Consider the following 60,948-nt stretch of genomic DNA (forward strand, 5'->3'; position numbering starts at 1 on the left):
TATAAACAAGAATTATCAAAGAGTGTTATTGTAGCGGTTCTTTGGGTAAATGATGATTGAACGACAGAAATTAAATGTATCCAAGCAGTGTTAGGAGTTACGATTCAGGAGAGCACCTTATATACAAATATGTTCCACAATGTCGGTTAGATCGGTTCACTTCCCCTGCTGGCATACCCGGCGCTGTCCAACGCCCCCTGCTCCAGGCGTTCTCACGCCCAGCACAGGGCAAGTGTAAGTTATCCCTAAAACACCGAGCTGAAAGATTAAGTAGGGGTAATTTCTTGTGTCCTCTGTATAGTTCGGAGAGAGAGGGGGGAGAGAGAGAGAGAGACAGACAGACAGACAGACAGAGAGACAGACAGGCAGAGAGATACATAGGTATATTAACTGCTTTGATTGGCAATACGTTTGTATTATTTTTACTAACGTTATATTTCAGTATGATAGCTTGACACATTTTAGTTGGTAATACAACAAATTTATTTGTTTTACATCACAATCAGTAAGGAAATCGATTTCGAAGATTTGCATGACATAGGATTATAAACCAGAGAAAAAGTTCCTTGGATCTATTACCATCACGTACACTGTTTCCATCTGAAAATATTTTTACACATCACAGAATGTATGATAATGCCTCTCGTGTATTTAATCATTGGCCAGGGACCACCAGCAACCAGGTACACCGGACCAAGGCGTGCGTATGATGAAAACAAGTATCTCTATGTGGACGCTAGTGCAAATAAAAGGAAAATGTGTCGCTTTGAACTGATACAACAATTTGACGGTAAGTATATTGGCACTGATTCACATGTGTGGTCAGGTGACCTAGTGGTATCGTTTTCGTCTTTCATCAGAGTAACTAGGTTTTATTCCCAGTCGAAAGCTACCACGTGGGTTTCCCTTGGCACTCACGTTCTATCTGCTGTAGGACCCTAAATCATAGTCTCGAAAAGATTATTGGAATAAGTTGATATAGATTGGTGTACATTGTAAGTGTCGCAAAATACCAAGTGTATGTTTTTCCTTCCGAAAAATTACCTTTCGCATCTTTTCAATGATTGCCTGGTTGCTTAAATCTTTTTTGAGAGCTTGCATCTTTTTTCATTTCGCATTGAATTTCTTTATCATGGAAAGTATCATGTAAACACTTCTTATAATTCTAAGAATGCATATCTTACGAAAAGCAAAACAAATGTGATTATTAAAAAATATGGTCTAGACCAACCAAATTTATCGGTATTAACTTTAGACGGTCTTTCATTGATTAATGCGTTTTTTTACGGTAATTTAATGTAATTTTCGATGGATTTTATTTTCGCGAGGATGGAACAAAATCACAAAAATGAAACATCGAAATTAAAAAAGGAATTATCATGGTAAATCAAAGAATCATATATTTTCAAGGGGTTCAAATTTTGTAGTATCCAATACAAAATTCATTTCGCTTACCTTTGATTTCGTGGATCAAAGGTAAGTGTAAAACCAACCAGTGCTAAGAAAGCATGTAACTGTTTATCGTATCATGGTTATATAATTTACAGACGAACAGTAACTCTGAAATCAACAAAAAATTAAATACTCACGAATATTAATCATTTTACAGCACTAGTTATTCCATAGTTTTCAAAGTACCAATATATCCTTAATAGAAGACACCCCACTTAAACAATGACACTCTTGTTTTAGATCGTGACCGATGTATTGTCCTATTCTATTCTATGAGCGGAGCTCATGTTGGTACTCTCCGTGTCAACATGGAAGTAAATGACAACACTACCAACTTATGGTCTAAGTCAGGTAACCAGGGAAACAAGTGGAGGCACGCATTGATCGACGTCAGCACCAGTTCTTCTGCATACACAGCCGTAAGTTAGTGCATTACCTACCGGAATCAGGATGACCATATATTTAGAAATAAAAACCAAATCTTCGTCTGTTAATTGTGATTTTATCACACTCCCGGGCTTAAGGGGCCCCTTAGCACCACTGACAAGTCCTATTAGGAAGTATCATACAATATAGTTCATTATCGATCTCTACTGTATTCAGATCAACACCTTATTAAATACCTGCGTGTCTTTTGTACTGTCTTGGATGGCTATACAAAGTATCTTTAAGTACATAGTTGTAAATGATTTCCTAGAAGTAGTATCAAATTACATAATGTATCTCATCAAAAGGCTTTTATGGTATCATAACTATATTTAAGATATAAGTACTATTTCAGTGACTTTTATCAACATCATTTCTGTCTCAAATACTAGTGATTGAAATGACTTTATAGTATAACCTGTCAAACACATGAGGTCAAAATCTGATAGATAGGATAAACTATTCAGATGATATTAAGGTTATGCAGTCGATTTTCTATAACATGGTCCTGGTACTAGTAATCGGTTTTTCTTGAAGCTTTTTCCAAACGGTTTTGAAATTACATATGTATTATTCTATCTAATTAGATACAAATAGAAGCAAAAACAAATTCGTTTCCACTCGGAGATATTGCCATAGACAACATTCAGATGAAGCCATATCCTTGTTGTAAGTATAGACTGTTTCCTAAATTAAGATGAAATAGTCACTTATATTATGGTTTAGCATGATGCCAGATGAAACAAACACAGAAAAATGTTTACACACATAATAAAACACTGCCATATGTGTAGTTGTATTCTTTTGAATATAAATGATGACAGATATTTGATTTCCTCAGCACTTGTTTTATCCGTGCTAATCCAGCAATAGCTACGTAAAGAGGAGTCACATCACCTCTAGCTACCCTGTTTTTTGTTATTCAACTAATCCCGCAGCTCTAGCAATTTACCGTGGTTCTCTCTATTCATTGCAAACTTAACCGTAACACAGCTTGATATGAACGCTTCCGATGTTTTAAGTACTCGTAAGAAAACAAAGCAAAAATTGACGTTCTTTTTTCCTCTCCAACAACTGATGAACCTTACATTAATTTGCAGCTAAAATCAAATTATGTCCATTTGAAAATGGTCTACCCAACTCACCGTCCAATTTATCCTCTTGTGTGAAGTTAAACCCTGAGGTTGATTTTTACGCTAACTGGCGTGTAAGAGAGGTAGGTACTTTAGATACATATGGGTGTCAAAAAGGTAATACATATTGTGTCGCATGCGACATTCAATATAACTCCAAATAGCGATTGATTGTTACAAATAGTTATATACCAGTTAGCAAATACATTAATTGATATACGATAAATGACTCAAAACAGTCATTATAATCATTTATAAAATACATTTAAGTGTTAGTGTTGTAATTTTAATTCTGACAGGAGTGAAGTTCTTACAGCCAATGTCTAGTTATAAATGATAACAATAAAAACCATATATTGTCGTGGGGGCCAACATTTCTGTTTTTCTTTTTGTGTTGTTTTTTTTTATAACAAAAATACATTTTTTTAGATTTTTGCCAGAGAAACATAGAGAAATATCTCATTGTGATATCTCTTGAAATATATATCACTACCGAAAAATAAGACTTCTGCAGATTTACACCAACGAAAAGAGAAAACACAAATTATATTATCAAATTGCCAAATAATAAAGCCCTGTCCAAAAAAATTAATCACTGCGCACTCCTGAAATATACATTTTTACACGAAATCAAATGAAGCACGAAAATTGAGCCCTCCGAAAATATATAATTTTACAGTAACTCAAAGACGTGAAGGTAGATTTAGCGAACAAGAATTTTTACACTGTTTGCATATGATGCTAGGTGCTCAATGCTGTTTCCAAGGTATAAAATATCAAACTATCTTAATTGTTTGCAGTAAGAATTGTTTAAGTGCAGTAAATTGTTTAGTGCTTGCAGAAAACGTTCAAGTTATGAATGTTTTGTTTTAAGTTTATGAAATATTTCTACTGTATCGATTATCAATGAATGAATCTGGTTCTGGAGTGTATTTTCTTTCATTCGGCACAGGGACAATCCCAATCTAACTTAACTTCAAATGTAGCTTGGACAACAGGACCTAAAATGGCTAGAAGTGGATATCGGTATGCCTTCATCGATTCATCATATAATGTCAGTGCTGCTATGGAGGTACTTCATAATTTCGAAGGTAATTTCATATCAATCTACTATACTTTGATTACACATTACCAGCGAAATGCATTTTGCTTCCGAATGCCAGTTGTAAATATCTTATTTCCTATTTCCTTAAAATATGTACTTTCCAACGAAGAAATAAGGCATGCAGCAATATCCATTTTGAGTGAAAACTTCCGACATTTTCCCAATCTATGAAAGCACAAGACGACCATGAAATGTACAACTGAGTTATTGAATTTGAATCGATGAAAGGATTAGTAAGAAGTTCTGTTCTCTGGGACAGAATCACGGGCGTATATTTATTCCCCATTAAACATAGTAAAGTTTTATGGTCACAATCAAGACTTTGTGCTATATATGCTATGTGTTGGATGTTTTTGATTGGCCTAGATTTGTATTCCCTGTAACCTTAATGTAGTTGAAGCACAAGACGCTTAACCTTCTGAAGCACATAGTGGCCTTGAGTTTGACTGAAGATTTTGGGATCATGCTGACATTTCGACATGCCGCTAGAGTTTTAAAAAAAACTACCTACTTATTACTAGTCTTGGTTTCGCATCAGCACCATCATTATCCGCCCTAGTCCGCGTTAGTCCACTCTAGCGAACTAGTACAAATCACTCATTTTTAGTTGTAAGTGTCGTATGTATATGAGTTGGAGGATAAAAAGAAAAACATATTGTAATACATGTATCAAAAACAGATAACAGAAACATTTGTACAGTGCATAATCAAGCTTGTGTTATTTTTTTTATACAGGACCAGCATGTTTCTCTATTGGTTATTACATGTTTGGTAACAACGTAGGAACCCTCTATGTGAAGCTGGTTGATGAGAATGGAACCAATGAGGAGGTTGTCTGGAGTAAGACTGGTCAACATGGAAAGATATGGCTTTACGAAGAATTTGATATTCCGTTTCTCACAAATAAAAGGGTATTCTGTTTATGATTTCGTTTTCGTAACGACAAAATTTTAATTTAAGGAAAGTCCGATATATTGAAAAATGTATTTCGTGTTAAAATATCATTTTGTTTGAGAGGAGCATCAACGAACATCCGCCTTTTTGTAATTCTCAAAAAAGGAATAAATACGATAACTGCATGGTTGAAACAATATTGGTTCATCACGTTTGATTGACTTTAAATGGCCTAATTCTCTATACAGTGTGTAAGACATTGTCATGACTATGAATAACGTGTGTTGTCATTTCTTATCGTGCTTTCCATAAGATAACTTAATTTTATTAATTCTACTTTTTCTGAATTAAAGAACGAAAAATTTACACAATTTCTTGAAAATTCCAAATCGCATTCCAATGAAACCTATTTTTCATCGGTAATTCCTGCTCTCCTCCACACCAAAACCTGACACAATGACCCTGGTTGTTAACAGGACGTAAAACAACAAATATTCCAAACACTGTAGGACATGTCAGTGAAGCTTGGAACCTGACGTTTACAAACCTAAAAGGCGAATAAGAATGTCCAATACGTTAGAAATATATGTAGTAGATAGGAAGATTTACCAAAAATAAAACACATGGTTAAATCGTTGTCATAAACACAAGAAATATATAGTCAACGTTATTTTGACCCGCTTTTCGATACAGATACCTACGTTGAGTATTCAAATTCAATGTTAGTATCATTTATCATGTTTCAGCTAATCATTACTGCCGACAAAGGTCAAAACACACCTGACGATGAGGGAGATATCGCCATTGACGACATCATGGTTGTCAATCTACCTTGTGGTATGTACTATAAATAAGGATTTTTTTAGGGATTCAATTCAAGGATGGGTTAAGACCATAAAAATGACATATTGAACATGAAATTAATCAAAAAAGAAATAGCCCATTTCAGGACATGCAACACTTTTGGCTTTTAGGGAAACTTAAAAAACTGGAACTATCGCAAAAGCAGCATTTACTGTATATAGAATGAGTGATGCAGATGAAGTATGCGCTGATGAGTACTGATTCTTGTGAGATTATCTAGCTGATGTATGAACCGTGAAATGAGCCCTCATGCATGAACCGTGTAATGCGCCCCCATGTAGGGACCGTGTAATGAGCCCTCATGTATGGACTGTGTAAAGAGCCCTCATGTATGAACTGTGTAAAGAGCCCTCATGTATGGATCGTGTAATGAGTCCTGATGTATGGACCGTTTTACTGAGTCCTGATGTATGGACCGTTTGAATGAGTCCTGATGTATGGACCGTTTAAATGAGTCCTGATATATGGACCGTTTTACTGAGTGCTGATGTATGGACCGTTTAAATGAACCCTGATGTATGGACCGTTTAAATGAACCCTGATGTATGGACCGTTTAAATGAACCCTGATGTATGGGCCGTTTAAATGAGTCCTGATGTATGGACCGTTTGAATGAGTCCTGATGTATGGACCGTTTAAATGAACCCTGATGTATGGACCGTTTTACTGAGTGCTGATGTATGAACCGTTTTAATGAGTCCTGATGTATGGACCGTTTAAATGAGTCCTGATGTATGGACCGTTTAAATGAGTCCTGATGTATGGACCGTTTAAATGAGTCCTGATGTATGGACCGTTTAAATGAGTCCTGATGTATGGACCGTTTTACTGAGTGCTGATGTATGGACCGTTTGAATGAACCCTGATGTATGGGCTGAGTTCAAGAAATAAATTTCAAAGGGAGGGAAGATGTAGATGTTCACTTTTTATAGAACATTGTGTCTGAAATAACATAAACTTTCAGTTCCATTGATTTTTAAGAAATATAGATTATAAGTAGAACCCCGGTAAGTTTGTGGAATACATCATTTACATTTTATCCCATTAAACTTTGATATACATGTATAAGTAATACATCGTGTGAAATTGTGAATTTTAATGTGAAACTTCATACGGTCTTTATCAACAGTTAAAAATCATGTAGCATATACATTGTATAGTATATACCTACATTGTTGTTAATCATATACAGAATATCTTTAATGTTTCAAATTAATGTATGGTATTTTTGTTTTTCAGGATTATGAATATTGCACAAAGGCAAAGAATAGACAAGGTCACGTGGAATTTTGCTGGTGACAACAATCTTTTTGGTGAATCTAATGAAACATATCCGGCAGATTTATGGAATTGTTAATAGGATAGAACTTTAAACTGAAACAACGGTATCTATTTCCTTTGATAGATTTTCTGTTCATCTTGCCATGTTTCGGTTAATCATTAACTTATAGTTATGTTAGTTAGTTTTCCTGTTGATTCCGTTGTTGTATCTATTGTTTTTTTATTTGAGAACGTGACATTACATACTTGGATTGAGCAAGAAGCAGAAGAGTCTAACTACTACGGAACACCTGGTCTTATTTATCATATAGTATAGAGACTATTATGTGTCAATTTCATGACAGATTTACGAAGAGAATAAAGGATTTTGTTTGTATTACGGAGAACTTTTTTGTATGAAATAGAATCCAATTGAGCATACGATCGATCAGTAAACAAAGTTTATCATTGATGTGAATGAAAATGTGTTCCTGATTCTTCCTAGAAAGCGATACATTCCGGATATATTGTTACTGAGTGATTCAAACATTGTTATAAGTTATTTTATTTCGAGTCTCTATATTATAGTGTTGTTACGAAAATCTGGACATATATTTCATTTCACGAGAACAAAACTGAAATACAGTGACGAGTGGAGATCATTACAAAAAGGACCGTTTCTTAAGAAACTGTGTGTTCTGGGAGAAGAAAACATCGCACCAGTAACCATAAAATGTCGAAATGATCTCAGTTTGAATACAATCATTAAAAAGTTGAAGATGCGGGAAAATTTATATTTGCAAAATTGTTACTGAAAAGGTATCCGGGAAAAGCGTTCAAAAAAAGGTGTCATGTTAGTCTATTTTTAATTCAAGTTGTACAAACATGGACATTGCAGTCCACTAATTAACAGGTATATCAAAAGCATTACGGCACTACAAAGTTCACGGCGTGAAAGGAAACAGAATATTTCCAACCTAGTCCTACTTATAATCACACTTGTTGGCCTGATTGGAATCAACCCCCAGGACGCCCAGGTGTTACCAATGTGGCACCCCACCACCCAATCAACCAGCAAGCAAAATCATGTGAAGGGGCGTAGCTAGCCCAGCAAATGTGTAAGCCCAGGAGAGGGGTCTGAATTTCATGATTTCAAAGATGTTTTGAATCGTTTTCTGAGACAGTTATTTAACAACAAACTTCAACCCCTGATATTTACTTTCAACCTTAGTTTTGTAATTTTATCCGACATACTCTATGCACGGATTTTTTTATGTGCAAGCCCGGGCTTTTTCTTTCTATGGAAGCTACGCCCCTAATGTGTAGCTAGTTTGCCCGTCAGCACTCGCCATCTACCAACGGAAATAAGAATGCTTGGAACAACACCCGCGACGTGTAAAAGACACAAGTTGATAAAGCAGGCGGATCACAATCAGTAAAAGGCAAGTTCACTGATTAAAAAAAACGGAATCATTTTAACATAGCTTAGTAGTAGGTTTAGGTCTCGGTAGCGAAACCAAACAGAAGGTTGTACATATTAGGACTGAAACAAGGAAATCAGGCTAAAGGGATAAAACAAAATAACTGGACAAAGGGATTGCCATGAACCCCCTAGATTGATAAATTGTCTTGCACGCTTAATCTACCTAGATTACAGATCACCAACGCAACACCTGTAATCGTGTGGCCGTTTCGTTACACTACTTTCCACCTTAGTGTATATATAGAGAATAAATGGTTAGTGTCTTAGAATATAAACTGTATTTTGGCGAGGGTGAAGAAAGACAAAAAATGGTGAGCTTCTGACGACCCGATGTTGTGTTTCAGTCCCGAAAGACGATATCATAACGCGAATTTCCCATTTCTTGACAGTAGCATTCCTGTTTTTCAAGCTCATAACGTTTTCACAGCAAATGATTCGATATCATTGGATCACGATTTCAATTAAGATTGTTAACGCCAAAAAAACTTGTGGTAAATTTTCCAAAACAGGGTTTTGAATTTTGATGCGAGTTAATGAAGATTGTAAGGAAGTCTTTAATATGATGGTCAGTTTAACCTCTTTGGGACCTGGTCATACCCTTCTCTCTGTATTTTTCACCATAGAGGTCTGTTACGACATGCCAGTACTTTTGGATATTGTTTTCCTTCTCATTATCAAAATATCGAACTCAGTTAGGATTTTCTCTTTGGTTTAGATAGAGTGCCATGGAAAGGCACAAGCAGAGGTCCTACTATAAATACAAGAAATTCAAAAAGGAATTTGGCACCTATCCAGTAAGGAACAGGTAGCCACAGATCCCTGCAGTACTTCCAGAAATAGCGCCAGCAAACAAAATGTGGGACTCTAAAAATATAAGATGGTGGCCTGCAAGCCCATTTTATATTGTTTGCATCAGACAGCCCTTGAAAAATCATATCGCTGAAAAATTATGGATTGTTCTTGAATTTCGTATGTAGATTAGCATTGGTACCTATTTCTGCCTTGTTCATTTTAGAATTAAATGAAAAACAAGATGGCTAACTGGACAAATACTGAATTGATTTTCCCCCAAATTTCATATGTTAAAGTTCCCTTTCGTCCCTAGATATTCCCTTTTGATTTCAGGAATGGTCAGGAAAAAAAATCAAAATATGACAAACGAACTTTGTTATTGTGATTATCTAAAATTTGTTTGTTGCTTATGGCCCTTGTGATCTTTTGATTTTGAGAATGATCAGAAAAACAACAACGCCAAAAGATGAGCATCTTAGAGATGACAGGAATTATTATTTCTATTTCTGGTTTCATATGAATAAGAGAAAAAAACAAAATAAGAAGGAAGAGAAAATCAGCAATGGTGGGTGCCAAGATCTCTCTGATGTCTACCTTTTTTCTTTAAGTCAGTCCAAAAATGACAGTACGCTACCAGGTATTACAAGAACCTATGTAAGATTGAATTTTAAGAATTATTTATCTAGTACTTCTCGAGATAGTGATAACATACAATAACCGTTAAAATCAACCACTCAGCTGACCAGTTCCACAGACTGAGGGAAAACCAACATATAAAAATTGAGTATAATCCCTTTGGTACTCCTCAAGAAATGGTGACAACAAATTGTAACCATCAAAATCAAAATGGCCCCAAATCAGCAAATTTGTTACTAGATCAGTTCCAAAGAGTAAGCCACATCTTCAGGTCCCAATGGGTAGCTGCATATGGAATCGTAAAATGATCCATCCAGTTCTTCTTCAGACTTAAGTATAACAAAACTATCCATGTCAAAATCAGCGATGGCTGTCTGTTGCTTATTTGATATTTCCGATCAATACTTGAGGACCAATTGTAACCTACATATGAAATTTGAGAAAGATCCATCCAGTACTTCTAAAGGAATAGCAAATTATAATAAGTGTCCAAACCAAAGCTGACCATCTGTTGTCTGTTTTTCTAATCAGTTCCAAAAGGACCATACACATTTGAGGACCAAGGGGATCCTATGTATGAAATATTTGAGAAATATGGCATTTCATAAAATAGTGACTACAAACTGTCAAAATTCAAGATGGCTGCCTAAATGCCATTTTATTTTTCCCAGTCAGTTCCAAACGGACAGTGCAAAGTTAAGGATCATGATGTACATGTATCTGGATTTATAGAATGAACCGCCCAGTTCTCCAGATGTAGGCAGACACAACAAACTATTACAGTCCATATCGATAATGGCCACCTGTCAGCCATTTGTTTTTCTAATCAATCCCAATTCTTGCACAACTAGGGACTTAAAGGATCCGACATAAAACAGTTAAGAATGATCCTACCATACTTTTCAAGAAATTGTGATAACAAGAATCATTTGAGGACAGACTGGTGGTGGATGAAGAGCCGTCTGAGCAGTCTATTATTTGAAGACGGTGTGCTAAATAAATTCATTAAATGAAACACATGTTCCGTTTCTTCTTTTATTTTTCTTTGAACACAGTTATATATCAATATCATTTAACAAATATAATGTAATTGATTTGTATTAAAAAAGAATAAATGATTTATTTTGAACTTACTGTTGACAATTCAAAATGTTTTAAGTACAGTATTCCTGGCATTGTGACTTCTAATATGTACATCTAAGTTACATGGGCCACAACTACAAGTCACTATGCAATTACATGTACAACCATTTGGCAATGTTTAGTAGTAATACAGTCAATTTTCAAAAACAATTTCAAGGCCATTTATTTTTTTTTCTGAAAAACAGCAAGACACAAACTTAACCATAAAGGTTGTTACTTTTTAAGGTATTTTTTTCACCCGTTTTTCAAAAATGAAATAAAACTGTGAAAAACAGACTCCTTGAAAACATTAGTAAAAATGGAATGATTGTACATTTCATGACTGTCACAAAAAATATATACTTTTTGCGGGAAGCTTTTGGTAAAACTGAAAATCTAACACACCTGAAATTACAACCATAACTATATCTCAGTGTGATCATTGCTGATGCTGCCATTGGTTGTATCCAATGTAAAGTACAGAGAATGTTTAACACTTTAATGTGTGGTTACTACATCATTCGGTTGTACTCACTCACTCACAAACACACACCATCATTTCAAAATAATTCAAGATTACATAAACATAGATAAATAACTCACTTATGCTAGGAAAATTTTTAACTGAAAGAAAATTTATCATCTTCTTGACTTTCAATTGGACAATTAAAAAACATTCAACAAAAATAAATATCATATTTTATTAATTAAATAAAACAATTTCTAAATATCATGTACTTGTATTAGATACTTGGCAAAAATAAGTTGACATCAACCGATATAACTATGATTCATTCTTCATTATTCGTACCAAAACATTTGAAAATTCACTCAGATCTTCAGATGAAAGTGCTAATTGAAATTCCAATCTGTTTTTAAAGTAAAAATTATTGTGAACGTGCTTATTAATCCTTGTGAATATCTGCCTGAAAGTGATAATACACTAAAATTTGATTCCGCCAAATTAATTACACTTACATTATTACAAGAATCACAAAATCTCCGAGGTTCCACCTGAAGTCTGTCTAACAGTAGACACTTCATACAACCATAATGATTTTAAATGTTTGACTCTTCATACAGCCATAATGATTTTAGCTGTTTCAGATTTCATACAACCAAATTGATTTCACCTGTTTAATTCTTCATACAACCACAATGATTAACACATGATTGACACTTCATACAACCAAAATTATTTTAGCTGTTTGACCCAAACGGAATGCAATATGTGTTACATAAAGATGCTGGCCTCATAAATATTGATAATAATGGAATTTAAATGATAAACAAGAGATCTTACCGAAATCTTGATGCCCAACATTTTTTCACCTTTATTTGTTCTTTAGCCATTTTTTTCTCTTCTTTCCTGTGTTTTTGTTCTGAATTATGTAAGAGTTGAAAATTCCTATTAGAAATAGCAATAACAATCTTGCACTGTCAAATCCAAGATACAGTCTATCGACCATTTAGTTTTTCTTCTGAATTGCACAACTAAGGAGTAAGTGTAATCCACACAGGAAATTTGAGGAACATTCCTCCTGTATTTCTCACATATGGATAACAAACTTTCATTATGAAAATCCATGATGACCATCAGGAAGCCATATTGTTTTTCCGACAAGTCCCAAAATCAAACTATATTAGAAAAATGAAACAACGGATACAAGACAATTTGAACAACCCACCATCTGATTGTGGTGGATTAAAAAATGTAAAATCTGATTAATAGATAATAAATGACTTTTGTGATAATTCAATATCACATTTGTAGAGGAATGCTGTTTTGTTTTAATTATGCCTTTAACCAATTGCATAGAAAGCTGATGCATACATGAATAACATCAGTAATGTTTTTTTTTGTATTTATACAACAATAAACCAAACACACAATACTGTTTCTGTTTGGCAAATAGTAGAAGTGTGAGCTTCTTCAGAATCACTGGGTAGCATCAATATCTAGACTGTGAGCTCCTATTACAGGGTAGCATCAATATCTAGACTGTGAGCTCCTATTACAGGGTACCATAAGTTTCTAGACTGTGAGCTCCTATTACAGGGTACCATAAGTTTCTAGGCTGTGAGCTCCTATTACAGGGTAGCATCAATATCTAGACTGTGAGCTCCTATTACAGGGTAGCATCAATATCTAGACTGTGAGATCCTATTACAGGGTAGCATAAGTTTCTAGGCTGTAAGCTCCTATTACAGGGTACCGCCAATTTCTTGTCTTTGAGCTCCTGCAGAATAAGATGGTACCACCAATTTTTAGATTTTGAACTCCTGTTGTTAACTCTTTTTGATGCACGAGGTACCCACAAAATTTGTTTCCGTCAAGCTCTGTCTTGAACTATAGCCATTTCCTCAACATACATGCAACACATTACCATGTGGGTTAACAATTACCTATAGATCTGTTGGCACAGATTTTCTATGTGTGTTCTCAAGTCTCTTTTTTCAATTTCCACATCTCCTTTTATTCTACTTTCTCTTGCATATATCTTAAACACATCCTCTGCTTCAGATCTCTTCTGCAGGTGTTTTAAAACATCCTCTTTTTCACATTTTTTCTGTCATAAGACACCCTCTGCTTCACCTCATTTCCTTTGGCGTTTAAACATCCTACAATTCACATCTTTTCCTTAGGAGTTTAAAACATCCTCTGCTTCACATTTTTTCCTATGGCGTTTAAACATCCTTTGCCTCACATCTTTTCTTTAGCAGTTTAAAACATCCTCTGCTTCACATCTTTTCCTTAGGAGTTTAAAACATCCTTTGCTTCACATCTTTTCCTTAGGAGTTTAAAACATCCGCTGCTTCACATCTTTTCCAATGGTGTTTAAACATCATTTGCCTCACATCTTTTCCTTAGGAGTTTAAAACATCCTTTGCTTCACATCTTTTCCAATGATGTTTAAACATCCTTTGCCTCACATCTTTTCCTTTTTTGTTTGGTATAGTTTGGGACATCTTACTGTCACTGTTAAAAAGAACACATTCTTATTCATTGTAATTTACAGGACAGCCCCACACTAGAACTCTCTGAAGTAACTAATGGTCAGCATGCTGCCGGAGTGGAAAACTTAACTTGATAAACACATGTCTCCTGTTCCAGGATTGACACGACTCGATCATTTATGCCACAAAGGAAGGATATCTGAAATAAAAAGGAAACAGAATGAAAAATCCTAAAGAATGTCATTTCTATCAATAAATAAGAACATTTCAAGTAAAGCATCTGTCCTACCTCAGGCCTTCTGGTTTTGTTTACGGCTATTAATTAAATCATCTGTCCTACCTCAGGACTTCTGGTTTTGTTTACGGCTATTAATTAAATCATATGTCCTACCTCAGGACTTCTGGTTTTGTTTACGGCTATTAATTAAAACATCTGTCCTACCTCAGGACTTCTGGTTTTGTTTACGGCTATTAATTAAAACATCTGTCCTACCTCAGGACTTCTGGTTTTGTTTACGGCTATTAATTAAAACATCTGTCCTACCTCATACTACTGACATATTAGCAGAATCATGAGTATCATTTCTCAGGCCTAAGATAAATACGAACATATAAATATCTCCTTTCCACAGTCACAAATTAAAACTCACCACCGATTTACGGGGCAATTCTCCGGGACAGAGATGTGTTGCACCATTCAACATGTTGAGGATATATAATCCCTCGGACATGTATTCCCATACTGCTGTCTCTCCAAGTAACTTTGATGCCCGAGGAAACTGCTGCTGTTTGACACTTTTAAAAGGACAAACTGTATATTCATACCCTGAGGATTTAAAAGGGAAGCAATTCCGGCTCAACTTGAAAAAAACACCATCAGGTCCAAATTTCTGAAAGTGAAAAAAGATTTGCAATATAAATTAAAATATGGTAGACTTTAAGAAAATTTAGATTAATAGAATGAGAAAATCAGTTTTTAAAAAAAAATATTCAAATTTTCATATAATATGATAAGCATTCATCATAAGGTTCTCGTTGTGAAACATTCTCTTTTCTTGTGCCATATCAAGTTGGACATGTTTGATGCTCATTAGTATGCCTGAGGGTTCTGATGTTGTTTAACATGTTCTCATTTAGGAACGTGACATTACACACATGTACTTGGATTGACTAAGCTTTACAAGGTGGGTGCATTCTCAATGAAGTAGGTAAACGCTTACCCTTCAACAACATCTGATCTTGTTCTTTTTCAGAAGTTTCTGTGTAAATCTGTCTTATGCTCATAAGTTTCATAAATTTTAGTATGAACTTTCTTTCACATATTATTCTTGATAAAGGATAAGCGAGAATTTCTAAATCTAAAAATAAACATGAAATTTTGGTAGTTTCATGTTTAAAAGAATGTAGACCAAGAATCATTGAGATGAAAAGTTTGATCTTTTTCCTTCCTTCCTCTGTTTTGCTCTAAACTATTTGAAGCGAGAAAAATCCCTTTGAAGAAAAAGTAATCATAATAAATTTCATATATCCAAGATAATTGCTTGTTGCCCATCAGCTTTGTTTTATTGATACCAAAAGCCAATGTGGATGGCTAGGATGTAAGGGGGGACCGACACATTATATTTGAGAAGGGTCCATCCTGTTCTTTTCAAGAAATGCCAATTATGAACTTTCATTGTTAATATCTTATATGACCATTTGTAAACCATTTTATTTTCTTATCTGCTCTACAATTGATACAGCAGAACAAGTCACCAAAACAACCTACCCAAGAAATTTGAGAAAGCTCTATCCCACAGTTTTCAAGAAATAATGATAATATGAACTGCTTAAGGCCTGATGATGGACAGGGAAATTTGAACAGTCTGATAATGATGGGCTAAAATCTAGATATTGATATTCATGCTACATGTATTACAGGTATTGTTCTATTACAAATCTACAGTGTGATCAAACATGTCAGAGAATTCTCATACTCATAACATGCTTGTTTCCTACCAATAACTTTACATTGAGTAAACAAAACCAACTAATCCTTTCACACCTACCTCCTTTTCTTCCCCGAGAAGGTGTGCAGCGGCCTTGATGTACTCCAGTCTATGACGTTTCCCAATCTCTCGAATTTTTGCATCTTCCTCTTTTCTCTGTATAACCTTGTTACACAAGTTCTGACAAGGTGCTGTCAGTACAGTAGCAGTTTTTCCAGCTGAAGTCAATAAATAGTACAAAATTAAAGATTCCTATGCTGAAAATAAATTTTAATTTTTCATCCAAAATAATCCATTTTAATGTAGGGTTTTCTTCAGGTTAGAATTATGACTTGATATGTAGTTTATAGTTAAGGAATGATAGTACCTGAATCTTTTAACATGGTCTCATCACTACCTGCGGCTTAAACAATTCAGGTGTGATCATGCAAGATCTTGGCATATACATGTGTCAAATGATTGCTGTAAAGTTTGATCATGACAGTACCAGTACAGTAAACCATTAATCACATGAGTGCCTGCACAATGAGCAGTTATCATACATGTGATCATGTCAGTTTCTGCACATTGAACAGTTAACATGTGGTATGTCAATATCTTGCACAATGAAGTATCTGCACATTGAACAGTTAGCATGTGATATGTCAATATCTGCACAATGAAGTATCTGCACATTGAACAGTTAGCATGTGACCATGTCAATATCTGCACAATGAAGTATCTGCACATTGAACAGTTAGCATGTGACCATGTCAGCATTAGGACAACGTACAGTTAATATTTGATCATACCAGTACCATTAACTTTTGATCATCAAGTACCTGCACATAGAACAGTTAACATTTTATCATGCCCATACCTGCACGTTGAACACCCAGAGGTGGTGGTATCTCCTTCCACTCATCACTGCCGTCACAACAGTCACAGAGGCCATCATTAACACGACTGCTGGCAATACTCTGTGGTCGTTCATCTGGGATCTGGTGAGTGCAGAAAAATCTGTAATAAAACCAACTATCATGTGATTATTCATCCTCAAAACTCAGTCCTGCATATAAAGTGTATAGATTTATGTTAGAAAACACTTCCAAGCAAAAATATTATTACAGGGATGGTGAACATCCTTAGGAGAGGACAGCACCAATAGCCCTTACAGCCATCTGAAAGAAGTGAAAACATGTTTCTCTAGATGAAAGTTGTGGTGGCTACATACATATTGCATGGTGGTTGTACAAATTTCCTTTAGGATATGCCTCAATGTCTTACAGGTTGATACTTTAACCACTATTGCAGGCCCTAACAGAAGGAACAGCATTAAAAGAAAACAAGAGGCCTGATGGGCCTTCATCATTCACCTGGTATTCAATGTTCATCTAAAATAAAATACTAACCAATATCCTTATCAAACAAGTTCTAATACTCAACTCTATACCATGACATTTGGTTTGTTGGTTCATGAGAAGAAGATGTTTAAGTGAAAAAGTTGACACCAGATAGACGGATGATGGACACTGCACCATGGTATAAGCTCACTTGGCCCTTCAGGTCAAGTGAGCTTAAATAGATAAATAAAATGACATAACAGTTACTTTGGACTCCAATCTACAGTTTAGTGTTTACTATATTTACCTTCCATCCAAACATGCTGACGTGCCAGGCTCATCTGATCCGTCATCACAGTCACAGAAATCATCATTGACTTGAGTAAACGGAATGTTTTTCTGTAAGAAACATCGAGACAATGTGATAACATAAATTAGGTTATTGTCTCAGGTTAAACCAGACAGGTCAATAATACCCATAACTATTAATCTTCTTTTAAGGAAATTCACATTAAAGTAACTAGCCATTATCATATAACTATTCTTATCTTACTCATTTCTGATAATAGGTTCAATCTATTTCATTATTTTTCAATAAAACTATGAACTGATGTCACTGTTCTGTAAGAAGTGCATGTCAGGAATTGAAATAGGAAATGTAATGTAATGGCCCCCAGCTATCAATATGAGCTAGATGTGTAAATGATGGCACATTATGTACATCAAAACATCTCGGAATTTTTTTCAGCCAATTTAAATAAAATAACACATAGAATTCCCTGATAATGTATTATTGTCCAGATTATCAAATTACAAATTAATATATTCTGTCTGGGATTCCACAGTTTGTTATTTCTGCCCTGACTTACTTTTTTATCACGACAAAGGAACATATTGCCTTCAATCTTTTTATAGAACTTGGCATCTGTCCGATGTACACCTGTTGGCAAATTAGAAACATCTATCGCCAAATTCTCTCCTCTTTCACCGCCCCCTTGTGGCTGATGATTGATATCCACAGGTTTAAATTTTAGATCATGATTTTCAAAGTTTCCTTCCCTGACAGATTTCCCTTGATCAACGTCTATTTCTACATGCATATCAAATTCCTCTATTGCCTGATTTCGGCGATGTCGGTTTCCTCGAACAAGGTTGATGCCAACTTCCCCATCCTCTTCCATAGCCCTGAGAGCAGACAATCTACTACTAATGTTCAGAGCAGACAAAGAAAAAATCTGAAAGGTGAGGAATATGAAGCCAGCAGATAGAATGAGTAGAAGAATATGTTTCTTCCTCTTTGTCAGTACATTCCTCGGCATATTGTGCAAACTTCGAATATGTCATTTCTTGGTGTATTACGATTTCGTCACTCTGAAATAATGAGATATAGTGGTCTTACTTTTAAATAACTACTTACTTATTTGTCAATAAATCTATTACATGTTTATTGCTGGATGAATAAAGCTAGTCATATCATTTAACATTACGCATTGGTGAAAAACAGGCCCATTCCATGCCAAATACTTGAATATTCATTTGGTATAGGGTAGCACTAAAATAGCACACTGATATTCTAATATTTGTATTCACAATTGTTAGATATCAACATTTGGAAGATCACTAAATTTTCTTTATGTTTGCAGTCCATGAATTATTCAATCTATTTGGAATGGCATTTTGTCAGCTAAAAGATCAAGGTATTATTAGTGTTCAAAGCTGTACACCTGTACAATTCATCCTAATGCTAATTAGCCTACCAACTGAGGGCCTGAAGTCAGGCCTATCTAGGTAAGTTTTCCACATCGTGTGCATGAAACGACAAACATCTAAGCCGTACCTATAAAACTGCTGTATTGTCAGTCACTTTAATTAGCATTTAATTACATTATTTCTGTTGGACATTTGTGGACAGTAATAATTAAATACAAGTGATCTAAACATCCGATGTTATCTTCCTGCAGACATTTTAATTGCTCTGTTGACAATGAGAACTTATTGTATAGTGGTAAACTTGTTGACCTGGTACAAGTGAATTTTTTTGTCACTTTCTTTGAAAAGAAGTGTTGTATAAGAATCTTTTCAATATCAGTTTTCATTCATGAGCAGTTTTAATTCACATTGTTCTGGGCCTAGTACATTTAGCACAGGCCATCATTGTAAACAATGTGGATTTAGAACTAAATTCATGCTACAAAGTACTATCAGGATTATACATTTATACATTTAATAGCATTTTTTTTTTTTTTTTTAGTTTTGAAATAGATATATATAAATATATACTCTACGATATATATAAAGAAACATAAAGATGCTATAATAAGCAGAGATGGTGTAGCAACCCCCAGGCAGCAATGGGATAGAGTTGGCAGGATGGAATGAATAAAACTGAGAACATGACCATTCCACTTAGTCTACTAATATTGAATGTCTCTCCTAATGGCATGAGATCAAGACCAGTAAGCCAGTTTTGGAAATTTGATAACAAACAAATGTACAAATGAAGTGAGAATAGCAAGCTCCCTGAAATAAGATCAGTTTGGCCAGATGGATGGAGTTATATATTTTGATAATCGACAGACATGGCCAGTACCTGCGACAAATAAATTGATAATCTCAATTTTCCGAGAGAGTTCTCAGCATGTATTAATACCTGGTACACGTATGGTCACCAACCAGGTGTTACTGTGGTAGAGATTAATATACTTAGTAGTTAAGGTAGCAGTACACAGTTTCTTGGTGTGGCAACGGGTGGTATTTTGGTTCAATAGATTACCCCATCATACAGGTTATAATTAAAATTTTAAATATAAATCCTTGCTAAAATTGGTCATGTCAAGTTGAAGTGGACAATGTGGGGTTTCATATTTTTTAGAAGAATATTTTGCATTGCGTTACAGAATACTATATGGGCAGTCTTAAATCTGTGTCTACACATCAAAAACTAGCTTTACAAGAAATGAAATTTTCATAGTTTATGCATGGTCATGTGAAGACATTCCGATTTGAAATTTGCTAAAAATGTAAGTAGTTTGTTACCATGACAGCGTTGCTGATTTTAAGACTGGTGTTCAGAAATAAATTTCTTCTATAAAGTTGAAATGTTAGGTTGGAGTTAGCAGTAGTTTTGCATTTTTAGCTGTTTTTGGGTTGGTAGCCATGGCAATCACATGTCAGAAATCAGAGCATTTTTTTTTTATTAATACAATTTCTGTTTCTCTGCTATAATAAATGTAATTATTATGCAGTTTATAAATATATATGCATGTAAGGATGTATTGTTCATAACCAAACTGCTATACCTGTCAAACATGACCAACAATTTCCGGAAAATTGCAAATTAACTGTTTCTTGCTACCTTAGTATTTATGATGAGAGTGCTATTTAGGTGACTGCATATGGTTTCGGAACATCTATGATACAGGTGGTTGAAATTTTCAATTTAGTGTCTGAAATTTGGAGGCAGAGGAAGTCGGGTATTAACATCCTCTGATAATTATGACTTGCAATTGGTACCCCAGCAACGAAGCGATACCGCAACTAGTTACAGTGTGAACTAATATCCAATTTAACAACATACTTTTATTAAGATAAGATGCAAGCAGTACCAGTATCACTTACCTAATTTTACCTTAAATATGGCGACAAGAGCATAATTTATGAAGGTTAAATGCACTTTTGTCTTCGTCCTAATATAGGCCTGTGAAACACGTCACCTTAGCTGGAAGCCACCATTTTGTTAGTCACGTGACAACTTTATTCAATAAAACAACAAACTGACTATTCGCGCCACTGTAGAAATTTTCTAGCCACGCGAAGAGTATTTTCTATTCTCTCTTTGATATTATGTCCATAGATTTTAGGAGAAACGGTCACATATCAATTTCGTATCGTGTTACTTCATATTCGAATTCCGACTTGCACCATTACGTCACTTCCGCCTGGGTGGTGTCCATCTTGGAAATGAGATCAAAACATCCTGATAGATGGAGACAAAAGATTTCAGGGTATGATTAGAACGATGAGGACAGAAAATCCGTCAAATCAGGCAAGGGAAAGGATTTCGCTGAAGCTGTTTTAATGTAAGAAGCGTTTAGTCGATTTACATACGGGAGCTGATATATGTCTGTGTTGTCCGTGTTGAGTGAGTATGGTTACACTGATTGTGAAATATGACAGATCGCGGGTGTTTGGATCCTCTTCTTCTATTGATTTTGTCTGCGTCGTCGTGCAAACAAAACCCTAGTATACATTATCAAAATATCTGGCATCGTTTTGGCAACACTTCTGAAAATGGTCGTGGTTATTATAATTGCTGTCGCAGATGTATGAGTGTCGTTATATATATATAAAAAAGAGATGCATTCTTGCAATTGCAAATGCTTATTGAGTATAAAATCGCTATAAGAAAATATGCCTAATTGAATTATTTTATTTTCCCGGAGTATGTTAGAAAAATATTTTCTCCTATTGTATACAAATTAAAAAGTGACAATGATCAATTGTTGTAATTATCGTCATAAATAGATCAACATTTCTAATGCTGATATAATTCATACATCATAAATGATATGAAAAATCATAAACTTAATTGATATGAAAAAGCATAGCATTTGCTAACATTTTGCATACATGTATAACTTAATGAAACCAGCAGAAAGAATTCATAAAGTAAATGAAAAGTATGTCATGTAAATTTATCAAAAGTTGTATAGTGTTCATAATTTATTGGACAGAAACTGGGGTTCATTGTCTTGTAGTTTGTATCATTCCTCTTTTCCATGCTAATCTTTGAATTATCCATTTGTGCATATGCCATCTGTTTACAAGCATGCATTTATTTGATCATCAGACACAGTGTTCCCCCTTGCCTTTTGAAGCTAGGGGTTCAGTGTAACCAAGTTTAAAATTATTTGACGTTCTATCAACTTTTTGATATTTGTCTGGAGTCCATGCAGCTCAGAACTTCAGCCATATTAAAAGTTAGGGAAATAAGTGAGTCCTGTCTGGGTCATCATTCAAACAATAATTGTGGAAAGAAATCATCACTTTCAAATGCATATTGGATGTGGTTCAATGCCTGTTCTTTATATACAATATTTTCAAACAGGAACTGTGTCATATGAGTACACTTGCTAAACATACCATTTCCCAACTGTGCTCTGTTTCATTTTACTAATGTATTATAATTACTCCTTACATCACATACCAATATTCTTGCCATTTTGCACTTGGGCAATCGTTCAAACAATAACATAAACAAAATTGTTTAGATCTCCATCTTCCTTTTCACTGTGATGCCATTTCAGCTAGCATTCCCATTTATATACTGCTTTTTTTAAGCAGAGAAGTTGAGAAAAATAATAGATTGGGGTGCATTACTTTGAATGTGGTTGAATTGGCCTCAGATTCATCAACTTGCCCACAGAAAACTCGCCCCTAAAACTAGATTTTCTGCTCCTGGGCTAGAATTTATAATTTTCACTATTTTTTTTTATATTCAATATTTCATATGTCAGTATTTTTAATCAACAAGTCCTTATATGGAGTGGGACAGGACAAAGATGTACCAGTAAACTCCTGTCCTTGGAGTATGACATTTTTTTTCTTTGTGACGACATATACACTCAATGGCTACCATGCAAAACATTTCCAGATTTATATAGAACATTTTTCACATTTTAATCACCATCTTTCATACAACAGCATAAGATTGTTTTCAGCCCCGTATAAAGGCATTCTGCATCCATCGGCCAAATGGATTATCAAGACACCTAAATTTACATTACTATTTTCAATTTATTAGTTTGTTTTTGTTTTATGTTCTCTTTATGTGATGTAGTTTATGTAGTATTTGTGTTTTGATAAAGGGTCAGATTTCCTCAAAAAAACTGTCAATTCGCTTATTGTTATTGTCGTTATTACTTCATACAACCCAATAAATGGAGATAACGCTGCTTCTTTCATATTGATTCTGGATGTTCTTGTTACTCCTTGCTCTAATACCTACATGTTATATGGGACAATTGGAAAATAGGAACACGCTAAGTAGGGTTACAATCACAACAAACATGAAATAAGTAAATGTTGATTTATTATGTATCATCAACCAATTTTCGTCCAGAAATATAGGCTTCATCAGGAAACTCAAGTAAGAAAATTTTCTCCTAAAGTACTCAAAATGAGGACAAACGTATATTGTTACGTTAATAAAGGGGGTCATGTGTGTAGCCTTCTATGACCTTCTACAGACTCTATAAGGGTTAGCAACTAAACCTTGCAGGTTAACTTCTTTAATGGCAAAATTACTGAGTAAATTGAATGTCTGTCCAGATGAATAAAAGTTAAAGAAATAAAATGATGAAATTAATAAGTTTAACAAAGTAGTGTTTAATCAGTTCATAGGATCAGTTCATCTTCAAACATATTTGAGGTAGATTCTGACTTTTTTGTTGATTTGTATTCCGGATTAACATCTTCTACATCTGTTTTAGTAGTGGTCTCTTGAAAGGTAACCTTATGTCCCATAATTGCAGTAGTTAGATTCTGAAGGATTAGGTGAGGAAGAGGTAGACACCTCTTCCTAAAGTACTGAAGGATTAGGTAAGGAAGAGGTGTCCTTGGTCTGAAAGGGTTAGATCTTCCTTCACCCATTCTATCGCATTATCCAAAATCATACCTGCCAACCTTCCTGATTCAGTCGGGAATTTTCACTCCCCATCCCTGCCTCCCGATAGTATGGGTTAAAATTGGGGTAATCTCCCTTTTTCAGAGATCCTGCAAGTCAGAAGTAACCTTGCTATGTTTGTCAATTGGTAAGGCTGACCACCTGGTCACATAATCAAGGCCTAGCTAGGTGAGTTTACCGCCCAATTATGTAATTAGTGTCACCAACTCCAGTTAATATTTAATTGACCGTGACGCTTGAGAGCACACTTGTACATGACCAATTGTTCCCTACCTAATTAATGGTGACAATTGGTCAGGACTCAGTGGTGGGCCCTGGTAAATGCTTGGTGAAGATGAGGCCATTTTACAGATAATTAAGTAGTTACTACCATGTTTATAATACCTATTAAGTCAAATAACAAATTGGACAAGAAAGTGGTTTTAAAAATGAGCTTTATGATGTAACAGTGTGCAAGCATTCCTCAATCAATACAAATAATTTAAACACATCAGTCCTTAAAAAACAGACTAAGTTGGCATCATGAATAAAAAACAGATCAAAGAAATATTTCACTCATTGAAGAGTTGACTAAAATTTCAAGCATGTTTGGTTCTCCACAAAAACATCATATTGGTTATGTAGGAATTAGTTACACTTATGCAAATTAGGAACTGATTCGAACCAAATTTCTGGATGTGTATCTGTCTACAGTTATTTTCTACATATATGTTTCACAGTAAATACAAAAGTTCAAATATCATGGACCAGATCTAGATGAAAAAATTCATTTCATTTATCTGTTTTTTTGCCTTTTTTCTGTAACATTTTAATAAAATACCAGCTTAAAAGTTCATGAGAGGATTAATATTATTGTTTCCTTATTTCAATTAAAACAAATTTTCCCAGGAGCATCATATTTGGAAATACATATCCTTACTAACAACCAAACAGATAATCTCCAGTCATAGTATTCATTTTATAGTTCTGTTAATACTGAGAATTTATAAATTAATAAATTCCAACTTGAACATTACTTGCGAAAAAAATGCATCTATTTTTATAGTATAGTAAAGCATGCATTTTATCAATTTTATCTAGATATATTGATTAGATATACATTGATTAATTTTTCATTTGTGACAAATGTTGCAACACGCAAGGTATAGTGGTGAGTCAGAAGTATTGCTCACACACTTTTTTCCCCCATGAGAATTTTTGAAAAGTTGGTAGGTGTGCAAAACATGTTGATATTGCTTGTGTTGTGAGTCGACCGTGCTGTGACTAAATTTTGTCTTTGATAATTAATCTTCTATCCATTCCAGTAATACACATCCAATGAACATTTGTTTGTTAGGATCCAGTACTAATATTGTGCCATATCTGTGTTTATTGTCCTGATTTGCAGCTGGAAAAAAAGGCTGTTTCCCCTAGCCAAAATGTAAGTTAATTTCCCAAAATGAAGCAAAATCCAAGAATATTTTTTCAATTTTTCATAAAACACTTCTATATTTTCCTATTTATTAAGGTACAGGCTGCTGTTAAATCAAGGTAGAAAAAATATAGAATTCACTAAGTAATATTGATGGCAAATATGATATATGCCATCAACAATATTTACTAGATTCTATGTATATATGTCTATCCTGCAATTGACGCTACCATCGTCTGAAAACACAAGTCACATATATATTGTTGCTGTATTTGGCAGTGACAGGAAACCGCTGTATTTTAGCATGTGCATTAATTTGACAGCATTACTTTCTGAATATACCGAAATATTTTGTTTAATACAGATTTAACAAAAAAACTGCTTAAGTTTCATTAGTCTGACAGGGTTTTCCATAAGAGTCGGTCGCCGGCCAATTTGACCTGCTACTTTGATCATTTGGCCGCCTACACCAATCCAGTTCCATAATAATGTTCTGTACATGACTACACGTACACGGCAGACCAGCCTCCTACTTTCACTACACAGCCTACTACTAACAAAATTATGGAAAACCCTGTCTGATTTTCAAGCACTCTGTTGCAGGATAAATAGAATACAGGGTCAGTGTCTTAAAATATCAGCTGTATTTTTGCTCAGAACAGAAAGTGGCGAGCCTCTGGTAAGCTACTTTTGTCATTCTTTACCCCCGACAAAAAGTACAGCTTATTTTTTAAGACTTTTACCATGTATTCTCTATAAATACATTTAGGCAAAAACGAGTGATGTTGAAAACTGGGAGGCTTTATAAGTTTATCAATAGTGCATGCCAATTAATTGTTTCAGGTGCAATTTGAATGAGATGGGCCTATTTAAAGATCTCACATTTGCCAACAGAATTTTCTGTTCATCCATGACTATTTTTGGATCTGTTCAATTTCATAGTGACATTAAACCTTAACTGATCATTATGACATTTCAGTGTTTCAGCATCGGAAATGGTGGCTGTTCAAAACCATTGCATGTTTTAATATACAGAACATTGAGGGTTTAAATATACTGAACATTGAGGGTTTAAATATACTAAACATTGAGTGTTTATATATACTGAACATTGAGGATTTGAATATACTGAACATTGTGTGTTTAAATATACAGAACATTGAGGGTTTAAATATACTAAACATTGAGTGTTTATATAAACTGAACATTGAGTGTTTAAATATACAGAACATTGTGGGTTTAAATATACTGAACATTGTGGGTTTAAATATACTGAACATTGTGGGTTTAAATATACTGAACATTGTGGGTTTATATATATACATTGTGGGTTTAAATATAACATTGTGTGTTTAATATATACTGAACATTGTGTGTTTAAATATACTGAACATTGAGTGTTTAAATATACTGAACATTGATTGAACATTGTGTTTAAATATACTGAACATTGTTTAAATATACTGAACATTGTGGGTTTAATATATGAACATTGTGGGTTTAAATATATGAACATTGTGGGTTTAAATATACTGAACATTGAGTGTTTATATATACAGAACATTGTGGGTTTAAATATACAGAACATTGCATGTTTAAATATACTGAACATTGTGGGTTTAAATATACTGAACATTGTGGGTTTAAATATACTGAACATTGTGGGTTTATATATACTGAACATTGTGGGTTTAAATATACTGAACATTGTGGGTTTATATATACTGAACATTGTGGGTTTAAATATACTGAACATTGATTGTTTATATATTCTGACAATTGAGTGATTATATATACTTAACATTGAGTGTTTAAATATACTGAACATTTAGTGTTTAAATATACTGAACATTGAGTGTTTAAATATACTGAACATTGAGAACATTGTTTAAATATACTGAACATTGAGTGTTTTATATGAACATTGAGTGTTTAAATATACTGAACATTGTGGGTTTATATATACTGAACATTGTGGGTTTAAATATACTGAACATTGTGGGTTTATATATACTGAACATTGTGTGTTTAAATATACAGAACATTGTGGGTTTAAATATACTGAACATTGAGTGTTTATATAAACTGAACATTGTGGGTTTATATATACTGAACATTGTGTGTTTAAATTTACTGAACATTGAGTGTTTAAATATACTGAACATTGTGGGTTTAAATATACTGAACATTGTGGGTTTAAATATACTGAACATTGTGGGTTTAAATATACTGAACATTGTGGGTTTAAATATACTGAACATTGAGTGTTTAAATATACTGAACATTGTGGGTTTATATATACTGAACATTGAGTGTTTAAATATACTGAACATTGTGGGTTTTATATACTGAACATTGAGGGTTTAAATATACTAAACATTGAGTGTTTATATATACTGAACATTGTGTGTTTAAATATACAGAACATTGTGGGTTTAAATATACGAAACATTGAGTGTTTATATATACAGAACATTGTGGGTTTAAATATACAGAACATTGTGGGTTTAAATATACTGAACATTGTGGGTTTATATATACAGAACATTGAGTATTTAAATATACTGAACATTGAGTGTTTAAATATACTAAACATTGTGGGTTTAAATATACTAAACATTGTGGGTTTAAATATACTGAACATTGTGGGTTTAAATATACTGAACATTGTGGGTTTATATATACTGAACATTGAGTGTTTAAATATACTAAACATTGAGGATTTAAATATACTGAACATTGAGTGTTTAAATATACTGAACATTGAGTGTTTAAATATACTGAACATTGAGTGTTTATATATACTGAACATTGTGGGTTTAAATATACTGAACATTGAGTGTTTATATATACTGAACATTGAGTGTTTATATATACTGAACATTGAGTGTTTATATATACTGAACATTGAGTGTTTAAATTTACTGAACATTGAGTATTTATATATACTGAACATTGAGTGTTTATATATACTGAACATTGAGTGTTTAAATTTACTGAACATTGAGTATTTATATATACTGAACATTGAGTGTTTAAATATACTGAACATTGATTGATCCCTGGTAAATTATGAAAGACAAACAGTCAATACTACCTCAGTGTTTTAACAATTAAAATTAATGTAGAAATAAAGACTTCTCAACATCCAAGAACGGTAATTGTCCTCTGTACTGTGGTCTGCGTATTGTCAACATGTTTTTAATGGTTGGAAGCTAACATCACTTTTACAACTTTCATATGCTCTTGAGTACAATTTGGTGGTTACAGTTGTTAGGTAAAGGTGGTGATGTTATGGATCTTAGACAACTGTGATATTGGCCATGTTATACTATAATCAGTGGCAGAGTAATTTTGTTAACCAATTAGTATGTATATCCATTCACATGTCGATAAAAGATAGTTAATTTTATCAAACGTAGATGTTAGGGACTTTGTCTTTTAACAATTTAGCTATTCTAATGGAAATTTACTGTAAACCTACTGATCTAGTGACCTTAATAAATAGGGTATACTTTGTACGTAACAGTAACCATGGATACAAAATCTTCCATAAGTGTTCATTGTCAACTCGTTGATCTATTCAAGTGATAAGTTTAGTTTAGATACACAATGAAGGTTTATAACAATCAAAATTTTAACAAGTGAAAGTTCCCACACTAATGATTCATAGAAATTTGTTTACAATGATATACACATAGTTGGGGATGCTGACGCATACACCAGCAACATTGTAAGAATGACTAAAAATAACTTTAATTCGTGACACCACGGTGGTATGCTTTATTTTAGTCAAGATACTGCAGGATGGTCTTACAAGCTAATACACACTGGGAATGTTGTCGCCTCAGTTAACAGCTGTTATCTTAAGTGGCATACAGAGTTGATTTTTTGTAATTTGAAAGTCCAGTTGGTATTCCATAGGGTTTTTTGATTATTTACTTTTATTTCCTTTAAAAAGATGTTTTTCTATCAGATTTTTTTTCTGTCTGATACTGGTTTGGTGTTCTGTGGATAGGAATTAATTACCTAACACCCTGTCTGGTATTTCAGGTAAGTCCTGGCTTGTATGTCTATAAATGCACTGTTGAGTCTGTGGTAGATATGTATATCACTGCTCAGACTAATCACAATAATTTCACAGTTTGAAATTCACATATTGTCATATATTGACAATGTTATTCATATGATATACATTAAAACTTAAAATGTGGTGCTTTGCAAAATAAGTGTGATTTTTTTTTAATAGATTTTTGTGATGAGTTTTAAACAGTTGAAGATACCTTTATGAAAGTTGATGTATGACTTTGTCCAGATCATCCACTGTGAAAGTGCAGTGCTTTTTCATTTAGTCATTGCAACCTTGACTTCAAGCTCAAAGGTTAAAAAAAAGTGAGAGATTTTTTTTTTTGATAATTTATTGTTTGAGTGTTCATTTTAAAATCATTAAAGATATGAACATTACTATATACCTCCTGACTAAGTGTAGTGTCTTCCCATTGGATCATTGTAACTGTGACTTTTAGGTCAAAGGTCAGTGCCAGTTTTTCCAATAGTTTCTTGTTCAGGCTATTGTATGTAAACTGTTAGAGATCTCATTGAGAGTTGTTTGGTAGGCAAGCAGAAGACTTTGATGTTGCTGTAAACAATGTTGATTAGTTTTTGTAGCTATGGTATAGACAATTACACACATACTAGATAGCAACTATTTTAATATGAAATTACTGTGTATGAACAAGGCACTGCACTTTGTCAGTGGGTGATATCAAAGGTATACAACCTACCACAAAAACAACAAATATTTATACACTTTGGAACACCGAGAGACATGCTTTTGTTCACTAAAACAAATACAGCTTTACCAGGAAATTATCCAAACAAATTAGTCTTCCAAATAATTCAAATACATCCACCATTAGTGTGTCATTACTTGTGCCTTTAATAATGTGACCATTGTGTACAGCGTTGTGTACTCTAAAGTAGGTTGACAAGGAAGCATTATAATTATTTGAAATAACATATTTATGTCCAGGAACGTAGGAGAATGATACATGATTGGGACAGTCAGATATATGTTGTGTTTCTTGATATGATTTCAGTAATCAACAAATGTTATCTTTAGGTTAGGTCACATTCATATTTATCCATATTATCTACCTCTATGTACTGATATATAGTTAGACATGAATCATCAGTCACTTAAATCCTTTACAACTATGGACCTACAAGTTTTCTTGTGTGTTTCAGAGACATATCTGTGTTTTAAAGAGACCGACCATTCCATCATGAAGAAGAGGGACTCAGAAGTGGTGTCCGTTTCTTCAGCAAACTCCAAGGGATCTGAGCGTCGAAGGAATGGAACAAGATTTTCCTTGCGGAGAATTTTTTACCCAACAGGAAGCAGACGTTCCAGGTCCAGAGTGAGTCTTGATTCCGATTCTGGTCGTTCAGAGATGAGTCTGAGTGTACCATCAGACAGGGACAGTATCACTCAACATTCCATCACATCTGGTGCACAGACTCAGGCAGTTAGTTGTAAGGCTACTACAGGTAATGGAGGATCAGCACGAGAATGTCCACTCTGTCTCACAGAACGACAAGCAGAAGATTTTCCAGAAATAATGACTTGTCACCACAGGTATTATTGGAGGATATTGAACTTAATTTTGTAATTTTTCATTGAAAGACTTTTTGTTGGTGAATAGAAATATAAAAATATTTTTAGAAAATGAAGAGGGCAGTGAATATGTACCAACTAGCAACCCTCTCTGTGAAATGAGGAAGTCAAATTTCTCTACTTCATGTCTAGACATTGAGAATGAAGATGTTTTGTAATTTTGACCATAATGATAGTGAGAGGTTTGTTAATGAAATTTTAGTCAAAAGTTGAGATGCATCGAAAGTCATGTTATGTACAGACCCAATTTCTTTTGGAAAATGTGCTAATGCATTAACGTTTAGTCACCATATATTCAGGACAAATTTGTATTGGGCCATTGTGTTGAAACCTTTGACCTTTATTCTTTCAGATCCTGCATCACTTGTCTACAGACATACCTTAAGATTGAGATCACAGAGAGCCGAATCAACATATCCTGCCCCGAATGTATAGAAAAATTTCATCCCAATGACATTCGACTGATCCTGCAGAATGATTCACTCATGGGAAAATATGAGGACTTTATGGTTCGTCGAGTGCTGGTATCAGACCCAGATGCCCGGTGGTGTCCTGCCCCTGACTGCGGGTGAATTTTAACTTTACTCTTAACTTTCTTCATCTGTAAATATCGGCATCTGTTGATTTGTCCAGCAGGTTACCATGGTAACATGTGATACTGAAAGAGATATTAGGAGAGACAAAAAACTTTTTGTCTGTGTTGTCCACATTTTGTAAAAGTGAGTTAAAAGGTGGGGCTTAGTGTACTGATGTCCATTTTGAAAATAAAAGATATATTTTATGACTAATGTGTACTATAGCCCATTTTTAAATTCAAGGAAAACTCAATGAGTTGGTATTATGTTGCAGATATGCTGTGATAGCTACTGGATGTGCAGGGTGCCCAAAACTGAGGTGTGAACGTCCAGGATGTGACACTCATTTCTGCTACCACTGTAAACAACACTGGCATCCTAATAAAACATGTGATGCTGCACGTGCTGAACGCTCCCCAAACATGAGATCAGCTTCACTCAGCTACAGTCACGATAATGATTCTCAAAGTAAGAAAACAATTATACTTGTATTCACAAACATTTCTTAACTAGTCAGATACAGAACTGAAGTCTAAACCCTATGTGTCTAGCCCCCATGTACAAAGATACTAGACTAAAGAAAGCCTGGTTAATTTGACAGCTTTGATTTTTATTTTGGTGAAGATCTTCAAGGTTTCAACAGGTCTTTGAGGTTAGTCAGATGATGTGTGTGCCTTGATAGCATCACTTTGGCATAAACTGTAGTACTAGTACATTCTATGAGGAAGATTTATCTATGCAATAAGGTGCCATGGAAAATGCACATTTTTGTAAAACTACAAGATTTGAGCCCCACGAAAACATATATATTCATATTAATTGAACTTTTGATTCCATTGTTCAGGTATTCCACTCCTAATAGTCGGTCAGATATTTAAGTTACATGTTTTGATATATACAATGATATATATTTAATCAGCCAGCGGAAATATCTTAATGAAAGTGTATATACAAACCTGGTGCTGTGACCCAGTAGTATGACATACATGTTACCCTAGAAATGTCACTGCTAATCAAACATTTAAATTATAAAGACTTTCTGTTTTATATTGTACTTTGCAACTTGGTGGATAGATTTTTACTGACGCTCAGTTTTGAAGACTTCCTAATCTGGAGTTCATGGTAGTGATGGTTATTAGGTCACCAGGAGACAAAGTCTCCTGGTGACCTATTTTAATACCCTACAATGGGCGTTGTGCATTGTGCATCTGTAAACAATTTAACATTTTTTACCTATTCACAAAAACTCCTGATCCAATTTCAATGGAATTTTACAGGATCTTTCTCCAGCTTAAGATGAACCAAAATTGTGAATTATACAGTTCCCACCCCCAGAGGCCTAAGAGGTCGGGTGAAAATTTGTGAATTGTGAATTTCGTGGCCCCAAGGTCTCACATTTCCCCTTGCAGAGGGGGTAAAATTTACTATAGTTTATATAGGAAAACTAGATTTTTGAGCATAATTTCCATTGGAAATATTTTAAATTTGGTTAGAATTATGAGTGAATGATGACGGTTGGATGGTATGCCCATATTGATCTCAGCTGACCTCCAGGGACTGATTGGCGGGGCCAAAAGGGGTCATATTAACTTAAATTTCAAAAATGTTCTTTTCAAGACCCAGACATGGTAGAATCAAATGCTCTTCGTGAATGGAAGCATCTTAAGGTGCTTTAATTGCCAAAATTAGTCGCACATTTCTTCCTGGGGAGGAAAATATTTTTTCATAAATAATTTGTAATTTTAGCATAACATTGGTTGTTTCCCACTAGAAGGAATTAAGAATTATCAGTATAGGTATCCTTTCACATTTTTATTCAATATTGCTTATCTCAGGTGACCGTCAAGGCCGCTAGGCCTCTTGTTTGTTTGCTGTACTCTTGACATATTGTTTTGTTTTTGTTTGCAGAAGATGATATCAAACCATGTCCTAGATGTGGTGCCTTTATTATGAAGATGAACGATGGATCGTGTAACCACATGGCCTGTCCTGTATGCGGTGCCGAGTTCTGTTGGTTGTGTATGAAAGAAATCTCAGATCTACATTATCTAAGGTTAGTATAGTATACTGTTCCGTAAAACAACATACACTATAGCTTATATGATGGCTTTTTGCCTCATTGTAACATTTCTGAAACTTTTCTGTTCAGAGACCTCTACATCCAATTATCAAAAAATATAACTAGGGCAGTAAGGCTCTCTATAACTGTAGGGACATGATCCAAATGAAAATAATTCTGAAACTGAAGGTCTTTCGTTTAAATGCTAAATTGTTTTTGTGAAACTGACTTTATAATATTTTCATTTGTTTTATCTAGTCCGTCAGGCTGTACATTCTGGGGTAAGAAGCCTTGGAGCCGCAAGAAGAAGATTCTGTGGCAGTTGGGTACACTAGTTGGGGCTCCAGTGGGAATAACGTTGATTGCTGGGATAGCAGTCCCTGCCATGGTCATTGGTCTGCCTGTCTGGGTTGGCAGAAAGGTGAGAGAATACTGTAAAAAAAACACCACTATCCATAAATGATATCTGAGAAAAAAGCTTTACAAAATAGGAACAAAAACCTTTTATAGCAAAACTTGGTGTATTATTTCAGATCACATTTCTAGAGCACGTTACCAAAATAACCAGTAAATAATTTAATGTAACTTCCATGAATATCAGTAGTGATTAACAGATGTCTTTAAAAGATGATCTTTGATAGTATCATTCTCTAAACACTCTGTCAGCAGGAGCTGTGGTTAGAGCTTACATAGCCTCAGATAAAGATCTGAGGTGTGTTTGACGCTCCCTACACATGGCAGTTTATGTTTCTCAGGGTGCTGAGGAACAGACTGGTCTGTGCTGACGTGGTGGGCAAGACACTTTACTGTCATTACTGTGAACTGCTTGTTACATGCCTCCTGTATGTTGTTCAGTGAGTTAGCCACCAGCTACTGAAGGGAGACTCACTTGAAAATGATCCTGACTGTTCATTGGGTGATTAAGTTAACAAACAAACAAGACTGGTTTACAAGGTTGTATTCAGATTAAATCATTTTATGGTTTTTGTGTGGTTACAGCTCCATTCCAAATACGAGCACAGCTCCCGTCACAAGCGGAATCTGGCGATAACAGGTGGCGTTACAACCTCCATACTCGTGTCTCCTGTCATAGCAGGATTGGCTGTCGGTAGGTTGCATCTTCAAATGGATAGAAAGCATACAAGGTTGTATCAGATTAGTGCCAGGATAAGGATCATTGTAATTTTTTCACATTTAAGTCATTGAATCATGATTCATATTCATATGTAAATACAAGTGCCCTAAAACAGTGACTGCTCTGTCTCCTATCAGTCTATTTGTATAGGATAATTTATGGTTGAAAAGAATTGTACAATTCATAAATTGTGTTTCTGAAGCTAAATTATTGTCCATGATGACCAGAGAAAGTGACATGTAACTTTGTTTTTACCTCCAGGTATTGGTGTGCCAATACTTCTGGCCTATGTATATGGTGTTGTACCTATCTCACTGTGTCGCAGTGGAGGTTGTGGAGTCACCACCACAAACAAAGGAGGTGTTCGATTCGAATTTGATGAAAATGAAACTGCAGGACAACCGAGTGTTTACACAGGTATGGTTACAAAGAAATCTAGTGTTAGATAATGATTTGTGATGTTGGCAGATGGTAATGAAATTATGTCACACATTCCTGGAAAACAATATAACTTTGACATTAGATATATAACTAAGACAGCATAAGGAATGACATGTTTTCTGGAATAACTACAGACATAATATGATGGAAAGGATCTTGATTAACTTTATATTTCACTTGGGGAGATGATTAGTTGTAGGGTCATTTCAAACTTGTATAAATTCCAGTATAGACTATCTGACATTGCATGGTGAAAAAATTTCTAATAAAGGATAAAGAGAGATTTAGAATCCTGATTGTAGCCTGATTTCTGATATGATGTTGTGACTATTTAATTCTATATAATTTTCTCCATCAATCCTCATGTTTGATGGAGAGGGAAGGCATGTCTTTCTTGACTTATGCAACTTGTCTGTTTCATTCTTAGGTGATAATCAGAGTGTGGGCACTGGACACAACGTAGCCAACCCCAGTATAGCTCCTAGTATCGGAGAGGCATCTGTCGGGATGACAGGAAGTCTCAGTGCCAGCGGCAGTCACATGGAGCGCGTAGGTGTGATAAGAGATGAGAGTGACAGAGACTCAGCCAGTAACCGTGCCTTGGCAGGGTCCAGTCTCAATGGTAGTCTTTGTGGTGGATCGTACGTTGTAGGATGTTTTCAGAATAAGTAAGTTAATATATATATATTTAGATAACATTCTTTTAATGTTGGAATACTGATTTAAAATTTCAACCCTGGTAAAGATAATATTGCAGAGTTTACCCTTTTTTACTCACACATGATCATTTTTCTTAGAAGTATTGATTTATTAGACCAGAAGTCAAAGTGATGTTTGGGTTAAGAGTATGTCAAGTGTTTTAAGTGTTGCAAGCTTTGCTTATCTTCTGAAGTCATAATGTATGCATGATGTGCACTTGGTATTTGGTTCATTGTCAGTAAGTTTTTGTTGGGGGTTTATTAGGGCCCAGCATCGCGATGCGGGTGCCCTATAGTAATCACCTTGTCCGTCTGTCCGTCTGTCCGTCTGTCTGTCCAGGCGTCTGTCTGTCCGTCTGTCTGTCCGTTTTGCTTTCCGCACGATATCTTGAGAAGGAATGATGAGATTTCGATGAAACTTGCTTATGATACTTGGTACATAAGTCCCTCGCTCAAGTTCGATGTTCGCCAAATTCCGCGCATATTTAATGAGGCTGCTGCAATCTGATTGGCTGAATGTTTTACATGTCTGTCGGTTTCGCTTTCCAAGCGATATCTTGAGAAGGAATGATGGGATTTCGATGAAACTTGCTTATGATACTTGGTACATAAGTCCCTCGCTCAAGTTCGATGTTTGCCAAATTCCGCGCATATTTAATGAGGCTGCTGCAATCTGATTGGCTGAATGTTTTACAGAGAATATCTTCTGAAGGAATGATTTGGGATTTCTTTAAAACTTGCTTCGTGATACTTGGTACATAAGCCCCTCATTCGAGTTCAATGTTCACCCTGTCCGTCTGTCTGTCCGTCCGTTTCCCTGTCCGTCGATCCATATATCTGTCCATCTGTCCATTTTCATTGGATTTTGATGAAAGTTGCTTTCAATACTTGACACCTGTCCATATATTTCTTAATATTAAGAAACTCAATCATAAGGGGTAGGTATTATGCGGGGCCCTTCCTCGACAATGGTCTAGTTTTCTTTGAATGATAAACAGATATAAATTGACATGGATCATATTACTAGTCTGTTTTATGAGCAAGATTTGTGTTCAAAGTAAGGTGCCATTAAAGATACACATTTTTGTAAAGCCAAAAAATCCAGCCTTGCAAAATATGTGATATTACAGTAGTTAAACTTAACTGAAAATTATAGTTGTTGATGTAGTTTAAAGAAACTTCTGGACAATCAAGGACTTTTAGGAAACTAATGGACAATCAAGAACTGCAATATTGTTTTAAACTGAAAATGGTATGAAACATACCATACCATATGTATTGTGCATGGCCTGCTGACCACCAGTAATATTTTGTACCTCTGCTGAAGCAGCAGTATGTGTTGTATATAATCACGTGACTTTTTCTCACAGACTAGAAGTATATAATCATGTGACTTTCTCTCACAGACTAGAAGTATATAATCATGTGACTTTCTCTCACAGACTAGAAGTATATAATCACGTGACTTTCTCTCACAGACTAGAAGTATATAATCATGTGACTTTCTCTCACAGAGAAGAAGTATATAATCATGTGACTTTCTCTCACAGACTAGAAGTATATAATCATGTGACTTTCTCTCACAGACTAGAAGTATATAATCATGTGACTTTCTCTCACAGACTAGAAGTATATAATCATGTGACTTTCTCTCACAGACTAGAAGTTCAGGCTGATATGGTATCCATGAACAACACCACTCTAACAAAAAGGAACAGTTTCAGCAGTGAGTCTGCTAACCTTAGTATTGGGGAAAAGTCCACTACAATTTCTTTTGGTGATGATGCAAGCACTAAAGCTCTAGCAGGATCTATAGCTGGGTACAGGTGAGAAATATTTAGCCAATATCTATATGTTAACTTATATGGGTACTATGAAATGATATAAAAACTATCAAGAGAGGTTATGCTTGTCAAATCCAATACCATTATGCTTGTCAAATCCAATACCATTTGAGTGGCTGTTCCTTCACAAAAATCATGGATAGATGCATTATACAGCTTGAATTGTGTATCTCTGAAATACAAAATCACTCACTGGATGGAGTCGATTTGTCACGACGAATTAGTGATCTGTAACTAATGTCTGTCATTTTTATGCCTCTTATCATTGTGGCTTTGTTTAATCCCTGCATCAGAGATGTAAATTAAACTATATCACAAAATTGTGTAGAAATGTATTAAATGTTCTGAATTACTGTGTATGTACATGTGTCAATCTTTTTTTATTGATTCATGATTGAACTAATTAGTGAAAATTAATAATGCCCTGTGATATTTTTGTACTATATAAAATTAATTTGCAGTAATTCATCATTGACCAGGAAAAAAAGTAATTGGATTAAAATTTACTTTTTAAAAAGATCAGGACTAAACAAGGACTTCTTTTGATATAATACACATCATTGATTGCTATTCTTTGTATGGTCTAGTTTTATTGACCTCCATTTAGTATTATATATCTTCCTTCACTTCAGGGACAAAGACAGTGCCTCTATAACCACAACATCACCATATGAGGTGCAGGTTGATGTGGTGTCACAGTCGTCCCGGGGACGCAACAACAGTGGAGGGAGTGGCAGTCTTAGTGCTATTTCTTCAGAAAACAGGAACAGAAACACTTCTGGTCAGAGCTCCCCTACCTCAGGATGTAGTACTAACATGTGTGCAATAGGAGGCGAGGAAACCAAAAACAATTCCTTCAAATGTCGGAAATGTAAACGATTTAATGGTAACTATTGTGACAAATCCACAGATCAGTGTGGCGTACATTTCGCTGAGAAAGTTAGTCTTCAAAATTTCCAGACTGACGACATTGTATCGCCAACACTGAGCGAAGAATTTGTCAAGTATTGTAGTAAGGATAACACAAGAGACTTTGTGCGAACGAAATTATCGGATCCTTTCATGGAAAACTCTGCTCCATTAGCAGATACAGCAAGCGAAGATACCCTTCCGGAGGTGGAAAGTGATCGACCATCATCAGCCAAAAAGTTGGCCTCGGCTCCAAATAGAAAGTCGATGTCCACATCAGCTCTTATGAGTGAATGCATGAGTGCCAGTGATGGGAGTCTTTGTAAAAGCCAGAGTCAGGAGGATTATATGTTCAGCAAAATGCCGTGTATGGATGGAGCTCGTCTCAGACGACTTAGTTGTGAATTAGCACGTGAAAATGGACGAATTTCACCAACATCAGATCTTAAGGATTGCAATTCTGAATCGGTTCCTTTGAAATAAGTCACAAATTGTAGGTGTTGGTTTGATGTTGAACATACTTCTTTTCGAGACAAAATATTTTATCATGAATTTGTCAAAACCGTAATTAAATTATGACTTTGACAAAAAGAAATAAAAAGAAGACTTTATAATTAGACTGCGAAGCTAAAGTAGTGAAAGTTGCTGCTTCAGCTTATTCGACCAATCATGGTTCATTGACGACAACTTTCAAAGTTTAATACCATTGCGATCTATGTGGTGTTAATTCTGTTGTAAAATTCCATCCAGTCTTTTTTTAAGAACCAATTGCAATGAGAATAACAAGTAAGATTGAGTTGAGATGAAGAATGATGGTAACAGATCTGTCAGGAATACATCTAGAGGAAACAAGATTTGATTTCAATTTTCTTTCCTCAGTGAACTTTTTGTTTTCATAATTAAATAGTATTGCCAATGAAAATTATTATCAGCAGTGTATAGCATTTCTGTTTTACGTATTTTCGTTAAATTTTTGCTTCATAAAATGAAGCCCAAACAATATTTATTATACTTCCTGTCTTGTTAAATGTTGTATAAATGAAAGTGTGTGTTGTAAGCTAAAAATGTTCTTGTCAGATTACAATACTTCTATCCCTTTTTAAGTTCAAATCATGTTTCAACTTAAAATACAAATTTATTTCCATCATATCTTTGATGCCTTAATCTGTCTCAGTGTATTTGATATATTACCCTCACTCTATTGAGGATGTACAAAACTAAACTGATGGAGGACTTAAAAGAGCCAATGGTTGTCAAGCTTGTATGTTAAACCATTCATCTTTAACAGATATTTGTTTTTCCAGTTTTATGGTTTGAATTTTTTATTTGTGTATATCTTTATTTATCGCAAAAAGAAACCGCTAAAAATTCAATGCATTAAAAAATATTATGATAGTATATATTCATCATACAGTCAAGTTAAGCACAAGTATATATCAAATTTTTAATATACCATCATGTTTCATTAAACAAATCTGTGAGAGTATCAGGTTTTTGTTACTTTTACTTGTTAAACCAGTCGTGAAACACATTTTTTTTGCCATTTAGCACAGAATTGTACTAGTATTTACCATCACGTCAAATAGAATAATAAGTGACCTAAAACTTTATATCTACTTATACATGTATCAGCACATAATAGTAACACGTTTGTATTAAACGGTTAACACACCAATGGGACATTTTGTATAGGAATTTACCATTGGGCATTTTACTTGATCTAATGTAACCACAGGAAATGGTTATGAAGTATGATATCACAGACTTCACCAAAACATTATTTACCATTTAGAGACCATAGATATTGAACAAAGGTGGTAGAACTTTTAACCAAAATATTTGCCTTTCAAGTTTAATGTAGCCAGAGCTAGAATTTCTGACAAACCCTATAATTTGGTCAGTTAAATTAGACTTTGAAACGGAAGTTATAAACTTATTCAAAATTTTTTACTCTTTTAAATTGATTCAGATACGCAATATGCAAATCATTATAATATGCATTGTTGTCATGATGAACTGGTTGTCCTGGCCATTAGAGAGTACTGTATGTTTCTGTGAGAGTTTCTACTCTTGCTTTTGGTGTAAAACTTTCTAAAAGCTGATGTATATATGAAATACTGGTATTCTTAAGCTTGCTCTTGGGCAATTGAATTTCCGTAGTGCTATTCATTATATATCAGTCTACTAGAGAATATATACATCATTTATTATGTTATAGTGTCTGTCTCGCTGGCTGCCACGCTGGTCAGCTGACATTCCTTTGTTTCAATAATGAAACAATGTACTATATGTTTTCCACATCAACACATCCCAATATATTTCAACATTTTTCAGATTTTTTTTTTTTGTTTGAAATTATAATAATTATGATGTAGAAAGGTTCTTATTGGTTCTCCTTGTGTTACCATGGGTCACTGGATGCTATATCTTGCTATATCTTGCTACGTGGTATTAAATGGGTGTAGGTAGCATTGCCCTCTCCCGATCCCTCGGTATGGACTAACACCAGCTATGACATTGTACATACTTCAATGCAGTGTCAACAGATATTTGGATTTTAACATAATTGTTACATTTGTCCTGTGTTTTGATTGGTTGCTATTTTGTACATCTGTTGTGTGATTGAATACAGCATGGTGCTTAGGGTTAGATCGATCGTTGACTGTTTACTATAGTCTGTTTCAGATTTAATGCAAATGAACCTGTCGATAAACACAAACAAATCACTACTGTGCTTCTAAATAACAACACATGCACAGATGGTGTCTTGATGCTCCTATCTGACCAAATTTAAATAATAGAGAAGGTGCAGTTGGCTTGATACACAGCTCATAGTTCCTGCTTCCTATACACACGTGCATTATAATCTACTAAACTGAATTACATCTCACTGTTTTATGACTACGGTAACTACGGTAACTGTAGTTTGTGATCGAACTTACCTATGATTATGTTGTCTGATTGGTTGCTGCAATATGCATATTTGTTGTTTGATTGGCAAAACCATGTGCAATTTTATTTGGATGTTGTATAATATTGATTACATATTGTCCAGATGACCAGGGTAAAAGTCTATTTTGTTCTCCCCTATGTACTCTTCAGGGCTTGTTATCAAGTCATTGTGCTATATTTGTTAATACGTCTGAACAAAATGTACTTTTAATTTGATAGAAGTTGCTTTAATATTTTTGGATTGTGCATACATGTATGATAGTGACACATCTGGTGAAGTCACCATAGTAGATATATCCTGTTATCCATCCAATGTATGAGGGAAAATATACTTTACTTTATTTCTTTTTTGGTCCGTTTTTAGGTATTGTCGGAAAGACATACTGTAGATAAATTTTATTTCAGAAGGAAGATTTTTCAGAATATTTTAACTATTTGAATTCAGCCAAAAATAATTCAGTACATACTTTGTAAATGTCGGATTGATGACATTGGTGACCGGTTACTAAATCATGTATTTGATAAGTAAAAGTTTATGACATGAAATTGAATAAGTAACTACTCAGTGAAGATAGCATAACATTAGTATTATGGGAAAGGTTTATGATACATTTACGATGTAGACGACAAATTTTTTAGGTGAACTAAGTATGACAATACAAGCTTAGACTGCCTGTATTGCAAAAATGTGATGGTAGTCTTAGGAACCTAGTTGATGTAGATTGGCCTTGTGTGAAATATGAGGTTGTGGTGGCTGAGTGGTTAAGGCGTCAAGCCGTCTTTATCACTAGTCATGCAGTCACCAGGTACTGGGCACAGATCGATGGTATTTGTCCAGTAACTCCGCCACCCATATCTGGTATGTCCCAAAATGACCCTGGCTGTTAATAGGACATAAAGCAACAATAAAGTAAACAAAACCATTATATGAAATACAGTTGACTTACAGTATAAAAAACAGCATTTGTGATCTTCCTTACCCATGATGCTTTTTGACATTGAAGTTACTTTATTTACGAAGAGGTTGCTTCATTCTTATAAGGGCTGTTCCAGTAAAATAGACATCCTTTCCCAAGACTCCAAGTTTTAGGGGTACTTTTTTTTTTTTGTTTTTTTTTCCCCTGCATAGAATTTAGTTGATAATTTGAATTAATGAAATAGAAGGGAAACACAGTCATAATTAGTTATTTTGGAGTCCTGTGATTGGATGGACATTTTACTGGAATATTGAATATTACTCTTAATGCTATTGATGTGAGAATTAAGTTCTATGTCTGTGATATTGAAAACATTGTCAAGATTTATACATAAAATATTGTTAGCTTTATCTATATATAAAATTGAGTCTTGTTGTTTTTTCGTATGTTTATTACCATATCTTCATTAACTGCAATAGTTAGAATTATAACGTGGAACATAGTTTCAGAAAAGCACATCTGACTAACAATTGGATGGTCCTTTGGTACATTGTTAACTCTCTGACCTTTCACCCAGACAACAGTAACCTAGTCTATCACATATGTTTTCTCCAGGTATTCCGGTCTCTTCCGATAGTAAGACCCATAGTGCACTTCCATTCAAGCCGACAAGAGTGATTAATACAATTCACAATTATTGTAGAATAAAGTTTACATTATATTCAAGTATTTCCTGTAAGGGTTTAAGTGGACTGTATATCTCCTGTACTTTAAATGTTATAATTAACAGTTACGTGCCTATATTGAAATCTATAACTGCCACACTGGCTTCTAGAAAGCTGCACTTTTGACACCTTATTCACCTTCATAAAAAAGACTTGAAAGAGACCGCGTCTAAAATAATGACCCTAGATGTTGATAGGTTGATAAACCCAGCAAACATCAGAGTAGTAAAACTTTGTTAAATTGTAGCACAAGAAGAAGGAAGTTGTGTTCATGTAGTGTTTTGTGTACTGCAAATTGTCAAGTCCCTTACCTTACCCCATTTCTTTCAAATGTTTTAAGTTTAAAGCCACTTGCATTCAGTGTATAGAAAAACATCAGATCATCAGTTTGAAATTCAACCCAAGTGCTTATGAGCATTTAGCTAATGAATGTGGAGAGATCGTTTGGAAAGGAGATAATTCATAATTATTGCTTGATTGATGTTAAGCAAGGGTCTTGGCCAAAGACACTCGGAAAACATTCTGGTGAGATATGCCCCACGAGAACAAGCTATGCCTGAGGCTGGTCTCAGATGATAGACTTACAACAATAAATACAATTTATTTGAAGAAGTTATTTCCATCCAAATGGCAGATATAGGCCTTGCCTTTGTTCTGTCTATGATTACATTGGTATTATTGTGGTGGTTAGGATCTTCATGTCCTCCAAGGAATGGTCTAAAAGTTGTATGATATCGGCCCTTAGTTGTTTAAAGACTTGTTAGAGATTGATTTTTTGGGACAAGTCAGATTGATATATTTTGAGTGTTGATTTTGCCTTAAGCATTCTAAGTTTTTTTGGTGGCAACAGTTTGAATTTTTCTTCAGCCACTGATTAACTTTAATGTTTGAGCAACGGGAGCCTGGATTAAAAATGCATTGTGTCTCCATCTACCTAATCAACAATTATTTGATTTGTGATCAGATGACAGTTGATTATTTTGACAAGATGGATGAGGGTTGTTTGTTTATGAAATATGGATGGACCTGAACTGGTATTATTTTGGTTGATTACAGGCATTGACAAAACCTTTTGAGGACTATATTGATATTTTCATGTTTGTCCTAATTTAGGCAGGTGAGTGATATATACCCTACGAGGCTCTTGTTTTCAGGTCATCTGACCTGAATGATCAGGATGACCTGTTGCCATCGTATGTCATCAACATGTATTAATCTTTTCGTTGTTTGCTTAAAACCAACAGGCTAATTTCAAACATATTTCACCAAAAGTATTCTCAGGGCAAGGAAATTCAATTTTATTTAAATTTGAAGGCCTAGCCTTTCAAACGCACCCTAAAAGGGGTCAAGGGAGGGTCTTTAAAAGTGGAAATGTAGCCAAAATATCTTGTTGTAAAACCCTGAAGGAGATTGAACAAAATTGCGAATTCAAGGGTAGTCCATCCCCTAGTACTCCATTGAGATGGTAAAGTTTCATAATTGGAAATGCATATCTTTTGCATATGTTTAAACTCAACAATAGCTCAATTTCTACAACAAATTTAGCTCCAAGGATCCTTTGGACAGGATGATTCAAATAAAGATTTTTTTAGGGTGGGGATTGGGGGGGGGGGGGGTTACAGGGAGTATTCCCCCACCCTCTAGCCCCCAGTTGACAGGGCTGGAGAAGTAAAGATGAGTAAATTAAATTTTCTGTAGTTTTTATAGGAATGTCAATACTGAACTTCTTTCATTGCTATAAATTTAGTACTTATGGGATCAAAATCAAAATTTTGAATTCAGGTTTAATGGCTGATGATGAGCACCGAATCGATTTGCAAGATTTTTAATTCCGATTTTTAAGTGTACAAAATCCGGAAATATATTACCGCTTTGCGGATGAAGTATTAGTTTGAATCAAGATGGCGGCGCACATATGGTCTCGATATCCCTAACGACTTTATGCAGTAATTTGTCCTTTTATCTCTCAAATAAGCTTGCCACTGAATATAAGAGTACTAACAACAATCAGTAAGTTATTTTTTAAACTTTCCATTGTGAATGACTGCTGAATAATGGCGAGACAACCAAATATTTTGGAAAACCTATTTACATGTCGGTGTACTGTGCCTCGTGATTGCGTTGGTCCGAACAGTCGAAGAGTTCTGACTGTCTATCGCGATTGTATTCTAGCCTAGATTTCGACCAAGACAAAAACTTAACTGCAATTAGATGGTCAGAGTCTTGAAAATTGTTCACTTAAAAGAGGAACATATTGGTGTATAAGGAAATCATAAGGTGCTTTTTAACCGGAAAGTGACATTTTTTCATTCACAGAATGAGAAAGTTATATAAGCTATATCTGCAAACAATTTTTCGAAAATGTCTTCTATTTTATAGAAATCGGTTAACCATACCACTTTCAAATGTTGATATACTCAAATGGGTACATTTTTTAAAATAGACTTGCTTACCTGTGCCCAGTGTGACTTATCCATTGGATTACACTGTGCTGTGTATAGTTGATTGCAAACAAATTAAAAAGCATATTGAATTTTTTTTACAAATGTAGTTTATAACATACATGTCTTGGTATGTTGTTATTTCAATATTTTTACAAATTATCTCTAAACCAATGTGTCTGAACTCTGAGGAAAAAAATCCTTTATAATGAGAAGATGCATTCATGATAGCTCAAAGATGTGTTGGAGCTCCAGTGTCTGCTCACAAATCCAAGGATGTTTCCAACTTGTCCAGTCTGTCTACCATGTAGCTATAAAGACCTATAATAGCTAAAATAGCTATATTTAGATATATTTTCAAATATTTTAAGATTTAATAAAATTGAAACAAAATTTAATCAGTTCCTCTATAATTTTGATCACGAAAGCATAATTACTTATAGTTAATGTTTGGTTTTAGTATTGATTTTGGTTGTTTTTAATCATTAGATATCAGCATTTAAAAGATATGTTTATTTTATGTCTAAAGAGATAAATGTTTAAAACAGCCTTCCAATGCTACTTTGTTCAGTTTTCATTAAATTAGATTTTTTTCTAAAATTTTGCTAAATATAGGTTGGGTTCCATTCCTGTTTTAATGTGAGAGAATTGGAAAAACTGATTAAAAAGAAAACACTTCAACAGTAATTAAACCAAGGTACTCAGTAGTATAATGAACAGCTCTACCAACTGAGCCCAAGAGGCTAATATATATGCCCATCAACAAAGTAACCAAAATGCATTCATAATTTAACACACAGCACCTGTTCCTAGAACATTTTTTAACATAATGTAAATGAGCATGTATTTGCCTTATTTCAGGTTCAGTAATGTTGTGTCGAAGATGTACACTCCTAACCTCGTTGCAGTTGGAAAATCTGCTACGTATGCAAAAGCGCTCTGTTAATAAATTAAAGAAAAAAATTAGAGTTGATGAAGAAAGGAAAAACCATGTGTTTCAATATGTTAGAGACAATACAAAGCCAACAGAGAGAGTGTATGTGTGGGGATGTGCAACAACAGGATCACTTGGTAAGTTATTGTGAAAAGGAAGTGAAGTATCATGTACTAACCATGAACATTTAGGATTGTACATGAATTCTATTTTACAAGAGATTTATCAGTTTTTCTAAAACAAAACACTAGAAGGATCTGATGTAGTTTCACTTCTCTCTTATTATCAGGTTAGTATTATGAATTGTCTAAAGAATGAAATAACAGCCATTTATCATCATAGATATTTACAGTAGAAGTTTACATTTCGATTTAATATTTCTTATTTAAGGAACACTTGAATTTTAAACGTCAAAATTCAATTTTTATATTTCAGGGATATCTTCCTACCTTAAACCTGATAAAACACAGAATTTCCTTCACTGTATGAGAAGACCAGCAAGATTGAAATTCTTTGATGATCATAACATCAAGGTAGACAAAGAAAGAATGCTTTTTTGTAACTACTGGTTATTTGTATGTACCGTAATTATCCTAATAAACGCCCAGGGGCTTAACATTTTTCGGTATGTAAATGTTAGAAATTATCATAAAATTTAAGGGTTTTTAAATGATATGTAGGATTTCATGTAAAAATGGTCTATATAGTACCTTATTCAGTGTGAGAAAGTGTTGGGGGGGGGGCTTTTATTAGAGAGGGGGCTATTATTAGAATAAATACGGTATGTGACAATAGAGTGTTATCCATTTCCGTCCCATCTTGTCTCATTCTGAATCGACGCCTTTAGAACCTCTTAACCATCCCATGTAGAGATTTAGTTCACTCCCATAGTAACATAACATTGAATTCTACACCCAATCATGTGTTGTTAGATGTGACCTTGTCTCTTTACAAATGGACCACAATATCTAAGAGGAGACATTTAAGGACATTGAGTCTGCATTCAAAATCTGGTGAAGCTCCTTACAGTCTAATGTCTTGTTTATCTCGTTGGATTTTCAAATAAAAATTTCAATAACGGAAATTAATATCCTTTTTTGTAAAATATGTAAGGACATGTTTCTCATACTTAAAAGTTATGATATGAAAATGTTATTTGTCTTATTTTCATCCTTGATTTAAGGATAATATTATACTATAACACAGACAACCTTAACTGCATTACGTAAGAATTATTGAAATACTAAATAGTGAAAAGATTTATTCCACTATAACTAGGTGGTGGAAAAGTCTTGATTACCGTGGTAGAACAAAATAGCTGAGGGAGTTATTTCCCTTTGTCAGATATGAACAAATTCTGCAGTCACTGAAGAACAGAAAATGAATTTTAACAACTCTCTTGTAGTAAATCTGTGAAGGACACATAAAACTTTGAACCATGCACAGCCATATTGGTGAGAACACTGATATTTCTGTGAAACCTTGAAATTAAGATCACAGAAAGGAGAAAGAGATCCCCAATCTCTGTGGTTGGTTTATTATCAATATTATGATACATGTATAAGTCAGGATAGGGTTGAAATTGATGGCAAGTTCCTTTTATATGCACCTATTTTTTGGGTGGACCTTGTTTGCCTTGACACTCTATTTAATATACCTTGTGTACAATGACATATTTGCATCTTTTACAAATGATTGATAGGTTTCTGGTGCAGCATGTGGATACGGATTTACAATATTCTTAACAAAAAAAGGAAGTGAACATTGCATATTTGGAACTGGAATCAACACAAACTCCCAAATAGGATTCCACCGAGTACCTCATGAAAAAGGTATAACACATTTGTAATGTATATATATCTCAATCTTACGTAAACTTGATTCCCAAATCACATGTTATTTTATATTCACATATTGATGTGCCTTACAGATTGATAAATTTTACTGGTATCTGATGCTGTATGTAAAAGTAGATTACTGTGTTAGTATTTTGGACTATTTCCTGGGAAAATTGCTAAAACATTGAAATAAGATTGTCTCAAGTCCCAGCTGTTTAACTGCTGAGAATGTATCCAAGCACTCAAGTGACTTTGATGAAGCATTTCTCTGCTTGTGATTATCGATGTCAGCAGATGACTTCTATCTTTATTACTGACATGTCTTCTATACATCTTAACAGACAGTTGTACAGTATTAGTTTCTCTGTATTTATATAAGTCCTAATTATTCTGATGTTCTGTCGACTTTCTTTTATTAATGACTGTGGTAACAATATAGTCTCAGGGAAATAGTTAATGGTTTTGGTCCCAACACCTCAGGGAAAAAGTTAATGGTGTTTGTCCCAACACCTCAGGGAAATAGTTAATGGTGTAGGTCCAAACACCTCAGGGAAATAGTTAATGGTGTAGATCCCAACACCTCAGGGAAATAGTTAATGGTGTAGGTCTCAACACCTCAGGGAAATAGTTAATGGTGTAGGTCCCAACACCTCAGGGAAAAAGTTAATGGTGTTTGTCCCAACACCTCAGGGAAATAGTTAATGGTGTAGGTCCAAACACCTCAGGGAAATAGTTAATGGTGTAGATCCCAACACCTCAGGGAAATAGTTAATGGTGTAGGTCTCAACACCTCAGGGAAATAGTTAATGGTGTAGGTCCCAACACCTCAGGGAAAAAGTTAATGGTGTAGGTCCCAACATCTCAGGGAAATAGTTAATGGTGTAGGTCCAAACACCTCAGGGAAAAAGTTAATGGTGTAGGTCCCAACACCTCAGGGAAATAGTTAATGGTGTTGGTCTCAACACCTCAGGGAAATAGTTAATGGTGTAGGTCCAAACATCTCTGGGAAATAGTTAATGGTGTTGGTCCCAACACCTCAGGGAAATAGTTAATGGTCTTGATCCAAACGCCTCAGGGAAATAGTTAATGGTCTTGATCCAAACACCTCAGGGAAATACTTAATGGTCTTGATCCAAACACCTCAGGGAAATAGTTTTGACTGCGGAATGATAAAGCAAGAAATAACTGTATTCATATTATATAACTTATATTTCTAGGAAGGATAAATAATGTGAAAATGTCGACATTGAGCGACCATTGTCAGTTTTAATAATTTCTTGTGTTTTATCATTTAATAAGAGAGTTCCAACACCTAAGAATTGAAACTACAACTTATTCCAAAAATATTTTTGAAAATTACAGAAACATCAATGGGAGACAACACCCAAACTATAAGTATGATAATCTGTATGATGTGCATTTAAAAATGTATTATTTTTATACAGGTAAAGGACTTGACTATGTGATAGAACCAATAAAGATTGACATCCCTTTTGATAAACCAGACACCACTCACGTGACACAGGTAGCATGCGGACGTGCCCATACCATCTTACTCACAAACAATGAAGGAGGTGAGTTAAACATCGCATCGTTAGTCTCCGTTCATTCAGTCTCTAAATTTGCAAAAATTACAAAGTTATGATATATATGTTTTAACTTACAATCTTCCTAGGTACATAAGAACAGTATTTGTGTATATAATTAAAGTTTAATACTTGTGGGGGCCAGTAGTGGATGTGTATTTTTTAAAACATGGTTATACCTAATAACATATCTGATGTGGTGAGTTATCAGGTTCCTCATTCAGGTATTTACTAGCACTGTGTACCAGGAGTTTTAAATCTGCAGTGAACTAGTCCCCAAATAATTCCGTAAGTGATCACTCTAACACTGTTTTGAAGTTGAAACATGTACATATCATATGAGGGTGTTATTTAAGCTATGGATTATACAGATACAGTGTCTGCTTTTTGCTAACAGCTAAGTGTCCAATCAATTGAAATCTGACAATTTAACAATGTTTGATGAAGTTTTACGACAGTTTTAGGGTATGATATACGGTGATCGATAAACCAAATAAAAGAAAAAATATTAAAGACAATTAAAGACACTGATTTGATAAATGTTTACTAACATCCTCTGCTATCACAAAATCTACAGGTCCTCTATACATGAAACCATTCTCATGCTCAAGCATAGATTTTGTGCCCAAGCAAATTTTTTTTATAATTCAACTAAATTATATAAAATAATACAAATGTCAAATTTAAACCTTGAATATAGCTGTGACTTGACGTCCTTTCAAAATTGTTTTTAAATATTTTGCAAAATCAACCTTATTTAGTAATTTTTAACTTAAACAAAACATAAGGCTTGAGCACAAAATTCATGCTTGAGCATGAGACCGGTTTCATGAATACGGGCCCAGGTGTCTTGTTTCTGAGTTAAAGTGAATGATCTGTATACCATTTAATTAACTTATAATTGAAGAACATGTAATACTGACTATACATATTTTATTCATTTTGAGGTGAAAACATGATTTTATTGTTTGAATGGTGAAATATGAAAGAATTTGTTTTAATTTCCAGTGTACAGTTTGGGTAACAATGCATATGGTCAGTGTGGGAGAACGATTGTAGAGGGAGAAGTTTATAGGTAGGTACCAGCAAATGGTATGATCTGCCAATACTTTAGGTACTAAACGTTCATGTGACTTCATTAACTAAAGGGTACAACATCATATTAAAGGAAAATCACGGTAAAAACATTAATTTTGATATTGATTGTACATGTCTTATACACTTCTCGAGTTGAATTTCTATGCTATCCCAATATCCACAGTCGATTTCCATTGTCCAGCTTGACCACTTCTTTATGGTTAGGGAACCCCCTCACAAATTTAGCACTGATAACATTATATAATAGTTATAAAAATGTGGCAGTTAATTTTGTAAACATTGACACATGATGGTGGACAGAAATAACAGTGACAGTAGTGATACAGTAAGTAAAATCCAAATTGCTGCATTTTTGTTATGAGTGTGGTAAATGTAATCTGATAACTCTTGGCCAGTTCAGAATTACTAAACCAGTGACATTAATTGCAAACGTGTACAATTCTTTAAATGATTTTGATGAAGTATCTTTTAGATCATGACTGCAGATGTAAACAGACAACTGTATTCCTTGTACTTACTTCCAAATAGACAAATGCGTCAATTTCTCTACATGAATGGCCTGTATACATACAATTATTCTAAAAAGCACTGGTAACAAAATAGTCTGTGGCTTCAGGGAAGCAGGTCATGGTACTGGTCTCAACACCTCAGGGAAATAGTTAACTGTGTGGGTCCCAACACCTCAGAGAAATAGTTAATGGTGTAGGTCTCAACACCTCAGGGAAATTGTTAATGGTGTAGGTCCCAACACCTCAGGGAAATAGTTAATGGTGTAGGTCCCAACACCTCAGGGAAATAGTTAATGGTGTTGGTCCCAACACCGCAGGGAAATAGTTAATGGTGTAGGTCTCAACACCTCAGGGAAATAGTTAATGGTGTAGGTCTCAACACCTCAGGGAAATAGTGAATGGTGTAGGTCCCAACACCTCGGGGAAACAGTTAGTGGTGTTGGTCCCAACACCTCAGGGAAATAGTTAATGGTGTAGGTCCCAACACCTCAGGGAAATAGTTAATGGTGTAGGTCCCAACACCTCAGGGAAATAGTTAATGGTGTAGGTCCCAACACCGCAGGGAAATAGTTAATGGTGTAGGTCTCAACACCTCAGGGAAATAGTTAATGGTGTAGGTCTCAACACCTCAGGGAAATAGTTAGTGGTGTAGGTCTCAACACCTCAGGGAAATTGTTAATGGTGTAGGTCCCAACACCTCAGGGAAATAGTTAATGGTGTAGGTCCCAACACCTCAGGGAAATAGTTAATGGTGTAGGTCCCAACACCTCAGGGAAATAGTTATTGGTGTAGGTCCCAACACCTCAGGGGTCGTTGGTCCAACACCTCAGGGAAATAGTTAATGGTTTTGGTCCCAACACCTCAGGGAAATAGTTAATGGTGTAGGTCCCAACACCTCAGGGAAATAGTTAATGGTGTAGGTCCCAACACCTCAGGGAAATAGTTAATGGTGTAGGTCCCAACACCTCAGGGAAATAGTGAATAGCGTTGGTCTCAACACCTCAGGGAAATAGTTAATGGTTTTGGTCCCAACACTTCAGGGAAATAGTTAATGGTGTAGGTCCCAACACCGCAGGGAAATAGTTAATGGTGTAGGTCCCAACACCGCAGGGAAATAGTTAATGGTGTAGGTCCCAACACCTCAGGGAAATAGTTAATGGTGTAGGTCCCAACACCTCAGGGAAATAGTTAATGGTGTAGGTCCCAACACCTCAGGGAAATAGTGAATAGCGTGGTCTCAACACCTCAGGGAAATAGTTAATGGTTTTGGTCCCAACACCTCAGGGAAATAGTTAATGGTGTAGGTCCCAACACCACAGGGAAATAGTTAATGGTGTAGGTCTCAACACCTCAGGGAAATAGTTAATGGTGTAGGTCCCAACACCTCAGGGAAATAGTTAATGGTGTAGGTCCCAACACCTCAGGGAAATAGTTATTGGTGTAGGTCCCAACACCTCAGGGAAATAGTGAATAGCGTTGGTCTCAACACCTCAGGGAAATAGTTAATGGTTTTGGTCCCAACACCTCTCAGGGAAATAGTTAATGGTGTAGGTCCCAACACCTCAGGGAAATAGTTACTGGTGTAGGTCCAAACACCTCAGGGAAATAGTGAATGGTGTTGGTCCCAACACCTCAGGGAAATAGTTAATGGTGTAGGTCCCAACACCTCAGGGAAATAGTTAATGGTGTTGGTCCCAACACCTCAGGGAAATAGTTAATGGTGTAGGTCTCAACACCTCAGGGAAATAGTTAATGGTGTAGGTCTCAACACCTCAGGGAAATAGTTAATGGTGTAGGTCCCAACACCTCAGGGAAATAGTTAATGGTGTAGGTCCCAACACCTCAGGGAAATAGTTAATGGTGTAGGTCTCAACACCTCAGGGAAATAGTTAATGGTGTTGGTCTCAACACCTCAGGGAAATAGTGTGCGTGGTCTCAACACCTCAGGGAAATAGTTAATGGTGTTGGTCCCAACACCTCAGGGAAATAGTTAATGGTGTAGGTCCCAACACCTCAGGGAAATAGTTAATGGTGTAGGTCTCAACACCTCAGGGAAATTGTTAATGGTGTAGGTCCCAACACCTCAGGGAAATAGTTAATGGTGTAGGTCCCAACACCTCAGGGAAATAGTTAATGGTGTAGGTCCCAACACCTCAGGGAAATAGTGAATAGCGTTGGTCTCAACACCTCAGGGAAATAGTTAATGGTTTTGGTCCCAACACCTCAGGGAAATAGTTAATGGTGTAGGTCCCAACACCTCAGGGAAATAGTTAATGGTGTAGGTCCCAACACCTCAGGGAAATAGTTAATGGTGTAGGTCCCAACACCTCAGGGAAATAGTTAATGGTGTTGGTCCCAACACCTCAGGGAAATAGTTAATGGTGTAGGTCCCAACACCTCAGGGAAATAGTTAATGGTGTTGGTCCCAACACCGCAGGGAAATAGTTAATGGTGTAGGTCCCAACACCTCAGGGAAATAGTTAATGGTGTAGGTCCCAACACATGGTGTAGGTCCCAACACCTCGGGGAAATAGTTAGTGGTGTAGGTCCCAACACCTCAGGGAAATAGTTAATGGTGTAGGTCTCAACACCTCAGGGAAATAGTTAATGGTGTTGGTCTCAACACCTCAGGGAAATAGTTAGTGGTGTAGGTCCCAACACCTCAGGGAAATAGTTAATGGTGTAGGTCCCAACACCTCAGGGAAATAGTTAATGGTGTAGGTCCCAACACCTCAGGGAAATAGTTAATGGTGTAGGTCTCAACACCTCAGGGAAATAGTTAATGGTGTAGGTCTCAACACCTCAGGGAAATAGTGAATGGTGTAGGTCCCAACACCTCGGGGAAATAGTTAGTGGTGTAGGTCCCAACACCTCAGGGAAATAGTTAATGGTGTAGGTCCCAACACCTCAGGAAAATTGTTAATGGTGTTGAACCCAACACCTCTTGGGAAATAAGTTTGACTGTGAACTTATAAGACAAGAAATGATGTGATGTGTCCCATACCTAGTTCAGGGAGATATCCTCCAGTTGTAGGAAGACTGCGAGTCAAAATTACCTTAAGTGTTGACAGAGCAATAAACCAAGCAAACAAACAATGAAACAAAACAAGAAAACATTTTGTTGTTTCTTTGACACTGTCTGATGTTTACATGTATGATGTATTTACAGACACAGTTCCCAGATTCACAGAATAAAGGATTTACCCGATAAGGTCACCAAGGTAACAGCAACTGTAGAATTTTTCTTGTATCATTTATTCTTCGCTTCATTTTTTAAGCATTAATGTAATGAAAACATGTTTTTTCTTTGAAATGTATAAATTGAATTAAGAGATATAAAATTGAATGTTAGGAATTCTGATTAATATTATCTAATTGACTGCTAACTTGTGGCGAGGTAACTGAGTGCTGGTAACTGGGAAAGAAAAGTTGGTTTACAGTATTTGTAATTGTTGATTCTGTATGTCTAACTGAGGTAACAATGAGCTATCAGTAAAATATATAAACTGAAGATGTTGTTGTAGGTAGTTTGTGGACAAGATCACACTTTATTTCTGACGAACACTGGGGAGGTGTATAGCTGTGGATTGGGAGCAGATGGACAAACAGGTATAAAAACTTTTCTTATCACCCAACCTACTAACACCCCACAACACTTCACCCCATACCCTATAGACTCATGTGAAATGAGCATGTATATTTAACATTGACATACTTAAAATAGTTAACATTATAATAACATAGTTTGACATTATTTTAACATTATCCTAATGTTAAATTTTAATGTTAAAAAAACTTAACATTATTTTATTGTTAAAATTTAACATTAATTAACATTTAAAAAATAATGTTTTACTACTGTTGAAATGATGTTAAGATAACGTTACTTTCTTTTAATATTTAAATAACATTATAAAATACTGGCTGTGTACTGTTTAGTAGTTTAATTTTGTCCATGTATACAGGCATACAGATCATTTTTATTTCACTGTAGAAAAATGTTTGGTGTATTTATTGACCACAAGTAAAGAGAAATAATATCCCTCACATGTATTATCTAATCTGTTCTTTAGTAAACTCCATTTTCTTATCGTTTTAATGAACAGGATTAGGTCATCACAACTGTGAACACCGTCCGACCCTTGTACAGGGTGACCTTCAAGGTGTCAAGGTCAAGGACATAGGTGGGTCTGTCGACTGTGTGCTGGCAGTATCGGAGGAAGGAGAGTTATTCGGTTGGGGAAATTCAGAATACAATCAGCTGGCTATGGTAACAGATCACACACAAGTCAACGTACCACGACATTTACGTGTGAGAAAGTGTGGGAAAGTAGCAAAGGCAGTTGCTGGAGGATCCATATGTGCCTTGTTGACAGGTAACATGATATGAGTACTTGGTTTGTTACAAGTGTCCAGTCAGTGAGAGGGGTTTGCCACAATCCCTGCCTGATCTGGTGAGATGTGTACATTGGCCCCTCGATAATCTGGACACCTTTGTTCCCAGCCAATTATGAGTTTTCCTGACTATCGGCATCAGAATTATCATGGGTCCTCTGTACAGTCTATTCAGTGGTCCCAGTACCTTCACTTGAATGAATACAGACCATGCACCATGTAATGGGGTGACCATCTAAAGACCCCGTATCCCTATCAAACTTTATATGGAAACACTACTGTGTATATGTCCCATGTTAAATTTACGTTAGGTGTTGTTAGAGGTGAAAAAGTTGTTCATTTTGATGTACAACATGAATAGCAAAATTAATTGAGAAAACAGTTCAGCAGTTTATAAAATACATTTTAGTCAAACTCTAAATTTTGTTAAATTCAGCCAGTAATATATATCTATTTTAGACCTACTGGTAGAGGGTTGATTTAGATAGTAAAAACAGACAGTAAGACCAAAATATCCATAAAATCTATACTGAAACATCAGTAATTTTTGTGGTGGTTTTATTTTCTGTTGAATCAGTGGTTACTCTTAATCCATGAATTCATATGTCCATAAAATGATAAAGTTATAAAAATGACATTTGTTTAGTACAAGTTTATGTGAGTAGATATTTCCACTAAATTAAGTGCCAGGGAAATACATTTTTTTAAACCACAAAATTTGAGCCTCACAAAAATAGGTGATTTTACAGTATTTCTGTATTAGTTTGAGGCAATCAATTATCACACTAAGGTCTTGATTTAAGTTATGCTACTTGTTTAAATGTGTCCTATTTCTTTTATTTTGTAGAAAAAGGCCATGTATTTGTATGGGGATATGGAATTCTCGGAAAAGGTCCAAATTTAGAATCAGCAGAAACACCTCAGAAAATCCCGCCAGCTTTATTTGGACAGTATGATTTGGATGCTCAAAGTAAACTGGTGGATATATCATGTGGCATCAGTCATTTCATGGCTTTATCAGGTATATCATAACTTGTCAAACATTGTTAGGACTTGGTCACTGAGCAACGTATGTAGTGTTAATGTGGCATCAGTCATTTCATGGCTTTATCAGGTATATCACAATTTGTCAAACATTGTTAGGACTTGGTCACTGAGCACAGTATGTAGTGTTAATGTGGCATCAGTCATTTCATGGCTTTATCAGGTATATCATAACTTGTCAAACATTGTTAGGACTTGGTCACTGAGCACAGTATGTAGTGTAAATAACAATCTTGGCAGAGGAGGTGGTATACTTGTCACCCCCTGCCACTCACTGAATCAAAGAAGGAAATAAAATTTTGGTTGCCTGGGGTTATAAAAGGATTTATACTGATGCGGTAGATCTTTTATCTTCATCGTCAGATGGCCTTCAAAGCATCACTGATTTAATGGCGCTCTTATTCTTTTCAGATTCAGGAAATGTTTATTCATGGGGAAAGAACCGAAGTGGTTGTTTAGGATTGTATGTGCAGCGTGACCAGTTTTATCCTCTGAAGGTAAGGCTGTCATCAATCAGTTACTTCAATTTCTGGCTACAAAGTGATAAATGGATGGACTTTCCACCGATATATTATTTTATATATTTATGACTTACGTATCTTTCTTGTTTCAATTTTAAATATTTTTCGCACCTTAAAAAAATTTCACAGAGAGGAAATTCAGTACAGAAGGAACAAATCGGTTCTGTACTTTCGACCGTCCCTCCATCCTTAAGTCCTTCTGCTACTTTCCAGATGATGTCTTTTGAAGGACTGTTCAAATTTTTATTAAAAATTGCTTGGTACACTTGTCACCTTAATCCCTTGCCCAAGTTTGATTAACAACAAATTCTGCACATATTTAATGAGGCTGCTGTGACCTGATTGACTGATTTCCTTAATCACTCTATTGGAAATATTTCTGCACATTATCTTAAGAAGAAATAAATTTTAGGAAACTTGCTTCGACCAACTGTAATTTCCATACATATTTAACCAGCTCTTATCTGATTGGCTGATTTTGCTTTCCACACTTATTTCAAAGGAATTATCAAATTGTTTATAAGACTTGCTTTGCAGACTTAGTACCTTAACCACTTTCTTAATTTTTATTATCAGCTAATTCAAAAAAATATCTAATGAGGCAGCTGTGTCCTGAATGGCTGATTGCTTTGCACAGAATATCTTCTGAAGTAATATTAAGAGACCTTTAAAAGACTATAAACATATCTCTTACCAATTCGAAAATTAGGAAATTTACCATTGGGTAGAAGAAGGGAATATAAAGGAGTGATCAGCTGATTTTGATATTTACAATATTATGCTACTAAATTGTTATTATATTGATCACTATTAACGGAAATTGTAACTGAACATAAATGATAAATGGTTTCAATACTCTAGTTTTCCATGTCACGCACTTTAAATGTATACCATATAATTTACAAATTAACATGGGTGAGGATCTCAATGGCTATGCCCTTGTTATTGTTTCTAGTGAATATTTGGTATTTTCTCATTAGAAACAATGGAAGATAAATAAATATGTAACAAAAACATAAAAATAAACCCTGATGAATATCCTTCTCACTACTCAATATCACAGTTGACATTGCAGTAATGTAGCTAGGACAGTCGGCTGGAACTGATTCGGATGGGTGTTTATCAACTAGGATCTGCAGTGAAAGCTTCATCCATAACACGTTTTCATCAGTAGTCCAGCGTTTGTGTAAATTGCCAAACAGTATATAATCATCTGAACTTATTTCATCCTAATCAAATCCATTCTCGACCATTATAAATAAGTCAGGAATGGCCAATGTGCTGCATTGTTGGCAAAGGGCTTATCTGTTGAGAATCTGCCATGACCGATGTTCAAGTAGACGACAGAAGTGACAATATTTCATTGTTTGTATACAATGAACACGCAAAACTGTTCCTTAATTTCATATGCTTTTCTTTTGTTGAATTTTTTAGATATTTTTTATATATATTTCGTCATGCATTATGTATTTTTACATTATTCACCAGCAATGCTAAAGACAAGCAGTTGAAAGATAAAAGATAATCCAGATCTCTTCACAACCAGAAATATTTTACCAGTTGACATGTAAATTTTTAAAGATTTCATAGCTCTATAATTTTTTGTATTATTCTGTAATGCATCATATAATGGTAATTATTGCCGTAAGCTTCAATGAAAATTGACAAACAAGTATATTTATTTACTTTTAAAGGTACCTCTGTTTCACATTTCAAATTCATATTTGTTAACATTGCAGTTTAAATGTCACTGGTAGTTGAAAGAGTAATAAACAGTTTCTCAAATAAGGAAATAATACCCTTTAGCAATATCTGAATTACAGGTGCCAGTGTCATATTGACATTTTTGTTTTTCTAGATTACCTGGTAATACTGTTTTCTATTTCCAGGTGTCAATGCCAGCAGAGACATACTCTGTTATTTGTGGAGTCGATCACAACGTGGCTTTCTGTAGATCTTTTGCCTGAGAGGAAAGCCAATAGGAAAAGAAAGTGACTTAGTTGTCAAGCACTGTGATTGATGTACGCCATATCATTGAATCTTTGAAAGATATGGGCTCAAAATCTCTCAAGATTCCTGACATATACAATAGAAACTTGTTAGAGATTATGAAAGGAAATAATTGGCGTTTCAAGTGTGTTATTAACCAGAAAATGACATTAACTGACTTGACAGACAGTGATAATTGTTAATGTCATATTCCAGTTCCTGTTTTCCTCTTTGTCATGATTGAAACAGGTGTTAAAGTAAAATATATTCCACTCTTTAAATAAGATTGGGGGTCTTAACCCTTGGTAAAGATTTTTGAGACAACACTTGGTAAAAACCTTATGACTCAACTTTTAGCAAATATTGATCAGAAACACTAATTAAGCCTTGATTTATGTAACCCTGCCCCAGCCTTTCATCATACTGGTGATCTTGTTTCTTTTAACCAAACTATTGAAGGAAAAGAAGATGTACATAAAGAAATGGATGTGCTAGTTATGTAAAGATTGTACATACTTAACTAACTGATTAATTGTTGAAGTATGTATTTATTTAATGATGTTATTTTATCATTAATACACAAGTAAATGGGTTTTTTTTATTGTTTTTGGTTATTTATTTTGTCGAGACAGCTGTATTTTCTTTAGTGATCTCACTTATGCCTTTTCAGAAATGACCATGCACAATTTAACAAGAGGCTCATAAGACTCGCTCATAATTTGGAATATTTCGAACGACAATTTAACAAATTATGCTCTAAAATCTAATTTTCCTATATAAACTATAGTAAACTTTACCCCCTCCCATCAGGGAAATGTGAGACCCTAGGGCCATGAAATTAACAATTTCAATAAAGCACTTTAAGATACTTCCATTCATGAAGAGTATTTGATTCTACCATATCTGGGTTTTGATAAGAAGATTTTTTAAATTTAAGTCAATTTGAACAATTTTGGCCCTGCCCATCAGCTCCTGGGGGGGGGGGGGGGGTCACTCAGGATCAAAACAGGCATACCATCAGGTCATCACCCTTCACACATAATTCTAACCAAGTTTAAAATATTTCCAATTGAAATTAAACAAACTATGCTCAAAATTTTAGTTTTCCTATATAAACTACATTAAACTTT

At 34.9% G+C, this 60,948-nt stretch overlaps 3 protein-coding genes across 4 annotated transcripts; 2 read left to right on the plus strand and 1 right to left on the minus strand.

Annotated features, from left to right (window-relative positions):
- Positions 1 to 11,904: 11,904 nt before the first annotated feature.
- On the minus strand, positions 11,905 to 21,129 carry LOC132546615 (glucosidase 2 subunit beta-like). The gene is made up of 7 exons (XM_060210341.1): positions 21,054 to 21,129; positions 18,305 to 18,806; positions 17,743 to 17,834; positions 16,973 to 17,112; positions 16,174 to 16,331; positions 14,776 to 15,015; positions 11,905 to 14,324 (listed from the first exon to the last, which is right to left on the minus strand). Exons 2-7 carry the CDS (start codon positions 18,752 to 18,754, stop codon positions 14,226 to 14,228), a joined length of 1,179 nt encoding a protein of 392 aa, XP_060066324.1. The 5' UTR covers positions 18,755 to 18,806; positions 21,054 to 21,129; the 3' UTR covers positions 11,905 to 14,225.
- Positions 21,130 to 21,391: 262 nt separating this feature from the next.
- LOC132546661 (E3 ubiquitin-protein ligase RNF19A-like) lies at positions 21,392 to 40,355 on the plus strand. 2 transcript variants are annotated; one of them, XM_060210393.1, is made up of 12 exons: positions 21,392 to 21,514; positions 24,205 to 24,288; positions 30,779 to 31,169; positions 31,561 to 31,776; positions 32,058 to 32,251; positions 33,692 to 33,836; positions 34,101 to 34,263; positions 34,842 to 34,950; positions 35,239 to 35,394; positions 35,846 to 36,086; positions 37,775 to 37,942; positions 38,593 to 40,355. In XM_060210393.1, exons 3-12 carry the CDS (start codon positions 30,817 to 30,819, stop codon positions 39,350 to 39,352), a joined length of 2,505 nt encoding a protein of 834 aa, XP_060066376.1. In that variant the 5' UTR covers positions 21,392 to 21,514; positions 24,205 to 24,288; positions 30,779 to 30,816; the 3' UTR covers positions 39,353 to 40,355. The 2 variants fall into 2 exon arrangements, with proteins under 2 accessions (XP_060066376.1, XP_060066370.1); XM_060210387.1 differs by lacking the exon at positions 24,205 to 24,288.
- A 5,015-nt stretch (positions 40,356 to 45,370) lies between these two features.
- On the plus strand, positions 45,371 to 60,412 carry LOC132546679 (RCC1-like G exchanging factor-like protein). Its single transcript, XM_060210399.1, has 12 exons — positions 45,371 to 45,473; positions 46,766 to 46,975; positions 47,274 to 47,371; positions 48,541 to 48,670; positions 50,122 to 50,250; positions 51,271 to 51,337; positions 55,039 to 55,090; positions 55,394 to 55,478; positions 55,976 to 56,245; positions 57,112 to 57,285; positions 57,720 to 57,805; positions 59,719 to 60,412. Exons 2-12 carry the CDS (start codon positions 46,774 to 46,776, stop codon positions 59,794 to 59,796), a joined length of 1,371 nt encoding a protein of 456 aa, XP_060066382.1. The 5' UTR covers positions 45,371 to 45,473; positions 46,766 to 46,773; the 3' UTR covers positions 59,797 to 60,412.
- The last annotated feature ends 536 nt before the right edge of the window (positions 60,413 to 60,948 follow it).

Source organism: Ylistrum balloti, unplaced genomic scaffold (genome assembly GCF_031769215.1).
Source record: "Ylistrum balloti isolate Yb309-2 unplaced genomic scaffold, AGI_CSIRO_Ybal_v1 Utg369606, whole genome shotgun sequence".
Lineage (NCBI taxonomy): Eukaryota > Metazoa > Mollusca > Bivalvia > Pectinida > Pectinidae > Ylistrum > Ylistrum balloti.

Excerpts from the sequence above, each read along its gene's own strand:
- LOC132546615 (XM_060210341.1), bottom strand. The coding sequence starts at position 18,754 with ATGCCGAGGAATGTACTGACAAAGAGGAAGAAACATATTCTTCTACTC. Across the intron at positions 17,113-17,742 it reads TCAGCATGTTTGGATGGAAG|ATTTTTCTGCACTCACCAGA; the intron begins GTAAATATAGTA and ends GTTTTATTACAG. Across the intron at positions 15,016-16,173 it reads TTCTCGGGGAAGAAAAGGAG|AAATTTGGACCTGATGGTGT; the intron begins GTAGGTGTGAAA and ends TTTCACTTTCAG.
- LOC132546661 (XM_060210393.1), top strand. The coding sequence starts at position 30,817 with ATGAAGAAGAGGGACTCAGAAGTGGTGTCCGTTTCTTCAGCAAACTCC. Across the intron at positions 34,264-34,841 it reads CTGTCTGGGTTGGCAGAAAG|CTCCATTCCAAATACGAGCA; the intron begins GTGAGAGAATAC and ends GTGTGGTTACAG. Across the intron at positions 37,943-38,592 it reads GGATCTATAGCTGGGTACAG|GGACAAAGACAGTGCCTCTA; the intron begins GTGAGAAATATT and ends CCTTCACTTCAG.
- LOC132546679 (XM_060210399.1), top strand. The coding sequence starts at position 46,774 with ATGTTGTGTCGAAGATGTACACTCCTAACCTCGTTGCAGTTGGAAAAT. Across the intron at positions 50,251-51,270 it reads ACTCACAAACAATGAAGGAG|TGTACAGTTTGGGTAACAAT; the intron begins GTGAGTTAAACA and ends TTTAATTTCCAG. Across the intron at positions 51,338-55,038 it reads GTAGAGGGAGAAGTTTATAG|ACACAGTTCCCAGATTCACA; the intron begins GTAGGTACCAGC and ends ATGTATTTACAG.